At 46.9% G+C, this 72,089-nt stretch overlaps 1 long non-coding RNA gene across 1 annotated transcript; it reads left to right on the forward strand.

The window, feature by feature from the left end:
• Positions 1 to 12,572: 12,572 nt before the first annotated feature.
• On the forward strand, positions 12,573 to 33,674 carry LOC146053362 (uncharacterized). The gene is made up of 3 exons (XR_014467735.1): positions 12,573 to 13,443; positions 24,033 to 24,211; positions 32,497 to 33,674. It is a non-coding gene; the product is annotated as an uncharacterized LOC146053362 (long non-coding RNA).
• Positions 33,675 to 72,089: the final 38,415 nt, after the last annotated feature.

A 72,089-nucleotide genomic window follows, 5' to 3' on the forward strand; every position in this document is an offset into this window, starting at 1 on the left:
GTGTCCTGTGGTTTGTTCTATATTTTCAAGGACTCAGGGTTCCCCAATATGAATGTCCTCTTAGGTTGACTGGAAGAATTAGGGATCAGGCAATATCCCAGAAGATTTGTATATCCAGAAGATTTTTTGAGGATTGTCTGTGGGGTGGTGGGCACATCACTGGCAGGTAAATGGATGGTTTGTAATCAGCAATTCTCACTGGTGCTCTCAGGGAGGGACTGTGATGTCAGCTCCGGCCTCGATCAGCGTGTTTCTATCGCACAGTTGTGGAAGGGTCAGAGTTGTGCATGTTTGCACAGACTTGGAAAACCATTCAATGGTAAGTGAGCTGCAAATTGATTTGCAGCTGGACGCCATTCGGCAATATATCTTTGTCTCTGTTTTGCGACCATCTGATCGCAGGACTCTGCTAATTTGCCCAGAGGCGATCAGGTCTGAATCAGGCCCTAAAGGCCCCCATACATTAGTCCGACTTGTCCTAAGGACAAGTCGGACCAGATTTCCCCCTGCAGCTCCCCGGGAGGGGGACACACGATTTGGCCCTTGATGTGCCAAGTTTTGCAAATGATGCATTGCATGCGATGTATCATTTGCAACTCCCGGGGAGCTGCAATGTGGAGCGAGCAGGGGGGCCGGGGACATCGAGGTGGCGGGCGGGGGATGCTGCAAGGCGGCTGTGGGGACGGACGAACGCTGCTAGTAGTGCGGACGCTGCGGGGGACACAGGCGGCAGTAACATAGAGCCGGGCGGGGGGAGCCGGGAGCTGTCAGTACTGAAAAAAAAAAAAGCCCATACAATGAATGGGCAGCCTGTGATTGGCTGAGCGCTCTCTCAGCCAATTGCTGACAGGCTGAGAGAGCGCTCAGCCAATCACAGGCTGCCCATTCATTGTATGGGCTTTTTTTTTTTTCAGTGCTGACAGCTCCCGGCTCCCCCCGCCCGGCTCTATGTTACTGCCGCCTGTGTCCCCCGCAGCGTCCGCACTACTAGCGGCGTGTCACCCCCCTACCCGGACGGAGCATGACAGTTCCCTGCTCCGGCTTCCCCTGCCGCCCCCCTCCCGCGCCGGCGTCTCCCGCCCCCTCCCTCGCCGGTGTCCTCAGAGTCCCCACGGCTGCACATAAGATTTATCTTATGTGCAGCCAGTCCGACGTCCCTACTCTGACCCGATGCGCACGGGACCGCGCATCGGGTCGGACCAGGTATCAAAACCTGCGATTTGGTCTAATTTCACTGCCCGATCCATCTGGATCGGGTGAAATCGGGGCCAAATCGCATAGTGTATGGCGGCCTTAAGATCTATATCATATATCACCTACTGTAAAAATGTCATCGCCCCTAGAGCAACAGAATCCAATGCCACCACTCCCACTACTGACGTCTGCAGGGTACATAGTTACATAGTTACATAGTAGATAAGGCTGAATAAAGACTTGCGTCCATCTAGTTCAACCTACGTATTAATAGCTTATCCCTTGTAAAAGACAGAATATGGTTCTTATTAGTACCCCTGGATATTTTTATCCAATAAATGCTTGTCCAACCTTATTTTGAACGTATTTATTGTATCTGCCAACACCACCTCTCCAGGAAGAGAGTTCCAAAGTTTGACTGCTCTGACCGTAAAGAAATTTTTTCTTTTGAGGGAACGAAATTTTCTTTCCTCCAGTCTAAACTCGTGCCCTCGTGTCCTAGTTTCCTTTCTTGCAGTAAAAAGAGTGCTTGAGAGTTCCTTATATTGGCCCCTGATATATTTGTACATGTTGAGCATGTCCCCCCTTAAACGTCTCTTCTCTAGTGTAAATAGTCCTAGCTTGCTTAATCTCTCCTCATAGCTTAAATTCTCCATTCCCCTAATAAGCTTTGTTGCTCTTCTTTGGGTTTTTTCCAATTCCATGATGTCCTTTTTATAGTGTGGGGCCCAGAACTGTACTCCATATTCAAGGTGTGGTCTAACCAATGCCTTGTACAGTGGCATAATTACTTTTGAATCCCTAGTTTCCATGCCCCTTTTAATACATGCTAGAATTCTGTTGGCCTTTTTTGTTGCAATGTGACATTGAACACTGCACCCCAGCTTATTATCTATATGGACTCCTAGATCCTTTTCAAGTGCTGAAGTACCTAATGCCTCCCCGCTTAGGTTGTAAATTGCACACTGGTTACGTCTCCCAAGATGCATAACCTTGCATTTATCCACATTGAACCTCATCTTCCACTTTTTAGCCCACTCATCTAGTTTGTTAAGATCATTTTGAAGTATGTTCACATCTTCTGTTGATTCAATAACTCTACTCAGTTTTGTGTCATCAGCAAAGATGGATACATCGCTGAGAATCCCCATCCCGATATCGTTAATATAAATGTTAAACAAGATGGGCCCCAGTACCGAACCCTGTGGCACTCCACTTAGTACTGGTATCATAGTTGATACTGCACTGTTCACAACCACTCTTTGTTCTCTATTACACAGCCAGTTCCCTACCCATCTACAGATATTTTCACCTAGTCCCAGGTCCACCATTTTATTTATCAACCTCTTGTGTGGTACTGTATCAAAAGCTTTTGCAAAATCAAGGAAGACCACATCTACTGCGTTTCCATTATCAAGGTTTTTGCTGACATCCTCGTAGAATCCCAGTAAATTTGTCTGGCAGGAACGATTTTTAACAAACCCATGTTGGTTAAAACTAAGTAAACTATGAAGGTCTAAGTATTCCAGGATACCATCCCTTAAAATTCCTTCAAATATTTTACCCACTATTGATGTTAAACTCACAGGCCTGTAATTTGCAGGGTCATCCCTTTTACCTTTTTTAAATATTGGCACTACCTCTGCTATTCTCCAGTCTTTTGGTACCATACCTGTTGATAGTGAATTTTCAAAAATGCAATATAGAGGGGTCGCTAGTTCCTCCCTTAACTCCATTAGTACCCTAGGATGTATACCATCTGGCCCTGGTGATTTGTTAGTTTTTATTTTGCTGAGCCTCAAAATGATATCCTCGGTCGAGAGAACCATATTGAGGTCCGGTTTGTTTGTCCCAGTTGAGGTATCTGTGCTTTCCACTAACTGCTCTCCCCTAGTAAATACTGATGAGAAGAACTTATTTAACACTTCCGCTTTTTTCATTATCTTCTGCAAAATTTTTACCGTTGATATCTGTTAGTGGGCCTATGTTCTCTTTAATTATTCGTTTGCTGTTTATGTACTTGAAAAACTTCTTGGGATTAGTTTTGCTTTCTGTGGCTATACGCTCTTCATTTTCCCTTTTAGCTACTTTGATTACCTCTTTACAAGTTTTGTTTGTTTCTTTATACTTAATGAACGTCTCCTCATTTACGTTATTTTTATAGAACTTAAACGCTTTTGTTTTATTGTTGATCGCTGTCCTTACTTTTTTGTCCAACCATGGTGGCTTTTTTTTGTTAAATTTACCCTTGTTGACTTTTGGAATGTATTTAGTAGTTAGTGATTCTAGCACATTTTTAAATGTATCCCACATTTCCTCTGCCTTCTTTCCTTCGAATAACTCTCCCCAATTAATTTCTTTTAGAGCTTCCCGGAATAAAGTGAAATTAGCTTTTCTGAAGTTTAGTACTTTACCCGGTCCTGTATTATATTGAGGTTTTCGGAAGTTGATTTCCAGTGAGACCATGTTGTGGTCACTGTTCCCTAGGTGTTCAATTACTCTGGTGTTTGAAACTAAATCTATGTTATTTGTTAATACTAAGTCCAATAGTGCCCCATTACGGGTTGGAGCATCTACCGTTTGAGTGATAAACTGATCCTTGAGCAAGCTTAGGAACCCACTGCTTTTAGATGATTTACATGTCTCATTTTTCCAGTCAATATCTGGTAAATTAAAGTCCCCCATTATTATTACCTGCCCCTGATCTGATGATTTTTTGATTTGGTTTAGGAGTAGAGACTCGTCCCTATCGTTCACGTTTGGCGGTCTGTAGCATACTCCTAATAAAATTTTATTATTGGGTTTTTTATTTTTATCAGTTATCTCTGCCCACACGGCCTCCGAGTTATCTTCATCTGTATCTGAGGTCATAATTTGCCCACAAGATATTAAGTCCTTTTTTACATAAAGGCACACCCCCCCGCCCCTTCTATTTTTCCTGTCTTTCCTGTAGAGTGTATATCCCTCCATGCTTAGCGCCCAATCGTGTGACTCATTACACCATGTTTCTGTTATACCAATAATGTCATAATCATCCCTAATGGCCACGGCCTCTAGTTCCCCTATTTTTCCTGCTAAGCTTCTTGCATTAGCCAGTATGCATTTGAGTTTGTGTTTATTGTTAGATGCTACCGTTGAGGCTACGTTGGGATCTCGTATCTCTATTGAGTTCTTACTGATTCTAGTTTTTCTCCCCAACCCCCCTTCTCCACCCTCCAATCTCTTAAATGCCCCTTCGTCACTGTACTGTCTAATATGCCCATAGTTTATATCTGCATCCCTCCCCCCTATGCCTAGTTTAAAGACTCCTCCAACCTTCTAACCATCCTGCCTCCCAGCACTGCCGCCCCCTTTCCATTCAGGTGCAATCCGTCTCTGCTGTATAGATGGCGCCCGTCTGAAAAGTCCGACCAATGCTCTAGGAACCCAAACCCCTCTTTCCTACACCATCCCTTTAGCCACGCGTTTAGCTCCATAAGCTCCCTCTGTCTTCCTGTACTAGCGCGTGGCACAGGTAAAATTTCAGAGAAAATTACCTTGGATGTCCTTGCTTTTAATCTACGTCCTAAGTCCCTGAAATCGTTTTTAAGGACACCCCACCTGCCGCTGACTTGATCATTTGTGCCAACATGCACCATGACCGCTGGGTCTATTCCAGCCCCTCCCAGTAATCTGTCCACCCGGTCCGCGATATGCCGTACCCGAGCACCCGGAAGACAACAGACTGTACGACAATCACGGTCCCGGTAGCAGATTGCCCTATCTGTCTTACGGATGATAGAATCCCCTACCACCACCATCTGTCTTGTGGTCCCTGGTTCTCTAGCCCCCACTATGTCTGATGTGCCTGTCCTCTGGTTGCTCGAGGTACATGTCACATCCGACCCCACCAGTATTGAAGTAACATCCGCAGTAGCTTCGTCCAGTCTGGGGAATCTACTGGGATTGGTTAAGTCAGCACTGGCCTGCCTCTTCCTCCCCCTACTACCCCTTCTGACTGTTACCCAGCTAGCTGGCTCTACCTCCTCATCTACTGCTAAAACCCCCTGATCCTCCAAAGTTTCCACCGTGAGGCGGAAACTTTCTTCTAATTTGGCAATGTCCCTCAGAGTTTCGATGGTCTGCTTTAGATCAGAAATCTGGGCTTCCAAAGCAGTCATCTCTACGCACCTCACACAGATGTATTCTCTCTGGATCTTTTGATCCAAATGCGCATACATCTGGCAAGACACGCACTGAGTGAGATTGCCGACCCCACTCATGGTTAATTAGTTTGGGTTCTGTTGTTTCGTACGGGGGTGCTATATGCTAAATTAATTTAATTTTTATTTAAATTTTATTTTAATTTTATTTCAGTATTTATTATCTGTGGACTATGTTACTGGGGGAAAATAATGGGCACCTATACCTTAGTAAGAACAGAAAAAAAGAAAATATGTAGTGTAGAGTGAAGGAAGAAAAGAGACAAAAGACAAGTAGACAAAAATGTACTGCTTATGACAGTGATCCTATGCAGAACCTACCCTATAGAATAAAAGAAAAGGATACTCCCAAACAACTCTAAACAACTCTAAGCAATCCAATAATTAAAAAAAAAAAAAAAAAGAAAAGGACAAAACAAATTGAGAAACAGAAGAAACAAAAACAAAAAAAAAAAACCAGTACAATAAGTGGCAAAAGACAACAAGAGAGACAAATTTATACAGTTTGGTACAGTATACTTGCGGTTTTATGCTTCCTCAGGTGATCGTGCAGCTCCTTGCTTCGCAGCGTACCCCGTCCTTTTCCTGGTGCTTGCTTCCCCTGACCGACCTGACCGACCTGTTTTTCTTCGCCTCACCGCCTCCTCCGCACACGTGAGTCCTGCTCCGGCTCCCTGATGATTCTTCTGTGGTAACCTGGTTAGGCACCTGTTTGATGTGGAGTGAAGGACAGGCCTGGCCTGCCTGAGGGTGTCCGGGCTTCACCTTGTTCCCCTGGTGCCACTGATCAGCCCCTTAGACCGGTCCTCCTTGCCTGGTCCCCCCCTTACAGCACTGGTGCCACTGCACTGTACTGCACTGTACTGTACAGCCCCCTCGTACACCCCCTTGGTGCCGCTGCCTCTGTGCAGTTGGTCACGGTGTACAGTCCCTATTCCCGGTGCTCCTTGCCCGGCCCCCCCCCCAAAGCCCTGGTGCCGCTGTACAACCTCCTGTACAGCGAGATTCAGCGTGCACCTAGCAGCGTGCAGCTGACTCGCGTCCCCCCGCACTTCCGGCTTCCGGCTGAGCGGATGCGCGTCACTCAGCGTCACACAGCGCGTCCCTCAGTGTCTCACACAGCGTCTCCTCCTCCTCCGTAATGCGTCCCTCCTCCGTAATGCGGAGGAGGGACGCATATTGGCCCATTTCACATTTTTCACATTTTTTAAAAGGTGAGATGGACTTAATCAAGTCCATCTCATCTTGTGCCATTATAATGGCACAAGACCGACGCGATCCTCACGATTTCAATGTTAAAAAATATTTTAACATTGAAGCCTATGGGGAAATCGGGGGCATCGCGTCGGTCGCGTCGGGACCAATGTTAATGGTCCCGACCGACGCGATGCCCCCGATATTGTGTCTTAGCCGGCAAAATGGACCTGATTTCAAAGGAAATCGGGTCCATCGTGTGGATCGTGTACCTTAACTTAAAGGTACACGAACCATAAGATTGTGGCCGTGCTAGGAAACAAGTACCTTTGTTTCTGTGCAGGGTAAATACTGGCTGCTTTATTTTTACACTGCAATATAGATCTCACTTTGAAGTAAAAACCCACCCAAATCTAATTCTCTCTGCACAAGTAACATCTGCCCCACCTGCAGTGCACATGGTTTTGTCCATCTAAGAAGGATTTTGTCAGAAAGAGTGAACTAGAATAAGGCCCATTAAGTAGGAATTAGATACCATGAATATGCTGAAAGATGCAGTGTAACCTTTGGCTCACCCACTACTATGGAGCCAGAAGCTTCAGCTTGCATCTGACAGTACATGCTGTCTCTGTAGTTCTAGAATAATGCACAGCCAAATATACTGGTAAAACTAAGCGGTCACGGCTGAGTCACCTACCTTGCATAGTATTCAGGCCGGTCTATTCCACATCTGTAGCCTCTTAGTAGCAGTGGAGCAGAGTTCATCCATATGGGGAGCTTGCAGCTCTGTACAAAATAAATGTTATGCAATCACAAGTCTGATAATTGACATCCCAAAATAAATATTTATTATTATGATATACTGTATCTTTCTAGCTATGTAATTTCTGTAAAAGTCAATGCACTGTATTTAATTGTCTAATCGCACTCTATCGCCTGTCTTTCTTCTTGCACTGATCATGGTCATTATGGTCAAGTCTAACTGCATATAAACTAAACCTGACCAAACATTTACATATGGCCTATACAGTAAGTCATTTTGTGAATGTATGGGGTTTGATTAATTTTATTTCTGATGAAGCATGAAATGCAGGTCATACAGTAGATATTTAGTAGCTATAGGGACCTACTGAATATACCAGTGGTTCCCAAACTGTGCGCTGTGGCTTCCCAGGGTGCCGCGGCGCTGTGACGGGGGTGCCATGGCCGGTGGCTCTAATGCTGTGTACTCACGGGGGCAATTATGTATGAAATCGCTGGCAAAATGGTCGCTCAGCGACCATATTGCCAGTGATTTCATGTTCAGCCGGCGATAAATGGCTGGGTGCGCGCTCCCGCGGCCAGCCCTTCATGGTCGCTGGTCGCAGGAGCTTGCACCTCTGATTCTTGCTAAAAATCCCTGGTCTCTGGTGCACAAAGCACTGACCAGCGATATCTAGCCTCCAGCACCGGACAGGACCCGCCCACCCTCCGCGTCATAGTGTGTCACACGGCCCCCCCTGCTTCCTCCTCCGTCCCTGCCCGCGCATACAGCACAGAAGCTGCTGCGCAAATCTCCCCCCACTGTGCCAGCACCCACACCTCCTGCGCGCCCCACAGCCGCACTAGCCAGTAAGTGCATAGGCTGTATTTAGAGGGCATTGGTGTTGGGCAGCATGATTATGTTCATGCTGCCCATCGATGGTGATTTGCACCATCGGTGGGCAGCATGAGCATTACCATGCTGCCCGACACCAATAACATGTCAAGGCTGCATAAAATAAGGGGACATTGGTGTTGGGCAGCATGATTATGTTCATGCTGCCCATCGATGGTGATTTGCACCATCGGTGGGCAGCATGAGCATTACCATGCTGCCCAACACCAATAGAATGTCAATAAAAAAAAAATTTGAATAGAGGGTAAAAAAAATCTATACAGAATTGCTAGCAATTTGAAGGAAAAATCTCTGATCTCTCAGAAAACCTGTACACTGAGCAATATATTACACTGAGCAATATATCTCCCCTGTGTGTACACAGCATAACACGCAACCTGACATCTGCATGTTGTTGTTTTACCCCTCTGCTGTAATTTATATTTTGTTTACCCACAAAATAAAGACACAAAAACTGGCATGAAGCAGTTAAGATTGCTTACCACTTTGTCTATGAGCCGGCTTTTCACGTATTACTTCTAACATACAGTACTGAGCAGTTCATGCTTCATGTAAACTTACCCGGCTCTATGAGGTGGCAACACTAGAAATGTGACATCACCAGTATTGTGACATCACCAGTATTGTGACATCACTAGTATTGTGACATCACCAGTATTGTGACATCACATGGGGTAATCTATAGCTGACAAGCATTGAACTGAGTACATTACTTAAAACATATTGGGGTCAATACAAAAATACTAAATAAAGTTATATTAAACTAGAAATGGCCCAACACAAGTTACATGACACTTTAAACAAAATGTACAGTAATTGTTTTGTCAATTATCATCACTACTGTATATGCCAAATGACAGCCATAATGATATAATTGCAAAGATTTTCATGTTTTCACAAATTATCTCAGGACTTTGAACAAAAAATATTGTTCTAAGTAAAGTTTGGGCTATTTTATGGCCACACAATGATTACCGTATCTCACTTTTTATTACTGAAAATTGATGGCAATAGTGCAACTGGTCATAGTGTCATACTATGCAATGGATGATCATCTATGTTTTTACATATCGATGGTCATCCATTTTCTTTGACTAATTGGCCTATGGGCCAATCAAAACATGGGGGTGGTGCTTCATGGGTGTCAGTGGCATAGCTATGCTCTCTGTCCCAGCCCCTTAGTGGGAAAAATTTAAATTAAACTATTAGTTTAAGCTTGACATCGATGGTGGGAAACCATCTGGTTTTCCCCTATCATGGCAAAACTATTCTACATTGGGCATAAACCATCGATGATTTTGAAACATCGGTGGTCAATGGCCATCCCTACTGTTGCCTGCTCCATCCCACCTCCACCTGCCCATCTCCTGCCCCCATCCCACCGCCTGCTCCCACCCCACCTCCAACTACCCATATCCTGATCCATTCCACCTCCAGCTGCTCATCTCCTGCTCTATCCCACCTCCAGCTGCCCATCTTCTGCTGTATTCCAGCTCCTGCTGCCCATATCCTTCTCCCTCCCACCTCCAGCTGCCCATTTCCTGCAGACATCCAACCTCCAGGTTCCCATCTCCTGCTCCATCCAACTACCAGCTGGCCATCTCCTGCTCTATCCCACCTCCAGCTGCCCATCTTCTGCTGTATTCCAGCTCCTGCTGCCCATATCCTTCTCCCTCCCACCTCCAGCTGCCCATTTCCTGCAGACATCCAACCTCCAGGTTCCCATCTCCTGCTCCATCCAACTACCAGCTGGCCATCTCCTGCTCTATCCCACCTCCAGCTGCCCATCTTCTGCTGTATTCCAGCTCCTGCTGCCCATATCCTTCTCCCTCCCACCTCCAGCTGCCCATTTCCTGCAGACATCCAACCTCCAGGTTCCCATCTCCTGCTCCATCCAACTACCAGCTGGCCATCTGCTGCTCTATCCCATCTCCTGCGGGAAGCGGTCATCTATTAGAATGAACTTAGGTCTACAGTCATTAGGTCGACCCCACTAGGTCGACTGGCAGGAAGGTCGACCTGACTTAAGGTCGACATGGGCCAAGGTCGACATGACTTAAGGTCAAATTTGCATAAAGGTCGACATGAGGAATGTCGACTTATCATAAGGTCGACATGGGGATTTTCACTGTTTTTTGAGCCGACAGGCGGTATTTCATGCCCTACCATCCACTAGGGCGTGGAGGAGGTTATTAAAGATGTGGCGAGCGAAGCGAGCCACCGTGCCCAATGCATTGCAAAAGAAGCGAGCGATGCGAGGGTCCGATTCTCATTGCCAACTGTGTCCATGTCGACTGTGTCGACATTCGGCTCAAAAAACAGTGAAAAACCCATGTCGACCTTATGACCAGTCGACCTTCCTCATGTCGACCTTTATGCAAATTCGACCTTAAGTCATGTCGACCGTAGCCCATGTCGACCTTAAATCAGGTCGACCTTCCTGCCAGTCGACCTAATGGGGTCGACCTAATGACTGTAGACCTAAGTTCATTCTGACAGATGAACCAATTCCCTCCTGCGACCCCCCCCCCCCCCTTATCGGCTCCCATCAAGTGTCCTGTTATACAATGGCCACATCAGCTGTAGCGCACGGGTCAGGCATAAATAACGGGGGATTCCTCTCACATTTACCAGGACCCCGCTTTGTCATCGCTCCGTTTCCCGCTGTCACCGCCCAAGTAACACACCTGACATGATCCCCTGAAATTGGAGAAGCTATGGCACTGTGCTTTCCATTCAGCTGTCAATTGCTGCTTAGTGCTTAGATCTTCTAACGGTTATGCGGCACGTGACCAGGACCTACGTCACAGTGGTCCGCTCTGTAACCCCGCCCCATCGTCCCGCGAGGCTTGTAACCACGCCCCCTCGGCCGCAGCCTGTCTACTCTGCATATTACATAATCTTTATATTCCACCGTCGACTGCAGCTCCTCATCCTGCTCCGCAATCGCACACTACAGACACTGCTCCCCCTCGCCCCAAATAAAATCCCATCTAAAAAACCTCTATAAGCGGAACCTATAGCGGTGCCTCAGTGACAGGGACATGCTGTGAAAGCAAGCCCCGCCCCCTGTCAGTGAGGCAGCTGCGATTGGTCAGCGCAGTAGAAACCATCCAGCTGCACCAGCCAGAGTCCTTCACGACCCCCTTCTCCACCCGGCGGCGGGTGCATGGACCTCCGCCCCCCCCCCCTCCCCATCCGGCGAATGCCCGTTCGGAGAGGAATGGGATGACTGGCGGATCACCTAACCTTTGGCTGGTATCTAGGTGCCCTCGGAGTCAGCTCCCTGCCCTGGTGCCCAAACCACTCTGACAGCCCTTGCCACTATAGCTCAGATCAGGCAGGATTCGCGGCTGTGCATGTTGAGAAGCACAATTAATAGAATTAAAAGCTTACCTAAGCTTGAGATGAAATAAGCACCCTGTTTTTGTAGTAAGAATTAGTAGAGCAGTTGTCATTGGTGGTTTAGTGCTAGGTGCTGGTTGGTTGCAGGTCAGGTGGGTTAGCAAGCAGTGACAGAGTAGGGGGAGGAGTTTGGTAGGTTTTATAAGTGTTGGCTGAGGTAAATTATCCCTCTTGCCAATTTTTGATTCCCTGGAGATTGCGGTCCCTCTGGAGTCTGGATAGGCTAAGTATCGCTTCAATTACTATTTTTCTATATTCTATTTGCTCTAAGCTTTCTATTTCTTACTCTGTCTATCTCTGTGTATAAATTTCTTCTGTCCGTTTTTGAGTGTTTTAATTTTCTGTCATTATCCCCTTTGTCAGTGTCTGGCTGCTGGCTGCAGTTATTTCCTGCACCTGCTGGCTTTCAGCACAAACTGTGGTAAAAGTTTTCTGTAGGTAGTGGGATGTCTCGCCCTCGCCGCAACGCGCCCCCTCCCCGGCGGCTGGTGGAAGCGGCTAGGCCGTTACAGGCCGCCGCGTCCTCCCAGGTCTCCAGGGAAGTGCGCTTATCAGCGGCGGCGGCGGTGGGGGGTTCGCGCCTGGCCCCAGCTCCCCCGGTTAACATGGCGGGAGTAAGAGGGAGGGCGCGCGGACGCAGTGGGTCGGCGGGGCGGGCGGCTGCTCGCTTTGCCGGGGGGCAGGATCCTGTAATGGCGGCCGCGGCAGTAGGCACGCCGCGCCCGGCCCCCTCGCCTTCCGGCATGCAGGCTTGGTTGGCTAGGGGGGCGCAGGGCAGGGGGTCACCCTCAGTCGGCGGTGATACGCAAAGGGGGGGGCCCAGGTCAGAGAGTGGGGGTACAGAGGTGGCGGCTAGCCCCGCCCCCTTATCGCAGGCGGACATTTTGTCCACTGAATATTTTCAGCAGGCAGTGGGCAGTCCTACAGCTTTAGGAGCTGGGGACATGCAGCAGCGGGGGCAGTCAGTTAACTTGTCCCCTGTCAGCAGGCAGCAGGAGATTAGGATAAATGATTGGCAGTCACCTCAGTCAGCGAGGGGTGCATTTACACCCATTGTTAGGATTAGATCCTCTCCTTTGCCAAACTACTCACAGCCCCCACCTACACCAGTGTTAGTGCGGGGGCCGGTGCCGATAGCGCAGCCTGCAGGGCTCCAGGCAGTGGGTGGGGCGGTAAACAATGTAGCCGCGGTCCAAACGGCTCAGTTCAGGAGTTGGTCTCCCTATTTTAACGCGGCAGTCCAGCAGCAGGGTGTGCAGGGGCAGTGGCCAGCGGGGCCGCAGTGGGGGAGCATGCAGCAGCCATTTTATCAGCCACAGGGTCAGGCTTGGATGAGCACTGTACCTAGTAACCAGGGTCAGCAATTTTGGGCAATAAATCAGGGATTCGGGCAAGCTCCGGGTGGTTTTTATGGGGTTAGTGGCCAGCAGGCCGTAATCACCTCAGCGCAGCAAAGCAATTTTCAATTGCCACCCCCACCCCCGCCCCCGCCCATTCCGGAGGCCGCACCTCCCATGGTAACGGCAGCGCTTCAGCAGGTTGGGCAGGGAGGGGGGCCGAACAGGGAGCATGGTGGCAGTGAGGGGGTTATTACATTAGACGCGGATGAAGTAAATGTTGTGAACTCTGTTCCTGTTAGTATTACTTTGCAGGCGGTTTCGGAGAGCGCAGGGCCTGGAAGCATATCTGAAGTCCTGGAATCATCGAGTCAAGTGGCGGTGGGCGCACTGCGCGGCGTGGGACAGACGGTTAGAACTGAAGAGCAGGCGGGGCCGTCGACATCAGGAACAGGTGAGATCACGCACGCAGCACAGCAGCAGGCGGAAGGGTCGCATTCAGACAGTTCCACTGATTCATCTAGCTCAGATGGTAGGCCGCGCAAGCTGATGAAGTACTTTGCGCAGAAAATTAGGGGAAAGAAAAAGGGAACAGGAAGTTCGAGGAGTGTAGCTAGCAGTGCAGCCAGGGTAGGTCCGGATGCATCAGGTGACGCGGTGCATTGTTCTAACACGGCTATATTGAGGGGTGTGAGGTCTAAAATTAGAGACAAAATAAAGAAGGGGCGTTTCGTGGACATGTTTGCTATAACACATGAAGCAAAGAAAGAATTGGATGCAGCCAAGGCAAAAGGCCCGGCAGCAGAGGAGGCTAGGAGGTCTTATACCAACTGGCTGGCAGGGGCTTATGTGTTTGCAGCATGTTACACGGAAACCAGACCATCAGAGCATATGAATATGTTTAAGTATTTTCATCTAATACATAACATGTATTCAACAGGCAGGGTTAATGCGTGGAGGCAGTACGATGAGCTTTTTAGAAAAAAGCAGGATGGGCAGAGAGTTTTTAGTTTAGGGTTTAAGGATGTGGAAGTATGGTTTGAGGTTACCCAGCAAATGAGGGGGTCAAGTGAAGCAGGTGGGGGGCGAAGACAGCTTTTCTTAACAAGCCCGGGTACAGTGTGCCCGGGAGGGGAAAATGCTATGCGTTTAATAACGGGCAGTGCACAAAAGGAACAGGGTGTAGGTACAGACACGTGTGCTTGCAATGCAGCGGGACCCACCCAGCAAAAGAGTGTGCAAGATCAAGGGGGCAAGCAGCCGGGAGGGGAGAGGCTGGGCCTGGAAATAGGCAAGGCGGAGTCGCCAGTTAGGATTGAGGAGTTAAAGAGGTGGTTAGGGCTCTATCCTCTTAGGGAGGAAGCAGCCTTTTTATTACAGGGTTTTTCAGAGGGTTTTCGTTTACCGGTTATAGATAGGGTTATTGCATCGGCAAATAGAAACTTGAAGTCAGCTAGGGATTTCCTAGAGGTGGTTCGGAAAAAAGTGCAGAGCGAGGTAAACTTAGGTAGAATGGTAGGACCTTTCAGGGAGCCCCCAATTGCGGATCTACAGTATGTATTTCTCCACTTGGGGTGGTGCCTAAGAGGGAAATATAGGTTGATTCAGCATTTATCTTATCCAGAGGGGGGCTCAGTGAATGAGGCGTTAGATCAGGAGGTTTGTAGCGTTAGCTATGAATTGTTTGAGCATGCATTAAGTTTGGTGCAGGGGTACGGTAAGGGAGCCCTGATGGCTAAGGTAGATGTGGAATCAGCTTTTAGGATTTTGCCTTTACACCCGGAATCGTTCAAGTTTATGGGTTTTAAGTTAGGAGGGGAATTTTATATAGACAGATGTTTACCGATGGGTTGTTTAGTTTCATGCTCATTTTTTGAGCGTTTTAGCAGTTTCCTGCAGTGGTGTATTAAGGCAGGTTGCAAGCAGCAAGGGGTGACCCACTACCTGGATGACTTCTTGCTGATAGGTCCGGCGGATAGTGAGGTGTGTAGTGAGTTGCTTTTTTCAACCAGTGCATTGTTTTGGGTACTGGGGGTACCTATTGCAAAGGAGAAGACGGAGGGGCCTGTTAGTAGGCTATCTTACTTGGGTATTGAGATAGACACAGTAATGGGTATTTGCAGGCTTCCAGAAGAAAAGGTGTCGAGGTTGAAGGGGCAGTTGGAAGAGTTCTTAGAGGTGAAAAGAGTCACGTTGAAGCAGTTGCAATCGTTGCTGGGGTTATTAAATTTCGCCTGTAGGGTAATCCCAATGGGCAGAGTTTTTTGTAGAAGGTTGGAGAGAGCTACTGCGGGGGTTAGGAAGCCTCATCATCAAGTAAGAATCTCCGCGGAATTGAAAGAGGACCTGAAAGTTTGGTTATGTTTCGTGCAGGATTTTAATGGGGTTAGGATTTGGCAGGAGGCGGTGGCAAATGACGAGCTGCAATTGTTTACGGATGCATCTGGGGCAGTAGGTTTTGGAGCATATTTTAAGGGGCACTGGTGTGCAGAGGCGTGGCCGGTGGATTGGAGGGTGAAAGGATTTACTGCTAGTATGTTGCTATTAGAGCTTTTTCCAATAATCGTAGCAGTGGAACTATGGGCTAGGCAGATTGCTAACAAGAACATTGTTTTTTGGTGTGATAATTTGGGAGTAGTTCATTCAATTAACAATCAGAGGTCAGATTGTCCAAGGGTAATGCGGTTACTTAGGCATCTCATTCTGCGATGCTTGCAGGAGAATATTTCTTTCTCGGCAAGGCATGTTCCAGGGGTGAAGAATGAAATAGCGGATGCATTATCTAGGTTCCAATGGGATAGGTTCAGGAGGCTGGCCCCGACAGCAGATCTTAATGGTGTGTCATGTCCTTCTCAATTATGGCAGATCATCGAGCCGGCATCGAGAGTTTAGCCATGAAGGCTTTGGCCCCAAGTACGCTGAGAAGTTACTCGGCGGCTTGGAATGAATGGTCGGTTTTTACAGCAAGGTGGGGTGAGGGTAAGTGCGAAGAGGAAGTTATGTTAGAATTTGTGTGGGCTTGCCACCAGGAAGGTAGATCTAAGGCAGCAATGTCCGGGGCTTTGGCGGGAATCGCTTATTTTTCTAAATTGAAGGGTCAAAAAGATCCTACCAAGTCATTCCTGTTGTCTAAGGCATTAAAGGGGTGGGCCAGAGAACAGAGGGTGGAAGGAGATTTGAGAAGGCCCATAGATCAGGGTTTACTGCAGGATTTAGTCACAGCAGTTTCGGGGGTGGCAGTGGATGAGTATGAATCAGCCCTTTTTGGTTTGGCGTTTGTGGTTGCGTTTTTTGGGGCGTTTAGGATTGGGGAGTTAGTGGCAAGAAATAAATTGTGTGTGGTCTCTGGGGTGTTGAAAGAGAATGTGGTGATTAAAAAAGATTTAGCGTTGATAAAGATTCAGATATCAAAAACAGATCAGCTGGGTAAGGGGCGCTGGATTTCTTTGAAGGCAGAGGAGAATAAGGGGACCTGTCCGGTGGAATTAGCAAACAACTTTGCTTTGGTTAGGCCAAAGGGGGGGGTTCAGTGGTTAGTGCATAAGGATGGTACGCCGTTAACCAAATTTCAATTTTCTAGTGTGTTTGGTAAATGTTTGGTGGCTTTGGGCCTCCCGGAGGAAGAATATGGGACTCATTCCTTTAGGATTGGAGCAGCAACTTGCGCATCAGTAGCGGGCAGTTCAGAGGAGGCAATCAAGCGGCTGGGTAGATGGAAATCTTCAGCTTTTAAGGCGTATATAAGAGGGGATAAGTTATAGAGAGCGCGCTCCTGGCGAGTTTGTTCTTTAGGTAACCCAGGGCCATAAGCCACCTGCCTTTTATAAAGGGGGATTGGATGGCGTTTCACTTTTTTCCTCTTAAAATCTGAGGTTTTGTGTTGTTCACATCCAGTGGGGTGCTCCAGATGTGCTGATCATTCACGCAGGTGGTAACGACTTAGGGTCGTGCAAAGGCGTTGAATTGATTATGGCAATTAAGAATGATCTTCAGGGCATAAAAGAGAGATGGCCCGGAGTGAGGTTGTATTGGTCGGAGATGATTCCGAGGAGGGTATGGAGAGGGACACAAGGAGGAGCTGCATTGGATAAGGTGAGGAGAAAGCTTAATGCAGCAGTGTCCAAGTTTATCTGGGGCATTGGAGGTTTTGTAATTAAGCACCCGGGGATCAGATATGAGCAGGTGGAGCTTTATAGAGCAGATGGAGTGCATCTTAATAGGGAAGGGATGAAGCTATTTGTCACAGCCTTGTTGGGAGTGCTGGGTATGTGAGGATTTCTAGCTGGGTGGCGGACTCTGGCATGCGGTGGCGGCCTTCGTTTTGGCGGAGAGCATGGCTCCTCGGTTGAAAGAGATTAGCGTGACAGAAATTGGCTAGCATTTTCCCTGGGAGAGAGGCGAGTCGGTCACTACCTTAGGGGAGGACCAGGTCACCATCTTAGGGAGGGACCAGTGCTCTGCCAGTTATGGGAAAATTGAGCTACTCAGTTAGGTTACGCAGGGCGTGGCTATGGCCACGCCCATTTTTGCAGTGATACATAGGCGATTGCCGAGGGCCATTCTTCTTGGGCCACTTTTGATTAATCCTTGAATTTCCAGCCATTCGATTGAATAAATTTTGGCTGTGACCTTAATTTTCCAATTTATACAGTTGTCTGAGTCATTATTTATTGTCTACGAGTCCAATTATTTGTGTCCGAGTCTTTATTTCATTGGCGTCGAATTCTGAATGAATAAAACATATGGGTGACTTAATAGAATTAAAAGCTTACCTAAGCTTGAGATGAAATAAGCACCCTGTTTTTGTAGTAAGAATTAGTAGAGCAGTTGTCATTGGTGGTTTAGTGCTAGGTGCTGGTTGGTTGCAGGTCAGGTGGGTTAGAAAGCAGTGACAGAGTAGGGGGAGGAGTTTGGTAGGTTTTATAAGTGTTGGCTGAGGTAAATTATCCCTCTTGCCAATTTTTGAATCCCACCCACCCGAAGTAAGAAATTTTGTTGTGTAAGTGCAAAGGTTTAGGACCTTGCTGGAGGAGGAGAAGGAGAAGTTGCAAAGGTTTAGGGCCTTGCAAATTGAAGGGCGAAGGAAAAGTGCAAAGGTTTAGGACCTTGCAAGAGTGATGGAGGGCGGAGAGCATGGCTCCTCGGTTGAAAGAGATTAGCGTGACAGAAATTGGCTTGCATTTTCCCTGGGAGAGAGGCGAGTCGGTCACTACCTTAGGGGAGGACCAGGTCACCATCTTAGGGAGGGACCAGTGCTCTGCCAGTTATGGGAAAATTGAGCTACTCAGTTAGGTTACGCAGGGCGTGGCTATGGCCACGCCCATTTTTGCAGTGATACATAGGCGATTGCCGAGGGCCATGCTTCTTGGGCCACTTTTGATTAATCCTTGAATTTCCAGCCATTCGATTGAATACATTTTGGCTGTGACCTTAATTTTCCAATTTATACAGTTGTCTGAGTCATTATTTATTGTCTACGAGTCCAATTATTTGTGTCCGAGTCTTTATTTCATTGGCATCGAATTCTGAATGAATAAAACATATGGGTGACTTAAGTGAAAGTGAACTTCCACGGGCCATGCGGAGCCTGTGATTCCAGCACACATGACTCTGCCTCCTTCACTCACTGTCACTAGCATTTCTAGAGGGAACTGGCTGCTGGGTTCTCTAGTCTCCAGCACCCCTCCCACCACCATATAAAGCACAGGAGTTGGGGGGTGAGTACAGATGACTTTCAATTTTCTTAACTTTTTTTTTTAAGTCAAGTACTTATACTAAAGCTGTCATGTTGGTGAGACAGGCTTTCAACTTGTTCCGACTGTTGCTGCTAGTGGAACAGGAAGAAGTGGAGGAGTAGACGCATAGGCGTGCGCAGCCCATTTTATTAGGGGGTGCACCATTGGAGGGTCGTGTCCATCACTACCTACTGGGTGTGTCCATTACCGCTTACTGGGCGTGTCCATCACCTCCTATTAGGCGTCAATGCAAACTAAATTGAAGTTGACTTATTTATTTATATGCACTTCAGATTTAATAATTTCCCCTACACATACACCAGAAAGAGGGACAGTGTGTGATGAAGGCGCGCTTCAAAAATTTACACTGTAATGCCCATTACACATAACTTTACACATAATGCCATCCAACGTAATGCCCATTACACATCATGCCACCCAACGTAATGCCTACTACTAATTATACAACACACCGTAATGCCTACTACACGCTACACTACACACCGTAATGCCTATTACATATTATGCCACATACAGTAAGTGAAGCTTACCTACATGCTTCTTGCCAGGGGTTTAATTCTCATTCCTATTAGGGATTACATGCTTGTTGCTAGAGGGAGCTACATGCTCATTGCTAGGAGAAATGATATGCTCATTTCTAGGGAGTTACATGCTTATTGCCAAGGGGGGTGGTCACATGCTAGTTGCCTGGGGGGGTTTATATGCTTGTTGTAAAATGTATTGAAAAGGCTGTGGAGTGCCTGGCTTCATACATAAGATACTATGATTGATGTGTGTGTGTATATGTATAATTATATATATTATACATACACACACACATCAATCATAGTATCTTATGTATGAAGCCAGGCAGAGAATTGTACTTACAGAACAGCCACATTTTTTGTGCAGTGTCGGCTCGAGCACAGCCGCCCTGCCTGAGCTCCTCCATAGCCGTTCATGAGCTCCGAGCCTCCTGCATGTCCCGCACGGCGCACCATTATTACAGTCCCAGCGGCTGCTGCAGACACAGACAGACTCGCAAGATGATGAAATCATCTTCTCGCGAGAGTGTCTGCAGAGCTCCGCAGCAGCGGGGGACTACTGCTGGCGCTGTCATTACACTGATCCCGCTGTTCTGACCTCTACTCCCTCTTCATACTCGGCACCCGGCCGCCCACGCTCCCGCTGCTAATATACATACAGGTGACCGCTGTCAAACTGTGTTTGTCTTGACCAAGACCCCACTGACAGGCTGCGGGGCATTAGGAGGTGCCTGTGCACCCCCGGCACCCCCCGTGCGCACGCCTATGAGTAGACGCAGGGGTCAGAGCTGCATATCACTCAGCCAGACCCAGTGGTGCGAGTAGAAAAAACGACTTAGTGGTACTGTGCTGCGCGCCGAAGGCGCGCACCGAAAAATGGGCGTGGTCAGGGGAGTGGCCATGGGCGTGGTCATATGACACAAGGGGGAGTGGTTACATGCCACCGCCCCCCCCCCACAGAGTCTGTACGCCCGCTGACATACTATATAACACCACAATGCCCATGACATACTATATAACACTCCGCGATGCCCATGACATACTATATAACACTCTGCTATGTCCATGACATACTGTATAACACACCATAATGTCCATTACATACTATATAACACCGCAATGCCCATGACATACTATATAACACCGCAATGCCCATGACATACTATATAACACTGCAATGCCCATGTCATACTATATAACACCGCAATACCCATGACATACTATATAACACCGCAATGCCCATGACATACTATATAACACTGCAATGCCCATGTCATACTATATAACACCGCAATACCCATGACATACTATATAACACTGTAATGCCCATTACATACTATATAACACACTATAATGCCCGTTACATACTATATAACACACTATAATGCCCATTACATACTATATAACACTGTAATGCCCATTACATACTATATAACACCGTAATGCCCATTACATACTATATAACACTCCGCGATGTCCATGTCATACTATATAACACACTGTAATGCCCATCACATACTATATAACACACCGTAATGCCCATTACATACTATATAACACAGCGTAATACCCATTACATACTATATAACACACCATAATGCACATTACATACTATATAACACACTGTAATACCCATGTCATACTATATAACACTACGCAATGCCCATGTCATACTATATAACACAGTGTAATGCCCATCACATGCTATATAACACTACGCAATGCCCATGTCATACTATATAACACTACGCAATGCCCAACACATACTGTATAACACACCATACACATTTGACACATAAGTGCCACTTACCTACATGCTCAATGCCAGGGGCTTCATGCCGATGCCAAGGTGGACTGAATTTGCTCGTTGCTCAGGGGGATAGATCTGTGCCACTGTGCTCATTGCCCAGGGGGATATATCTGTGCCACTTTTCTCGTTGCCCAGGGGGATAGATCTGTGCCACTTTGCTCGTTGCCCAGGGGGATATATCTGTGCCACTTTGCTCGTTGCCAAGGGGGATATATCTGTGCCACTTTGCTCGTTGCCCAGGGGGATAGATCTGTGCCACTTTGCTCGTTGCCCAGGTGATAGATCTGTGCCACTTTGCTCGTTGCCCAGGGGATAGATCTGTGCCACTTTGCTCGTTGCCCAGGGGGATAGATCTGTGCCACTTTGCTCGTTGCCCAGGGGGATAGATCTGTGCCACTTTGCTCGTTGCCCAGGGGGATATATCTGTGCCACTTTGCTCGTTGCCCAGGGGGATAGAACCCCCCCCCCCGGCAGGCAGGCACATACACAGCCCCCTGTGCCTGCCCGCCCGCACGCTCTCGTCTCCCCCGCTGTGTACGCGGGGGAGACGTGCTGCTGCTGCTGCTGCTCCTGATAGTTACAGCTCCTGCTGCTGGACCGCGCGCTAACCAATAGCCGCGCGCGGTCCAGCAGCAGGAGCTGTAACGAAATCATGAGCGTACACAGCGGGGGAGACGAGAGCAGGGAAGACCCGGCGGGGGGGAGCGGCGCTAGCGCGCATATGTAAGTGGCCACGCCCCCCGCCACTTACATATGCGCACATGCGCAGTAAATATTTCGGCCTATTTGTCATGGCGGTACGGGGTACCGGCACCATTTGTTTTAATGGTACGCCGTACCACCCCGTACCGCCATAGTTGCACCCCTGGCCAGACCAGCAGCGTGGGGAGAGAGCAGAGGGAACGGAGGAACCCTGTAAAGTGAGAGAATGTAGGGGGAGAAATGTTATCTGTGAATATTTCTATATGTGTGTGATTATGTGTTACAGTGTGTGTATGTATGTGTGTGTGTGTGTGTGCCACTATGTGTTACAGTGTATGTGTGTGTGTGTGTGTGTGTGTGTGTGATTATGTGTGTGTGTGTGCCACTATGTGATACAGTTTGTTTGTGTATGTATGTATGTATGTATGTATGTATGTATGTGTGTGTGTGTGTGTGTGTGTGTGTGTGTGATTATGTGTGTGTGTGTGCCACTATGTGTTACAGTGTGTATATGTATGTGTGTGTGTGTGTGTGTACCACTATGTGTTACAGTGTGTGCATGTATGTATGTATGTATGTATGTGTGTGTGTACCACTATGTGTTACAGTGTGTGTGTGTATGTATGTATGTATGTATGTGTGTGATTATGTGTGTGTGTACCACTATGTGTTACAGTGTGTGTATGTATGTATTTATGTGTGTGTGTGTGTGTGTGTGCCACAATGTGTTACAGTGTGTGTGTATGTATGTGTGTGATAAAGTGTGACCTGGAGTTAACTGCCTTGTGCTTAGGGTTGCCACCTCTCCCAGATTTCAGGGATTCTCCCGTTTTGGGAGGCAACCATACCGGAGGCTTTTCCAGTCTCCCGGATTCCGGGAATATCCCGGAATTCGGGTGTCTAAAAAAGCCTCCAGGCTCCCAACCCGCCAGCCGCCGCTGCCTCTCTATCCCCCGCCTCCGTTTCGCACAGACGCACACCTGTCTGATCGTCTGCACGCCCTTCCGCCCGCCCCCCTTCTGCCTGAACGCCCACGGCACCAGTGGCGTAACTATAATATTTGCTCCCCCCTGCCAAAAAGTTTGTGGTCCCCCCCCCCCCCAAAAAAAATACTGATAATCACTACTTCCCCCATCTAGACATCCCTATACATCAGTACACTGACTCCATACATATATATCGCCCCTTCTGTGCCAGGGAGCAATGAGAGGCTATCATCACTACTCCCGGCACCACAAAAAAACAACAAGAGTCAGCTTACCACTGGCTGACTTGGTGCTGCTGCTCAAGATTCTGCTTTCTGGTATATGGCTGGTCGAAAGGGGCCCGTGGGTTCCATCACTCCTGCTGGCTCAACCTCTATGGTGCCACTGGCAGGCACCATGCTGCTGCAGGTCGTGGGGGCCCATGGGTTCTGTCACTCCTGTTGGCTCAGCCTCTATGGTGCCACTGGCAGGCACCATGCTGCTGCAGGTCGGGGGGGCCCATGGGTTCTTTCAACCCTGTTGGCTCAGCCTCTAGAGTCTATGGTGCCACTGGCAGAAACCATGCTGCTGCAGGTCAGACAGGGGGGGGGTCCATGTGTTCTGTGACTCCTGCCATGCCCATGGTCCCAGACATCGCGTTGCAGCTGTTGGGTGGAGTGGGGGGGGGTTGCAGGCGCGCTTGTCCCGTTACTGCTACCAGCTCTATGGTCCCAGTGGCAGGCATCATCATCAGTCAGTGACACTCCCCCCCCCCCCCCCCACCATGCTCCCTCACAGGACTATGTGTGTCACTGTCACATGTAAAATAAAAACCCGGGGAGCTGCAGGGCGGTGCGGAGCAGTGAGGGCGGGTGGCGGCAGCTCTCAAATGAGTGGGGCGGGCTGTCAGTGTGCAGCGGTGATCATTGTCCACAGCATGTATGTATATGTGTATACATATGTATGTATATATATGTATACATATGTATGTGTGTATATATATATATATATATATATATATGTGTATATGTGTTATATATTATGACTTATTATTTCCGAATGATATTCTTGTTCAATGAAATGGTAGAATTCTTCTCTTATTAAGATGTTTCACTATAGCATTTGTCACTAATGATTTTTTCACCAGATACGGATCACAGCTGGCGGTGCTGTGATCCTGTATATTCGTATGTCATATAATGATTTATTTTTTATATGTTGTTTTAGATATGTACTTTTTAATGCTATTTTGGTTTTACAAGTGTATGTTATATATTCCCGTGCAGCGCACCTCCCGCGGCCGCCGGAGAATCACTGTCACAGAGCGGTTACTATAGTAATAGAAGATAGATTGCGTTCCATGCAAGCCATTCACACGTACATCCGCCTCTGGGACCGGCGACTTGCTTCCGGTCCAGCCACTTCCGGCAGTGGGCTCCCTGGCGACACGGGACGAAGAGACACGGTATGTTCATTGCACTCACCCCTACTTTAAGTTGTCACGTTTTACAAGCACTGTTTTCACCTACACCTTGACAAAGGGGCTTGTCCCTGAAACGTTGGTATGGTCATCTTTAATACACCAGTTTGAAAAAACCTATCGATTGCCACTGTTTGTTTGTTACCTTCTAGCAAATTTATCCAGAAGGCACCGAGGAAGCTGCACATTGAAGTGGAGTGCCGGGCCGCTACAAATCCCTATAGATATATATATATATGTATATATAAGGTGTGTGGTGCACCTGCAGCGCTATCACTTGCTAAGTGTTAACCAGTAATTTACAGTAATTTGTGGTTGCAAACCGTGGAATGGTGGTTGCAATAAAAAACTTAAATAATAAAGTGAAAAAAACACTCCAGAAATTGTGACTGTGTCGTCGGAGGTCATCAGGTTGTCCTAATTTCCATAGGACCAAGAAAGTACGTATGGAAAAGTGGTATGACCTCTGCGCCTTCAGTGTTTTAAACGATACATGATATAACAATCCTTCTTAGATACTTTTATATGCGTATCAGCAAGTAAGTGAATGCTCTCATATAGTGATGTCTTTCAATCAGACGATGTCCTTCCTTCACTTTCTCTCCTGTCGGCACGTCTCAATGGAACATTCCAGACATGGGGAAAGTGGCAGGAGGGGTGTATTATTACAGGTGGTTATTTTGTGACTTTGAAAAAAAGAATTTTTCTCATAGGTGCTTGTGCATAAGAAATATAGATAGGTGAACTACGCCACCTTGTGGTATAAAAAATGTATGCACATGCAAATCACCTTGGGCCTTATTTTGGTTCATTCTTTCTGACAAAATCCTTCTTAGATGGACAAAACCATGTACACTGCAGGGGGGGGGGGGCAGATGTAACATGTGCAGAGAGAATTAGATTTGGGTGAGTAATTTTGTTTCTGTGCAGGGAAAATACTGACTGCTTTATTTTTACACTGCAATATAGATCTCACTTTGAAGTAAAACCCCACCCAAATCTAATTCTCTCTGCACATGTTACATCTGCCCCACCTGCAGTGCACATGGTGTTGCCCATCTAAGAAGGATTTTGTCAGAAAGAATGAACCAAAATAAGGCCCCTTGTGAAAAAAAGGAATAGTTTTCAAAGGTAAAATTCCTTAAATAGACTCACACTCAGATCATATATATCCTGGTACTATTTCCAGCGAGTGTCCTCCAGGACACTGTAAACAGTAAATTTATTCAAAAAACAATATATGACAGTTAAAAAAGTACATAAAAACAGTGACAGGTGGACCCGTACATTGGCAAAAAAGATTTATATCTTATCTGATAGTAATGCCAGTGGGGGATGGAGAGGTATTCTACCCAACCGGTTTCGTCCCTTTTCTCCTTATGGTGGGACTTCCTCAGGGGTTAAAGATGAAGTGATCAGGGTGTAGGGAGATATATATACGTTATTTGGTTACCCTTAATTGGGTAGCGTCCGGAAAACAGATCTGCGCATGACTCCCGCGTTGCCTTGGCAATCATGCGCGAGTACTCAGCGACATCGCGAGAGTACTCCTGACAGTTCTTTGTATAAAAATGTTGCGCGTCTCTTGCGCATGTGCAGGGAACCTGCGATGACGCGACATCATACTCACGCATGCAAGGGGACAACCCCACTCGTAATATGCGGACAGACCTGGTAATGATATGTATCTTCATTTCAGGCACCACTGCGGTTGAGTTTGATCAGGGACTGGCCGTATTTACATGTACTCAAAAACTTAGATTCACAGGGCATAGTAAATATGCACATATTAGGGTCCTACAGTTTAAGGTTACATATGGCCTTACATTACACTTGTAATTAATATATTGATTATGCATTAGCCATGTTATATATAATATGGAATTTAACATTTGGATGTTCACAGGTTCTGTCACAGGTAGTATTACATATTCAACCTAATAATTTATATATTAGGGGCATTTATGCACTAAAAGCCATTCACACTGCTCAGCGTGGCCCGCTGTAACAGTGTATTGAACAGCCATATATTGCACATGCTCCCAACATACATAAATATAGGCAAAAGTTAACATATTAAAAAAACATCAATAAAAGAAATATAGCAGCATAATTTAGTATAGTCTCTCACACTGCTCAGTGTGGATCCACTGTAACAGTATGATGGATATCACCAACATGCATCATTCCTACATTTATATATATATATATTATATATAATGTAACAATAGGGACTTGAATATGTCTGTATTACAGAGGCCACACCCTATTCCATTAATAGGCCACACCCACTTTCCCCAGGAGCGCACGCAAATTACAGTTCGGTGGGGAGATCTCCAGGAATTGGTGATGAGTGAGGTGGCAACCCTACTTGTGCTACACCCCCTCTAATCTATTGTTTAACCCAGCCTCTACTAACTATTAGTCCCTTACTCTTCTATTGTCTACTTGCCTTCTGCACATGTCCACTTGCACCCTTCAACTAACCCCCCTGTACCTTGATACTGCCTTCTGTGCAGCTGACACCCCTGCAACTTTCATTCCAACACCCTGTATCTGCCCACCCCTGCAATATGTACCATACATCCCTGCACCCTCCATTCCTGAACCCTGTACTTTCCACTTATGCACCCCTCACCTAACATTTCTGTACCCAACACTGTCTTTCCTTGCACCCTGTAACTGCCCACTTCTGCATCCTGTGCCTTCTCTCCCTGCATGTCTAACTGCCCACCTCTACACCCTGCACTGTGTACCTCCCACCTCTGTACCATCCCTCCTTGCACCCTGTAACTGCCAACCTCTGCACCCTGCTCCTTGTACCTTCCACCCCTGTAACTACTCAGCCATTGCGCTGGGACAGCCATTGCCCTTTTTTGCATATTAATATCATTGACTGTCTCCATTTACACACGGACTGGGTGTCAGCATACACGTATGAGGAAGACGGGAGGGATTGGCACAGGCTGATGGGAATAATTAATTTAAACAATACATTTAATTACCAACATAATTACTGCAATATCTAAATGATTAGCAGTGTCTGGTTGGTGGTGCTCCTAAAGGATGTTCAGCAATGAAACTGAAAAAAAGGGGGTTGTCACGAAGATGACTACAAGAGAACATACGTGAGGTTTTTTGGGGCACACTTGACAAATAGTAATGTGAAGGTGTAAATTGAGTGATTAAGTAAAAATTAACTTTTAATAAATATGCGCTAAAAGAGGAGAAAAGGTGAACACATCACCTGTGTTAGCTCACAAGTGATTTGACTGGTCACCTTGCGTTGAGAGTCCGGAATATATCTTTTAAGCTGGCGCAATGATGGAGTAAAACTCGGATCTACCTGTCAACAAAAAATTAGTAATAGTAGTAATGATTAAGTTAGCACAAATGCTAGAGGTTATTTGGAACAGGTAGTCCAATTTGAGACACTTGACACAAATATGAAACAATATATGTACAGTAGGTATACGTATATGTAGCCTCTGTCCAAGAGACACAGTATGAGACAATGAGCTGCAATATCAGGTGGTGAAGCGCAGAGTTAGTACAGATTATAATTTAGGGTCAGACACTGAGTATTTCTGCTATTCTGTGATATTACAACACCTGATATTCCCAGTGAGTCCTGCCCACAGGTACTAAGCTGGCCAATCACTGCTTAGCTGCTGAGATCGGAACGGAATCAGACGATCCAGTGATGTATGGTAGTAAAATTATCAGAGTGAGAGAACACACGTGTTGATACCCAAGGAAAAGTAAGTGCCTCTGCCTTCAGAAGTGCCAGCAGTATCTCACCCTGTTACCTGCCTGCATTGCAGGGAGATCAAGATATGACACGACTGATGAGAGAGCATTGAGCAGGTATATAGGTAAAAATTGGGTTGTTGTCTGTAGCGTGTCTCACCTTCTGCTGTCTACCATCTACTGGATGTATCCAATGGTGGATGAGAGAGGTGAGCAGCGCCAACACCTTCCCTAAAATATCAGTTGGTTGATAGAAAGAGGTGAGAAGAAAAGGAAGGTCTGCTCATATAATCCCTAATTGCATAGGTACAATAAAAGAATAATTATTTAGTTGAAATAGTGAATGTGTCCTCGCTGCTGGTGCAGCTGGTTAGCCACCAGTATCAGTATAGTATTACTGGGACCTCTGTGGCAGCCTGAGGATATTTCTCATCAATTGACTGGTCCGTATGGTTTTTGTTGGTGGGGTTTGGGTAAATTGACATCTGTCATTCCCCAGCCAAATGACCAGGCAAAATAACAACCGGTTGCCGTGGAATTCACTCTTTGCAAATAAAACACTGTGATAACACTGTTAATAATTGTAACTGCATAACCAATTGAACGATAATCAATAAACTGTGACCACAATGTTACCCCTCACTGGTGAATTGATAAGAATAAGTGCTGTAAAACTCTAAATGTTGTAAGCAGCGGACTTCAAATGTTTTTTTAGATAAACTGAAACAGTTGCCACCTAAACACTTTTTGCTCTGCTGGTAACAATAGTATCACAAGGTTACAAAAAATGGAAAGGCAGATATATATATGAGACTTCTATTGATTTTCTATCATGACCAAATGCCGCTGGCATACATGAGGTTAATAAGAATTTAAAACAGCACAACAGTTTCCAGCTAATACGTATGTATGTATACAGGCTGGATTGCAATTAAGGGTGCTGCAAAGTGTTTGTGCCGGAGTGAGGGCACGAAAAAATGGGGAAAGTGAGGATTGAATGACTTAGCTGTAGAGCGGTGCCCGTCCTCAGGTTGACGGGATGCGCCGCGTGGATGCCGGGATCAGCTTTGAGGACGGCAACCGGAGGATACTCAGGCGGGGGGAGCGGCGCCCGTCACCGAATTGACGGTAGACGCCGCAGGTGATGGTTGCCGGAATCGGCTGCTAGACGGAGGCTGGGGGGTGTGTCAGAGGCGTCCTCCTGACACGTGTTTCGCTGGAGCTTTCTCAAAGGACGCTGTAAGGAACTACTGTACAGTATGTGCATGGCCCCATCCTTGCTGGCGGGTCGCCAGAACGTACGCGCTGGCGACCCGCCAGCAGCCTCGCCAGCGAGGAGACTGAGACGCGCGTGCGTCTCACGCGCACGCGCGTCTCAGTCTCCTTCGCTAGCGTGGCGGAAACCCTGTCCGTCTCCGCCTCAGGGAGACGGATGGGGTTAGGGGGGGTTAGGGGGGATGCGGGCAGGCGGCGGGGACCCCGGGTTACCGCCGGCAAGCCGGCGGGGACCCGGGGAAACGTTTGGAAGCGCCGTCGGTCGTGAGAAGGGGGCGCGCGCGCACGAGAGGCGCGCGCGCCCCCTTCTCACGATCGCCATGGCGCTGGCGGGGGATGGCGGCTGGCGACGCCAGCGCCATCCCCTGCAAGGATGGGAACAGACCCATCTGTACATGTCATTTGCCTATGTGTATTTAACTGCTTGAAATCTGCAAACTGCATGTCAATTCCGTAAACTCAACTTTGAATTTATCTTGCTTCCAAACAAATAATCCAAAGGTAACTATCTTGGCACTCATGAATAAGGATCACCCTATATATTTGGCTAATTAAGGCTGTTTTATTATTCAGGCTGGACTTGAGTTACCTCAATTTCAATTATAAATACCTTTTATAATCTTTTTTACTATACAGATGGGGCCGGGCTCATCTTTGCAGGGGATGGCGATGGCGACGCCATCGCCATTCCCTGCTCCCGCGCCATCTGTGTGTCCCCTTCCGACGGTGCTGCCGTCCCCTTCCGACGGTCGCCCGGTGCCCACACCGGGCGCCCGCACCCCCCCACAGCCTCCTCGGGTCCCCCCAGCTCCCCTCGAGCGGGAGGCGGACAGTAATGCGTCCGCCTCGCCGGCCGGCCGCCCGGATACTGAGACGCGCGTGCGTGGGGGACGCACGCGCGTCTCAGTCAGATGGCGCGCCGTGTTGCTGGTGCATCGCCAGCAGCATGCTGCTGGCGATTCGCCAGCAAGCATAAGGCCGGCGCCGTCTGTATATGCTTTTTTGTTTCAAATATGCACGTGCATTATGTATTTTTAAATATGTTGTTTGATTTATGAATTTATATATAGAGCGTGATTTTTTTTGCAAGAAAAGTCTGAGTGCCTCTTTCATTGGACTTGTATTTATTGATATTAGAGTGCACCAGGCGAGTTGATTTATCTTATTGGAGTGCCGGCATAAAAGGAAACATATATATACTGTATATAAATTTCTTCAGGATTGTGTCCTATATATTTATAATCAGCGTGAATTACACATTATTACATATTCTCCCCACCAGCGCAGTGCACATTTCTTTTTGTTGGTTTCATTGCATAGAGCCTAGCAAGCTCTTACATTTGCTGCAGGAGGGGTTTATGGTTCACCTATTTATTCATTTTGATTTTTGCTCTATATTTAGCATACTTTTCATAAAAAAATTTTTGAACAGCGCCATATTTCCTCTGGAGTGTGGGTACGGCTTAGCCCACCTCCCAACCCCCAGATCTCCCCTTTTTGTATATGTTAGCATAACAAAACAAACACTGTAGTAATGCCACCCCTCGATCACCTTCCCTTAAAGACTTTGGGATGTGATCGATCATACAGTGTTTGAGGGAAGACAGATTATGTTTAGCATAAACAAAATGTCGTGCAACTGGTTGGCCACAACTCCCGTCTCCAGGGTTTTGGGAATAGATGAACAGTGAGCTGCCATTCTATCTTTAAATGCACATTCAGTCTTTCCTATGTAGTAAAGACTGCAGGGACATACTATTTGATACACTATGTATCGGGTATTGCATGTCAATCTATGCAGAGGCGTAGCGAGGGTGGTGCCGGTGGAGCACCAGCTCCGGGCGCCGGAAGATAACATGGCGCCGGAGCCGTGCCGGCACCACCAGCTTGCCCACTCTATCCCGGCTCCCCGCTGTGTCCACTGTCCGGGAGACGTGCTGCAATTTAAAATTCACGTCTCCCGCTGGACCGCTAGTTAATAGGCGCTTGCGGCCCAGCAGCCAATCAACTGGTGGCTGCTGGACCGCACTATCACTCCCACCCTCCGTCCCTGCTCCGCACTATCAATCTCACCTTCCCTCCCTGCTCCGCACTATCACTCATTCCCTGCTCCACACCACTACTATGCTTGAGCATTACGGTGTGTGGTATAATGTGTGGTATAATGTTGGGCCACGCCCACTTTTCACTGCGCAGGAGCCTCACCTACTACAAATTGGAGGGGGGCGCGAAACATGCCATTGCTCCGGGCGCCGTGGCACCTAGCTACACCACTGAATGTATGACAAATAGACAACACTTTGCCAGTATGGGGATTGTTAAAAGTGGGCCCTGGTATCATGAAACTGTACAGTATTGCCTTGCTCTGAGCAAATGAATCAGACTTAACCAGAATGTCCCTAAGATTTTTTGACCCTTTGTAACAGGGGAGAAGACTGAAGTTTGAGGTCAGGATCTGTTTCAACTATGGGCCAATATTGTTTAGAGATGTTTTTGATGGCCAGACTCCTATTGTGATATGTGGTGACCCAAATGATATTACCTACAGATTCTTTTTCTGGCTATCAATAGCTCAGAAATCAGATAGCCAGGTTGTTGGAACTGAAAAATCATATTATCCATCTATTTGTTAGCGACCTGTGGGTCTGAGACAATCCTGTGTACCCATAATAATTGGGAAGGCCCCTGTTACCCTTGGATGACAGCTTGAATATTCGAGGATATTGTTCTTATCTGCTGCGCTATATAAGACACTGTAACGGAATCTGCTGCGCTATATAAGACACTGTAACGGAACCTGCTGCGCTATATAAGACACTGTAACGGAACCTGCTGCGCTATATAAGACACTGTAACGGAACCTGCTGCGCTATATAAGACACTGTAACGGAATCTGCTATGCTGTGGTTCCCCGTGTGTACGCTGTGCCCCCCCTCCTTGTACGCGGTCCCCCACCATGTATGCTGTGTCTCCCCGTGTACGCTGTGCTCCCCGTGCACACTGTGCCCCCCCGTGTGTACAGTGCCCCCCCTTGTATGCTGTGCCCACCCGTGTGTTTGCTATGCCCCCCCCCCGTGTGTACGCTGAGCCCCCCCCCCCGGTGTGTACGCTGTGCCCCTCCGCCTGTATACGCAGGGGGAGGTACGTGGACCCCCCCTTCCTTGCAAGCCAGACGCGGGATTCCCAGGATTTGCGTTCACGACGCAAATCATCATGATTTCTTCAATGTTTCTACTCCTGCACAGGACACGTCACCCTGCTCTGTGCCATTCCAGTCCTGGCTGCTGGAGGGGAGCAGAAGAGGAAAACACAGTGCCAGCAGCAGAAGGTTAGGAAGCTCAGGAGAGTGCACTGAAGAGCTGAGGGGGAAGAAGGCTGCAGGGAACCTGGAACCAGAGGTCCGGTCAGGATGAATGAAGAGTTGCAGAGAGGTGAATCATCCAGAGTGTCCCCCCAAAAGCAGCCTCCTTTGAAGCACAGTTTGCCAGGTTACTAGCTGCTACATACACATCCCGCAGCCTATAACCCTACCCATACACACACCCCCCGCAGCCTATAACCCTACCCATACACACCCCCGCAGCCTATAACCCTAACCATACACACCGTGCAGCCTACAGCCCTAACCATACACACACCCCACAGCCTTTAACCCTAACCATACACCCCCCCACCGCAGCCTATTAACTTAACCATAAACACCCTGCAGCCTATGACACTAACCATGCACACACACCCTGCAGCCTATAACACTAACCATACACACACCCCACAGTCTATAACACTAACCATACACACATACACCCCGCACCCTATAACCGTAACCATGCACAACCCCCGCATCCTATAAACCTAACCATACACACACAACCCAGCCTATAACCCTAACCATACACACACACCCCGCAGCCTATAAACGTAACCATACACACCCCGCAGTCTATAACCCTAACCATGCATACCCCCGCAGCCTATAACCCTAACCATGCACACCCCGCAGCCTATAATCCTAACCATGCACACCCCGCAGCCTATTACCCTAACCATGCACACCCCCCCAGCCTATAACCCTAACCGTGTACACCCCACCGCAGCCTATAACCCTAACCATACACATCTTGCAGCCTATAACCCTAACCATACACACACCCCACAGCCTATAACACTAACCATACACCTCCCCCCCACAGATTATAACCCTAACCATGCATACCCCCCGCAGTCTATAACACTAACCACACACACACCCCACAGCCTATAACCCTAACCATGCATACCCCCGCAGCCTATAACACTAACCATACACACCCCGCAGCCCGATAACCCTAACTATACACCTGCCCCGCAGCCTATAATCCTAACCATACACCTCCCCCTCACAGCCTATAACCCTAACCTTGCACACCCCCAGCAGCCTATAACCCTAACCATACACCCCCCCCCCCCCCCCACCGCAGCCTATAGCCCTAACCAGGGCTATTTTTCAGCAGGCTCCAGCAGGAACTGAGGCCCTTATTGTAGTTCACTCTTTCTGACAAAATATTTCTTAGATGGACAAAACCATGTGCACTGCAGGTGAGGCAGGTGTAAAACCCCACCCAAATCTAATTATCTCTGCACAAGTAACACCTGCCTCACCTGCAGTGCACATGGTTTTGTCCATCTAAGAAATATTTTGTCAGAAAGAGTGAACTAGAATAAGGGCCTCAATTCCTGCTAGAGCCCACTGAAAAATAGCCCTAACCATACACACCCCACAGCCTATAACCCTAACCATACACCCCCCCCCTCCGCAGCCTATAACCCTAACCATACACTCCCCGCAGCCTATAGCCCTAACCATACACCTCCCCCCGCAGCCTATAACCCTAACCATGCACACCCCCCGCAGCCTATAACTCTAACCATACACACCCGCAGACTATAGCCCTAACCATACACCTCCTCCCGCAGCCTATAACCCTAACCATGCACACCCCCCACAGCCTATAACCCTAACCATGCACATCCCACGCAGACTATAACCCTAACCATGCACACACCCCCACAGCCTATTACCCTACCCATACACACACCCCCCGCAGCCTATTATCCTAACCATACACTACACCCAACCCCCCCGCAGCCTATTACCCTAACCATACACACCCCGCAGCCTATATCCCTACCCATACACACACACCCCGCAGCCTATAACCCTAACCATACACCCCACCTACAGCCTATTACCCTAACCCAGGGATTCCCAATCTTTTTTGAATCAGGGCATCCTAGAGTATCAGAATTTTTTTCACGGCCCCTAGACCAAAAAAAGAAAAGCAGAATAAATATAACAGTAAGTAGATTGAGTTTCCATGCGATTCTTAGGATCAGTTATGTGGTAAAAGTGCATGGTTTGCTTCTGTTTGTACACTTTTCATTACTTTATGAGCCACCAGCACTTGTTTTGCCCATAAATAATTTGCATTGGTCCTGGACGACCAACCCGGGGCACCCCTGCAAGTATCCCAAGGCACCCTAGGGAGCCTGGGCACACAGTTTGGGAACCACTGCCCTAACCATACACACACCCTGCAGCTTATAACCCTAACCATACACACACACACTGCAGCCTACAACCCTAACCATACACACACCCTCGCAGCCTATAACCCTAACCATACACACACACACCCCCCCCGCAGCCTATAACCCTAACCATACACACACACCGCAGCCTACAACCCTAATCATACACACACACCCCCGCAGCCTATAACCCTACCCATACATATACACACCCACCCCGCAGCCTATAAACCTACCCATATACAAACACCGCAGCCTATAACCCTAACCACACATTGAGCCTGTAACCCTAACCATACACCCCCCCAGCTTATAACCCTAACCATACACTCACCCCACAGCCTATAACCAGGGCCGGTGCAAGGCACCGGAGCGCCCCAGGCGAGGTCGGGGTGGGGGTGCCGGGGGGGGTACCTGTCGTGCGGCGCTGTCCGGTGCCGGGGGAGGGGGGTATCTGTCCTGCGGCGCTGTGTATTTAAAGCTGGCGGCGGAGGCAGCGAGGGGTCCCTGCAGTCAATTAGAAATAACGAGCGCTATCCGCCGGGCTATGCGGAAGCGCTTCTGTTGTGAAAACACTGGCAGCACGCTGATTGGCTGAGATCAGCGTGCGCCGTGCTGCCAGTGTTTTCACAACAGAAGCGCTTCCGCATAGCCCGGCGGATAGCGCTCGTTATTTCTAATTGACTGCAGGGACCCCTCGCTGCCTCCGCCGCCAGCTTTAAATACACAGCGCCGCAGGACAGGTACCCCCGCGGCACGGGGGGGGGGCAAAATGCCGCCCTCCAGTGGCCGGCGCCCTAGGCAAATGCCTAGATTTGCCTAGTGGTGGCGCCGGCCCTGCCTATAACACTAACCATACACCCCACAGCCTATAACCATAACCATACACACACACCCCGCAGCCTATAACCCTTTCCATACACACACCCCGCAGACTATTACCCTAACCATGCACCCCCCACAGCCTAAAACCCTAACCATACACACACTCCGCAGCCTATAACCCTAACCACACATGCACACCCCGCAGCCTATAACCCTAACCATACACACACACCCTGCAGCCTATAACCTTAACCATACACACACCCCACAGCCTATAACCCTAACCATACACACACCCTGCAGCCTGTAACCCTAACCATACACACACACCCTGCAGCCTATAACCTTAACCATACACACACCCAGCAGCCTATAACCCTAACCATACACACACCCCATAGCCTATAACACTAACCATACACACATACACCCCACAGCCTATAACACTAACCATACACACATACACCCCACATCCTATAACCCTTACCATGCACACACCCTGCAGCCTATAACCCTAACCATACACACACACCCCGCAGCCTATAAACCTAACCACACCCCGCAGCAGCGGCGTAGCTTTGTTTGGGGCGCCCCCCCCCCCCGCCGTTAATGGGGGACGCCCTCTCCGCCCGTCCGGCGTGCCCCCCGTGCCTGCCCCCTCCCCCCATTGCCGCATGCTTACCTGTCCGCGCGTCCCGGATCCCCTCCTGGCTTCAATAAATTCTATGCAGACGGACCACGATAAAATGGCCGCCCACATACCGCAGACAGTTTTAGAGAACAGTCTGCTTTATGGGGCGGCCATTTTATCGTGGTCCGTCTCCATAGCATTAATTGAAGCCAGGAGGGGAGCCGGGACGCGCGGACAGGTAAGCATGCGGGGGATGGTGGGCGGGGGGATTACTATAGCACCGCAGCCCACCCGGCGCCCCCATATGCACAGCGCCCCCCCCCCCCCGCGACCGCGGGGGCTGCGGTGCTAGTTACGCCACTACCCCGCAGCCTATAACCCTAACCGCACATACACACCCCGCAGCATATAACCCTAACCATACACACACACCCCGCAGCCTATAACCCTAACCAGACACACACCCCGCAGCCTGTAACCCTAACCATACACCCCCCCAGCTTATAACCCTAACCATACACCCCCCCCCCTAACCATGCACACCCCGCAGCCTTTAACCCTAACCATGCACACCACACCGCAGCCTATAACCCTAACCATACACACACACCCCAGCCTAAAAACCCTAACCATACACCCCCCCCCGCAGCCTTTTACCCTAACCATGCACACCCCGCAGCCTTTAACCCTAACCATGCACACACACCCCGCAGCCTATAACCCTAACCAGACACACACCCCGCAGCCTGTAACCCTAACCATACACCCCCCCAGCTTATAACCCTAACTATACACCCCCCCCGCAGCCTATTACCCTAACCATGCACACCCCGCAGCCTTTAACCCTAACCATGCACACCCCACCGCAGCCTATTACCCTAACCATACACACACACCCCAGCCTACAACCTTAACCATACAACCCCCACCCCACAGCCTATTACCCTAACCATACACACACACCCCAGCCTACAACCCTAACCATACACCCCCCCCCGCAGCCTATTACCCTAACCATGCACACCCCGCAGCCTTTAACCCTAACCATGCACACCCCGCACCCTATAACCCTAACACACACACACACCCGCAGCCTATATCTCTAACCATACACACACCGCAGGCTATAATCCTAACCATACACACCCCCCGCAGCCTATAACCCTAACCACACATACACACCACGCAGCCTATAACCCCAACCACACATACACACCCCGCAGCCTATAATTCTAACCATACACCCCCCCCCACACTTTAACCCTAACCATGCACTCCCCCAGCTTATAACCCTAACCATACACACACCCCACAGCCTATAAACCTAACCATACACCTCCCCCCCCGCAGCCTATAAACCTAACCATACACACGCTGCAGCCTATAACCCTAACTATGTATACACACCACGCAACCTGTAATCTAACCACAAATACACACCCAGCAGCCTATAACCATACACACAGACCCCAGCCTATAACCCTAACCATACACACCCTAGCCTATAACCCTAACCATACACACACACTGCAGCCTATAACCCTAACTACGTATACACACCACGCAACCTGTAATCCTAACCACACATACACACCAAGCAGCCTATAACCCTAACCATACACACACACCCCTGCCTCTAACACTAACCATACACACACACACCCCAGCCTATAACCCTAACCATACACACACACACCAGCCTATAACCCTAACCATACACACACACCCAGCCTATAACCCTAACCATACACCCCGCAGCCTATATCCCTAACCACACACACCCCTGCAGCCTATATCTCTAACCTACACACCCGGCAGACTATTACCCTAACCATGCCCACCCCGCAGCCTATATCCCTAACCACACACACACCCCTGCAGCCTATATCTCTAACCTACACACCCCGCAGCCTATAACCCTAACTATGCACACCTGCCGGTGCCTATAACCCTAACCATGCATACCCCCCCGCAGCCTATAACCCTACCCATACACACACCCCGCAGCCTATAACCCTAACCATGCCCCCCCTGCAGCCTATTACCCTAACCATGCACACCCCACCGCAGCCTATAACCCTAACCATACATCCCCTCAGCCTACAACCCTAACCATACACCCCCCGCAGCCTGTTACCATAACCATGCACACCCCGCAGCCTTTAACCCTAGCCATGTACACCTCGCACCCTATAACCCTAACACACAAACACACCCCCACAGCCCATACACACCACGCAGCCTATAACCCTAACTATGCACACCCGCTGGTGCCTAACCCTAACCACACACACACCCCTGCAGCCTATATCTCTAACCATACACACACCGCAGCCTATAATCCTAACCATACACACCCCCCGCAGCCTATAACCCTCACCACACATACACACCACACAGCCTATAACCCTTACCATACACACACCCCGCAGCCTTTAACCCTAACCATGCACCCCCCCCCCCCCAGCTTATAACCCTAACCATACACACACCCCACAGCCTATAAACGGATCCGATATGTAATGCCGGCGGTCGGAATCCCGACACTGGAATCCCGACCGCCGAAATCCCGACATGGGGGGGACGTGGAGCGCCCCCCCTTGCGGGCTCGCTGCGCTCGCCACGCAGCGGGCCCGGTGCCTCGCTACACTCGGCACGCTATTTTATTCTCCCTCTATGGGTGTCGTGGACAACCACGGAGGGAGAAAGTTTTGGGATTTCGGCGGTCGGGATTCCAGTGTCAGGATTCCGACCGCCGGGATCCCGACCGCCGGCAAATTGACTGCATCCCCTATTCTAACCATACACATACACACTGCAGCCTATAACCCTAACCATACACACACACACCCCCGCAGCCTATAACCCTAACCATACACACACCCCCGCAGCCTATAACCCTAACCATACACCCCCCCCACAGCATATTACCCTAACCATACACACATACCGCAGCATATAACCCTAACCATACACACACACACCCCACAGCCTATAACCCTAACCATACACACCCCACAGCCTATAACCCTATCCATACACACACACACCCTGCAGTCTATAAACCTAACCATACACACCGCGCAGCCTATAACCCTAACCTTACACACCGCCCTGCAGCATATAACCCTAACCATGCCCACCCCGCAGCCTATAACCCTAACCACACACACCCCTGCAGCCTATATCTCTAACCTACACACCCCGCAGCCTATTACCCTAACCATGTACACCCCACAACCTTTAACCCTAACCATGCACACCCCACCGCAGCTTATAACCCTAACCATACACCCCCCCAGCCTACAACCCTAACCATACACCCCCCGCAGCCTGTTACCATAACCATGCACACCCGCAGCCTTTAACCCTAACCATGCACACCCCGCACCCTATAACCCTAACACACACACCCCCGCAGCCCATACACACCATGCAGCCTATAACCCTAACTATGCACACCCGCTGGTGCCTAACCCTAACCACACACACACCCCCACAGCCTATATCTCTAACCATACACACACCGCAGCCTAAAATCCTAACCATACACACCCCCCGCAGCCTATAACCCTCACCACACATACACACCACACAGCCTATAACCCTAACAATACACACCCCGCAGCCTTTAACCCTAACCATGCACCCCCCCAGCTTATAACCCTAACCATACACACCCCACAGCCTATAAACCTAACCATACACATACACACCGCAGCCTATAACCCTAACCATACACACATGCTGCAGCCTATAACCCTAACTACGTATACACACCATGCAACCTGTAATCCTAACCACACATACACACCCAACCTATAACCCTAACCATACACACACACACCATCCTATAACCCTAACCATACACACATACACCAGCCTATAACCCTAACCATGCACACCCCCTGCAACCTATAACCCTAACCATGCCCACCCCACAGCCTATAACCCGAACCATACACCTCACCCCCCCCGCAGCCTATAACCCAAACCATACACACACACTGCAGCCTATAACCCTAGCTACGTATACACACCACGCAACCTGTAATCCTAACCACACATACACACCAAGCAGCCTATAACCCTAACCATACACACACACCCCTGCCTCTAACACTAACCATACACGCACACACACACCCCAGCCTATAACCCTAACCATACACACACACACCAGCCTATAACCCTAACCATACACCCCGCAGCCTATATCCCTAACCACACACACCCCTGCAGCTTATATCTCTAACCTACACACCCCACAGCCTATTACCCTAACCATGCTTACCCCGCAGCCTATATCCCTAACCACACACACACCCCTGCAGCCTATATCTCTAACCTACACACCCCGCAGCCTATAACCCTAACTATGCACACCCGCCGGTGCCTATAACCCTAACCATGCTTACCCTAACCATACACCCCCCCAAGCCTATAACCCTAACCATACACCCCCCTCCTGCAGCCTATAACCCTACCCATACACACACCCCGCAGCCTATAACCCTAACCATACCCCCCCTGCAGCCTATTACCCTAACCATACACACACCCCGCAGCCTATAACCCTAACCATACACACACACCGCAGCATATAACCCGTACCATACACACACACCCTGCAGCCTATGACCCTAACCATACACACTGCGCAGCCTATAACCCTAACCATACACCACCCCCCAGCCTATAACCCTAACCATACACCCCCCCCGCAGCCTATAACCCTACCCATACACACCCTCCACAGCCTATAACCATAACCATACACCCCCCCCACAGCATATTACCCTAACCATACACACACACCGCAGCATATAACCCTAACCATACACACACACCCCACAGCCTATAACCCTAACCATACACACACCCCGCAGCATATACCCCTAACCATACACCCCCCAGCCTATAACCCTAACCATACACACACACCACAACATATAATCCGTACCATACACACACCCTGCAGCCTATGACCCTAACCATACACACTGCGCAGCCTATAACCCTAACCATATACACACACACACACACCCCTCCGCAGCCTATAACCCTACCCATACACACACCCCCACAGCCCATAACCCTAACCATACACCCCCCAGCATATTACCCTAACCATACACACACACCGCAGCATATAACCCTAACCATACACACACACCCCACAGCCTGTAACCCTAACCATACACACCCCGCAGCCTATTACCCTAACAATACACACACCCTGTAGCCTATAAACCTAACCATACACACCGCGCAGCCTATAACCCTAACCATACACCCCCCCAGCCTATAACCCTAATCATACACACACCACACAGCCTATAACCCTAACCATACACCCCCCCACATCCTATAACCCTAACCATACTCCCCCTGCAGCCTATTACCCTAACCATACACACCCCGCAGCTTATAACCCCCTCAGTGCCCCTATGTGTACACTGTCCCCCCTCAGTGCCCCCATGTATACTGTCACCCCCTCTCCCTTCAGTGACCCCATGTGTACACTGTCCCCCTCTCACTGGCCCTTGCGGCCTTCTCCCCCCACACCTCCAGCCCGCACCTCTCACCCGGGCGACCAGTGACCTGTAGCTTTCATCTGCTCTGGAGCTTCTCAAACGCCGACCTCCCCTCCCCTTCCTGCACAAACCGGCTAGGCCTTGGTCTCTCACTGCGGCTTCCTCCCTACTACTGCCTGCTCTGTCAGACCTCAACTAACCCCCCCCCTTCTACTCCCGCACCCCTGACACTGCACCTGCCGGCACCAGTGCGGATTCCTCTGCCCGCTGTGGGCTCTGACCATGACCCAGCTCTTTTCCGCCGGCTCCATCACCATCCTGCCTGAGCTTCAAGTGAGGTCTGCTGCTGATACGTTCATTACTTTTAATTAATTGGGACGCCAGCACCTTAAGTTACATTGTTTTACCATTAATTACATGTGATTTATGTATATTTTTGTATATGACTTTATTATGTGTTTTATAAAATATTTTTGTTATTTCAATTGAACTGAGTCTTGTGCCATAATTGAAAAGGGGGACCTATATTACATTTAATTTTCAACTTTAATCAAAGGTATAATTGCTAATGCTGTGACAGCTTTCCAATTGTTTTCTTTTATTTCTTACAAGCTGGTTTACTTGTTGTCATATGCGGCTTTCCTTGGCTATATTTATTTTATTCGATATAGCACCAGAGGTATGGTGTGACTTACTACCTCCATCCCTTTTTTTAGACTAAAATAGGTCACATTTCTCTTAGCAGAATTTGATCGTACCCAAAAAACAAACTTGATCATTGCACAAAACCATAATGGCCCCGGGAGGGCTGCTGAGCATGCACGAGTCATGTGTAGCTCCTCCCACAGTCCTTTGCAGGGAGGACCATGGGAGAAGGCACATGCACAGAAGCCCTCCGCAGGGAGCCTGCCGCCCTGGTCACCCGGTCGACACTCCTCTTAACTCCGGCAATCCATTCTGGAGACAGCACCACTGTCATGCCAGAAGGGGGAGGCCTGGCTCTGTGTTCCCGGTCAGCATCTGTGGACACCGGGGAAGAGGGGAGCAGCTGCCTGGAACTCGCTGCTGGAGGGGAAACCATCAAGTCAGACAGAAGGAGCAGATTAGTCGCCATCCCCGGGAAGAACCCCCAGCCTGGTAAAGTTCCATGACCTGGTAGGGTCAGCGTGTCATGTATAGGTAGGCACCGTTGACACACACACACACCCATAGCCTATCCATACATTCATACATACGCGCACACACACACACACATATATGTAGCCTATCCCTATCCATACATACTCACACACCCGCAGCTGATCCATGACCTGGTAGGGTCAGCATGTCATGTATATATCATTTGTAATTTGATCTCTGCCCCAGGCAAGGGGCGTGGTCTCATTAAAATGGGCATAGCCTCACTGGAGAAGACTACCTTACACCCCAGTTTTTGGCCCTGGACCAACAGACCTTTGCCACCACAGGAAGAACATTTTTTCACCATATTAAGCCCCATACAGTAATGGCCCCTGCACCATATGCCCCACACTGCCCGTGATACATTATGCCCTACAGTATAACTTCTACACACTGGGTGTCATGCTCATTGCCAGGGGTTTCATGAGATGGGTGTCTTCATTGCCAGGGCTTTCATGCTCTGGGACGGGTGTCATACTCATTCCCAGGGGTTTGTAATGCTTGTAGCCAGTGGTAATGCTCATTGCCAAAAATGTGTATTGTTAAACATTTTTAAAATCCAATGTTTATTCTTACAGTGAAATTTTACACTTCTGAATTAAAATAAATTGAAAAAAAAGCTATGAAATTCCAAAGACAAAAAACCTTCGGTTTCACGTGTCCCATTAAGGCTTCTTACACATGATCTGGCATTTCTGAAACCTGTTGTATCTCTTCCAATCAAACGTCAAAAAGCAATGAAATTACGATCATTAAGGCTGACGCCTTAATGGACGTGTTCCTTGCGCAATACAGATATGGTACGCCATCACAGCCTGTGGGTAAGTGCAGATTCAGCACTCTCACAGAGTGAGATTGCTGTCACTCACACAATGGAGCTGCTAATTCACAGATTTGTGTGCTCATTGGAATACACACATGCATTCTATGCAACTGAAGGTCTGAGCAGTAAACAGAGCTGAGAGGATGGGGTAAAAGAGGTGTTGATTGGGGTAGGAGACAGTGTGGTGTGGATGGGGAGGAATAGAAATGCGTAGATGGTGGGAAGGCTAAACAGCACTGATGGGGGACAAACAAAGCAGATGGGTGGAAAAGAGTGGCACAGATTAGGGAAGGTAAGACAGTGATGCGATTGGGTGGGAAACAGAGGAGCAGTTGGAGGAAAGACAGCACTGATGGGGGAGGGGGTTCGGAGCAAAGGGGATAAAGGTAAAACAGAGCAGTATATATATATATATATATTCATATATATATGCAAAGGTGGATCAATTAACTACAAATAACAAACGCTATTGCCTCCATAATTCATATAAATAATGTGGAGGATTGATGAAAACAAGTTCATACCACAGACAGGGATTGTATCCACGGGATGGTTTGTATACTTTAAACAGGCCGATTGTTGTGTCTTAAATGTACAGTCATCTGTGTTACCTAATCTGGTTTGGAGCCAGAGACCACCTTAATCTCCTCCGCGGGAGCCCACATAACCACCTGTTAGCTCAGGCCGTGGAGTATGAGCCTTGCCTGTAGCCGTGAATTTCAAATTGGAAAAAGGGAAAATTAAGCAGCGCTAAAAAAAATTTCAGGCTGGTTCTACCTTTGATAAAGCTACCTGGCGTAAGGAAACGCGTAAGGAGGAAATTGCCACCACACCCTCCACCGTTTGTTCCTGGATTGCAGACCATTACAGCCTTATTGGACCCATTGCCATTTGTCAACAGGACTTAGGTCACCAATTATATCATCGGAGGTATGAGGACACTTTGAATATACCATCATTCACTGCATCTGGAGTTGATTATTTGTGCCACTCCTGACAACACCTGCAGACTTAATCATTCTCCCTCCGGATGACCATTCTGTGATCCACTTTAATATCTATGGTTCCATAGGAATGGACTCTCCAGGACCTTCCTTACAATCCATGGTTGGTGGGGATTATGAAATTGTGATTTTAGACCATTTCTATGTTTCAGTATATTAAGCTAGCTTTTTAACTTTTATTCTCATTGCCACGTAATAAATGTGTTTATAATAGATCAACCAGTCTACAAACTGTCTTAAGCGCTGGTTAATTATCCCTTTTTCCATGTTCTAATATACAGGACTGACCATCCCGTTGTAAAGCAGCAGCTGGGCAAGACCATCCCTTACAAGCGCCCCTGATCCTATCTCACTAGTGAATTCTTTTGTGAATCTCAAATTGCAGCCGGCTCCAAGATGTTTTTACAATAAAGCCCCATACACAAAAGCAGCTTCTGAGCAATAATGAGATATGTAGCCAAATGCCACACTCCCATTCTGAATATTCATAAAGAATTTGGGAAGGTTTGTGCCTTACCTACTGAGCAGAAGTTATGCCCATTATATACAGTTATATTTTTAACGATTACATTCATGTTATTTTATGACAAAAAAAAATTAAGATAATATACATCCCTCCAGCCAAACCCCACTTCTAAGTGCCTAAAACAAGATAGACCCAGAAATGGACACACTTTAAAAATCTGATTAATGACTACAGGAGCCTCTATATAAACAGACTGAGGCTTTCAAAAAATGAGAAACAGTGCATATTGCCCATCCAACGATCCAGCGACGCTGGCAGACCTTACAGCGTGACCCTTCTTCGGGCACAAAAGTGCTACTCCTGGATGTCATCAAGCAGTAACTTACTGCCACAGTACTGATTATTGAGTTGCTCATCCCCCTTATCCTACCAGGCCTTGGATCCGCGAAATCCCAAATCAAAATCACTTTTACACCTCTGCAAGTGACTCGCGACTCTATCACTTCCAGCACTCGACCAGGTCAGGATTTGACCTCACAGTAAATCCTGAAAGATTTTTATCAAGCAATCCCAAAAATGTCATGATTATACAGTACATGATTACATGTATACACATTATTATGCCCGCTATATACAGTTATTATTCCCGTTATATACAGTTATATTTTTAACAATTACATTCATTATTATACAGTACATGATTATACATAGTATTATGCCCGCTATATACAGTTATTATTCCCGATATATAGTTATATTTTTAACGATTACATTCATGTTATTTTATGACAAAACAAATATATGCGATAATTATAGCAAAGGACAGCTCTTGCTTTAAGGGCTGTCCTTTGCGGTGAGAGTCGCTGGGTCACAGCAGGTCCCGGCGGCTCTCCCCTCCCTCCCACACCCGGCGCTGCTGCGCCGGGCCCTCCTCCTCCCTGCACCCGGAAGAGGATCAGTGCAGGGAGGAGGTCACAAGTCCAGGCAGCACAGCTCTGTGCTGCCCGGACACAGGTGAGGGGGCAATGCGGGGCGGCGGGGGTCCGTGCTGGGCGGCGGGGGTCCGTGCGGGGCGGCATTGGGTTCGCGTTAGAAGCCCATTGGCTTCTATGGGGCATCGCCAGATTTTTCTGGCGATGCCACCCGCCGCGGTAACCCAGCGGGGGATGCTTAGAGCATCCCGAAATGCGGTAAAAACCCCGATAACGGGGTTTTTACCGCATTTCCACCTTAGACAATCTCCCCCTGAGGCTTTCAAAAAATGAGAAACAGTGCATATTACGCATCCAACGATCCAGCGACGCTGGCAGACCTCACGGCATGATTCTTCTTCGGGCAGGTAAGTGCTACTCCTGGATGTCATCAAGCAGTCACTTCCTGCCACAGTACTGATTTGCTCATCCCCTTCTTCTTCTTGGATCCGCAGAGTCCCAAATCAAAATCTCTTTTACACCTATACAAGTGACTCGCGACTCTATCACCTCCAGCACTCGACCAGGTCACGATTTGACCTCACAGTAAATCCTGAAACATTTTTACCAAGCAATCCCCCAAAATGTCATGATAATACAATACATGATTATACACAGTGTTATGCCCATTATATACAGTTATTATGCCCATTATATACAGTTATATTTTTAACGATTACATTCATGTTATTTTATGACAAAAAAAAAAAATTTAAGATAATATACATCCCTCCAGCCAAACCCCACTTCTAAGTGCCTAAAACAAGATAGACCCAGAAATGGACACACTTTAAAAATCTGATTAATGACTACAGGAGCCTCTATATAAACAGACTGAGGCTTTCAAAAAATGAGAAACAGTGCATATTGCCCATCCAACGATCCAGCGACGCTGGCAGACCATACAGCGTGACCCTTCTTCGGGCACAAAAGTGCTACTCCTGGATGTCATCAAGCAGTAACTTACTGCCACAGTACTGATTATTGAGTTGCTCATCCCCCTTATCCTACCAGGCCTTGGATCCGCGAAATCCCAAATCAAAATCACTTTTACACCTCTGCAAGTGACTCGCGACTCTATCACTTCCAGCACTCGACCAGGTCAGGATTTGACCTCACAGTAAATCCTGAAAGATTTTTATCAAGCAATCCCAAAAATGTCATGATTATACAGTACATGATTACATGTATACACAGTATTATGCCCGCTATATACAGTTATTATTCCCGTTATATACAGTTATATTTTTAACAATTACATTCATTATTATACAGTACATTATTATACATAGTATTATGCCCGCTATATACAGTTATTATTCCCGATATATAGTTATATTTTTAACGATTACATTCATGTTATTTTATGACAAAACAAATATATGCGATAATTATAGCAAAGGACAGCTCTTGCTTTAAGGGCTGTCCTTTGCGGTGAGAGTCGCTGGGTCACAGCAGGTCCCGGCGGCTCTCCCCTCCCTCCCACACCCGGCGCTGCTGCGCCGGGCCCTCCTCCTCCCTGCACCCGGAAGAGGATCAGTGCAGGGAGGAGGTCACAAGTCCAGGCAGCACAGCTCTGTGCTGCCCGGACACAGGTGAGGGGGCAATGCGGGGCGGCGGGGGTCCGTGCTGGGCGGCGGGGGTCCGTGCGGGGCGGCATTGGGTTCGCGTTAGAAGCCCATTGGCTTCTATGGGGCATCGCCAGATTTTTCTGGCGATGCCACCCGCCGCGGTAACCCAGCGGGGGATGCTTAGAGCATCCCGAAATGCGGTAAAAACCCCGATAACGGGGTTTTTACCGCATTTCCACCTTAGACAATCTCCCCCTGAGGCTTTCAAAAAATGAGAAACAGTGCATATTACGCATCCAACGATCCAGCGACGCTGGCAGACCTCACGGCATGATTCTTCTTCGGGCAGGTAAGTGCTACTCCTGGATGTCATCAAGCAGTCACTTCCTGCCACAGTACTGATTTGCTCATCCCCTTCTTCTTCTTGGATCCGCAGAGTCCCAAATCAAAATCTCTTTTACACCTATACAAGTGACTCGCGACTCTATCACCTCCAGCACTCGACCAGGTCACGATTTGACCTCACAGTAAATCCTGAAACATTTTTACCAAGCAATCCCCCAAAATGTCATGATAATACAATACATGATTATACACAGTGTTATGCCCATTATATACAGTTATTATGCCCATTATATACAGTTATATTTTTAACGATTACATTCATGTTATTTTATGACAAAAAAAAAAATTTAAGATAATATACATCCCTCCAGCCAAACCCCACTTCTAAGTGCCTAAAACAAGATAGACCCAGAAATGGACACACTTTAAAAATCTGGTTAATGACTACAGGAGCCTCTATATAAACAGACTGAGGCTTTCAAAAAATGAGAAACAGTGCATATTGCCCATCCAATGATCCAGCGACGCTGGCAGACCTTACGGCGTGACCCTTCTTTGGGCACATAAGTGCTACTCCTGGATGTCATCAAGCAGTAACTTACTGCCACAGTACTGATTATTGAGTTGCTCATCCCCCTTTATCCTACCAGGCCTTGGATCCGCGGAGTCCCAAATCAAAATCACTTTTACACCTCTGCAAGTGACTCACGACTCTATCACTTCCAGCACTCGACCAGGTCAGGATTTGACCTCACAGTAAATCCTGAAAGATTTTTATCAAGCAATCCCAAAAATGTCATGATTATACAGTACATGATTACATGTATACACAGTATTATGCCCGCTATATACAGTTATTATTCCCGTTATATCCAGTTATATTTTTAACAATTACATTCATTATTATATAGTACATGATTATACATAGTATTATGCCCGCTATATACAGTTATTATTCCCGATATATAGTTATATTTTTAACGATTACATTTATGTTATTTTATGACAAAACAAATACATGCAATAATTATAGCAAAGGACAGCTCTTGCTTTAAGAGCTGTCCTTTGCGGTGAGAGTCGCTGGGTCACAGCAGGTCCCGGCGGCTCTCCCCTCCCTCCCACACCCGGCTCTCCTCCTCCCTGCACCCGGAAGAGAATCAGTGCAGGGAGGAGGTAACAAGTCCAGGCAGCACAGCCCTGTGCTGCCCGGACACAGGTGAGGGGGCAATGCGGGGCGGCGGGGGTCCGTGCGGGGCGGCAGTGGGTTCGCGTTAGAAGCCCATTGGCTTCTATGGGGCATCGCCAGATTTTTCTGGAGATGCCACCCACCGCGGTAACCCAGCGGGGGATGCTTAGAGCATCCCGAAATGCGGTAAAAACCCCGATAACGGGGTTTTTACCGCATTTCCACCTTAGACAATCTCCCCCTGAGGCTTTCAAAAAATGAGAAACAGTGCATATTACGCATCCAACGATCCAGCGACGCTGGCAGACCTCACGGCATGATTCTTCTTCGGGCAGGTAAGTGCTACTCCTGGATGTCATCAAGCAGTCACTTCCTGCCACAGTACTGATTTGCTCATCCCCCTTCTTCTTCTTGGATCCGCGGAGTCCCAAATCAAAATCTCTTTTACACCTATACAAGTGACTCGCGACTCTATCACCTCCAGCACTCGACCAGGTCACGATTTGACCTCACAGTAAATCCTGAAACATTTTTACCAAGCAATCCCCCAAAATGTCATGATAATACAATACATAATTATACACAGTGTTATGCCCATTATATACAGTTATTATGCCCATTATATACAGTTATATTTTTAACGATTACATTCATGTTATTTTATGACAAAAAAAAAAATTAAGATAATGTACATCCCTCCAGCCAAACCCCACTTCTAAGTGCCTAAAACAAGATAGACCCAGAAATGGACACACTTTAAAAATCTGGTTAATGACTACAGGAGCCTCTATATAAACAGACTGAGGCTTTCAAAAAATGAGAAACAGTGCATATTGCCCATCCAACGATCCAGCGACGCTGGCAGACCTTACGGCGTGACCCATCTTTGGGCACATAAGTGCTACTCCTGGATGTCATCAAGCAGTAACTTACTGCCACAGTACTGATTATTGAGTTGCTCATCCCCCTTCATCCTACCAGGCCTTGGATCCGCGGAGTCCCAAATCAAAATCACTTTTACACCTCTGCAAGTGACTCGCGACTCTATCACTTCCAGCACTCGACCAGGTCAGGATTTGACCTCACAGTAAATCCTGAAAGATTTTTATCAAGCAATCCTAAAAATGTCATGATTATACAGTACATGATTACATGTATACACAGTATTATGCCCGCTATATACAGTTATTATTCCCGTTATATACAGTTATATTTTTAACAATTACATTCATTATTATACAGTACATGATTATACATCGTATTATGCCCGCTATATACAGTTATTATTCCCGTTATATCCAGTTATATTTTTAACAATTACATTCATTATTATGTAGTACATGATTATACATAGTATTATGCCCGCTATATACAGTTATTATTCCCGATATATAGTTATATTTTTAAAGATTACATTCATGTTATTTTATGACAAAACAAATATATGCGATAATTATAGCAAAGGACAGCTCTTGCTTTAAGAGCTGTCCTTTGCGGTGAGAGTCGCCGGGTCACAGCAGGTCCCGGCGGCTCTCCCCTCCCTCCCACACCCGGCGCTGCTGCGCCGGGCTCTCCTCCTCCCTGCACCCGGAAGAGGATCAGTGCAGGGAGGAGGTCACAAGTCCAGGCAACACAGCTCTGTGCTGCCCGGACACAGGTGAGGGGGCAATGCGGGGCGGCGGGGGTCCGTGCTGGGCGGCGGGGGTCCGTGCGGGATTTTTACCACATTTTCACCTTAGACAATCTCCCCCTGAGGCTTTCAAAAAATGAGAAACAGTGCATATTACGCATCCAACGATCCAGCTACGCTGGCAGACCTCACGGCATGATTCTTCTTCGGGCAGGTAAGTGCTACTCCTGGATGTCATCAAGCAGTCACTTCCTGCCACAGTACTGATTTGCTCATCCCCCTTCTTCTTCTTGGATCCGCGGAGTCCCAAATCAAAATCTCTTTTACACCTATACAAGTGACTCGCGACTCTATCACCTCCAGCACTCGACCAGGTCAAGATTTGACCTCACAGTAAATCCTGAAACATTTTTACCAAGCAATCCCCCAACATGTCATGATAATACAATACATGATTATACACAGTGTTATGCCCATTATATACAGTTATTATGCCCATTATATACAGTTATATTTTTAACGATTACATTCATGTTATTTTATGACAAAAAAAAAAATTAAGATAATATACATCCCTCCAGCCAAACCCCACTTCTAAGTGCCTAAAACAAGATAGACCCAGAAACAGACACACTTTAAAAATCTGGTTAATGACTACAGGAGCCTCTATATAAACAGACTGAGGCTTTCAAAAAATGAGAAACAGTGCATATTGCCCATCCAACGATCCAGCGACGCTGGCAGACCTTACGGCGTGACCCTTCTTTGGGCACATAAGTGCTACTCCTGGATGTCATCAAGCAGTAACTTACTGCCACAGTACTGATTATTGAGTTGCTCATCCCCCTTCATCCTACCAGGCCTTGGATCAGCGGAGTCCCAAATCAAAATCACTTTTACACCTCTGCAAGTGACTCGCGACTCTATCACTTCCAGCACTCGACCAGGTCAGGATTTGACCTCACAGTAAATCCTGAAAGATTTTTTTCAAGCAATCCTAAAAATGTCATGATTATACAGTACATGATTACATGTATACACAGTATTATGCCCGCTATATACAGTTATTATTCCCGTTATATACAGTTATATTTTTAACAATTACATTCATTATTATACAGTACATGTTTATACATAGCATTATGCCCGCTATATACAGTTATTATTCCCGTTATATACAGTTATATTTTTAACAGTTACATTCATTACTATGTAGTACATGATTATACATAGTATTATGCCCGCTATATACAGTTATTATTCCCGTTATATAGTTATATTTTTAACGATTACATTCATGTTATTTTATGACAAAACAAATATATGCGATAATTATAGCAAAGGACAGCTCTTGCTTTAAGAGCTGTCCTTTGCGGTGAGAGTCGCCGGGTCACAGCAGGTCCCGGCGGCTCTCCCCTAGCTCCCACACCCGGCGCTGCTGCGCCGGGCTCTCCTCCTCCCTGCACCCGGAAGAGGATCAGTGCAGGGAGGAGGTCACAAGTCCAGGCAGCACAGCTCTGTGCTGCCCGGACACAGGTGAGGGGGCAATGCGGGGCGGCGGGGGTCTGTGCGGGGCGGCAGTGGGTTCGCGTTAGAAGCCCATTGGCTTCTATGGGGCATCGCCAGATTTTTCTGGCGATGCCACCCTCCGCGGTAACCCAGCGGGGGATGCTTAGAGCTTCCCGCAATGCGGTAAAAACCCCGATCATGGGGGTTTTACCGCATTTCCACCTTAGACAATCTCCCCCTGAGGCTTTCAAAAAATGAGAAACAGTGCATATTACGCATCCAACGATCCAGTGACGCTGGCAGACCTCACGGCATGATTCTTCTTCGGGCAGGTTAGTGCTACTCCTGGATGTCATCAAGCAGTCACTTCCTGCCACAGTACTGATTTGCTCATCCGCCTTCTTCTTGGATCCGCGGAGTCCCAAATCAAAATCTCTTTTACACCTATACAAGTGTCTCGGGACTCTATCACCTCCAGCACTCGACCAGGTCACGATTTGACCTCACAGTAAATCCTGAAACATTTTTACCAAGCAATCCCCCAAAATGTCATGATAATACAATACATGATTATACACAGTGTTTTGCCCATTATAGACAGTTATTATGCCCATTATATACAGTTATATGTTTAACGATTACATTCATGTTATTTTATGACAAAAAAAAAAAAAATTAAGATAATATACATCCCTCCAGCCAAACCCCACTTCTACGTGCCTAAAACAAGATAGACCCAGAAATGGACACACTTTAAAAATCTGGTTAATGACTACAGGAGCCTCTATATAAACAGACTAAGGCTTTCAAAAAATGAGAAACAGTGCATATTGCCCATCCAACGATCCAGCGACGCTGGCAGACCTTACGGCGTGACCCTTCTTTGGGCACATAAGTGCTACTCCTGGATGTCATCAAGCAGTAACTTACTGCCACAGTACTGATTATTGAGTTGCTCATCCCCCTTCATCCTACAAAGCCTTGGATCCGCGGAGTCCCAAATCAAAATCACTTTTACACCTCTGCAAGTGACTCGCGACTCTATCACTTCCAGCACTCGACCAGGTCAGGATTTGACCTCACAGTAAATCCTGAAAGATTTTTATCAAGCAATCCTAAAAATGTCATGATTATACAGTACATGATTACATGTATACACAGTATTATGCCCGCTATATACAGTTATTATTCCCGTTATATCCAGTTATATTTTTAACTATTACATTCATTATTATACAGTACATGATTATACATCGTATTATGCCCGCTATATACAGTTATTATTCCCGATATATAGTTATATTTTTAACGATTACATTTATGTTATTTTATGACAAAACAAATATATGCGATAATTATAGCAAAGGACAGCTCTTGCTTTAAGAGCTGTCCTTTGCGGTGAGAGTCGCTGGGTCACAGCAGGTCCCGGCGGCTCTCCCCTCCCTCCCACACCCGGCTCTCCTCCTCCCTGCACCCGGAAGAGAATCAGTGCAGGGAGGAGGTAACAAGTCCAGGCAGCACAGCCCTGTGCTGCCCGGACACAGGTGAGGGGGCAATGCGGGGCGGCGGGGGTCCGTGCGGGGCGGCAGTGGGTTCGCGATAGAAGCCCATTGGCTTCTATGGGGCATCGCCAGATTTTTCTGGAGATGCCACCCACCGCGGTAACCCAGCGGGGGATGCTTAGAGCATCCCGAAATGCGGTAAAAACCCGGATAACGGGGTTTTTACCGCATTTCCACCTTAGACAATCTCCCCCTGAGGCTTTCAAAAAATGAGAAACAGTGCATATTACGCATCCAACGATCCAGCGACGCTGGCAGACCTCACGGCATGATTCTTCTTCTGGCAGGTAAGTGCTACTCCTGGATGTCATCAAGCAGTCACTTCCTGCCACAGTACTGATTTGCTCATCCCCCTTCTTCTTCTTGGATCCGCGGAGTCCCAAATCAAAATCTCTTTTACACCTATACAAGTGACTCGCGACTCTATCACCTCCAGCACTCGACCAGGTCACGATTTGACCTCACAGTAAATCCTGAAACATTTTTACCAAGCAATCCCCCAAAATGTCATGATAATACAATACATAATTATACACAGTGTTATGCCCATTATATACAGTTATTATGCCCATTATATACAGTTATATTTTTAACGATTACATTCATGTTATTTTATGACAAAAAAAAAAATTAAGATAATGTACATCCCTCCAGCCAAACCCCACTTCTAAGTGCCTAAAACAAGATAGACCCAGAAATGGACACACTTTAAAAATCTGGTTAATGACTACAGGAGCCTCTATATAAACAGACTGAGGCTTTCAAAAAATGAGAAACAGTGCATATTGCCCATCCAACGATCCAGCGACGCTGGCAGACCTTACGGCGTGACCCATCTTTGGGCACATAAGTGCTACTCCTGGATGTCATCAAGCAGTAACTTACTGCCACAGTACTGATTATTGAGTTGCTCATCCCCCTTCATCCTACCAGGCCTTGGATCCGCGGAGTCCCAAATCAAAATCACTTTTACACCTCTGCAAGTGACTCGCGACTCTATCACTTCCAGCACTCGACCAGGTCAGGATTTGACCTCACAGTAAATCCTGAAAGATTTTTATCAAGCAATCCTAAAAATGTCATGATTATACAGTACATGATTACATGTATACACAGTATTATGCCCGCTATATACAGTTATTATTCCCGTTATATACAGTTATATTTTTAACAATTACATTCATTATTATACAGTACATGATTATACATCGTATTATGCCCGCTATATACAGTTATTATTCCCGTTATATCCAGTTATATTTTTAACAATTACATTCATTATTATGTAGTACATGATTATACATAGTATTATGCCCGCTATATACAGTTATTATTCCCGATATATAGTTATATTTTTAAAGATTACATTCATGTTATTTTATGACAAAACAAATATATGCGATAATTATAGCAAAGGACAGCTCTTGCTTTAAGAGCTGTCCTTTGCGGTGAGAGTCGCCGGGTCACAGCAGGTCCCGGCGGCTCTCCCCTCCCTCCCACACCCGGCGCTGCTGCGCAGGGCTCTCCTCCTCCCTGCACCCGGAAGAGGATCAGTGCAGGGAGGAGGTCACAAGTCCAGGCAACACAGCTCTGTGCTGCCCGGACACAGGTGAGGGGGCAATGCGGGGCGGCGGGGGTCTGTGCGGGGCGGCAGTGGGTTCGCGTTAGAAGCCCATTGGCTTCTATGGGGCATCGCCAGATTTTTCTGGCGATGCCACCCTCCGCGGTAACCCAGCGGGGGATGCTTAGAGCTTCCCGCAATGCGGTAAAAACCCCGATCATGGGGGTTTTACCGCATTTCCACCTTAGACAATCTCCCCCTGAGGCTTTCAAAAAATGAGAATCAGTGCATATTACGCATCCAACGATCCAGTGACGCTGGCAGACCTCACGGCATGATTCTTCTTCGGGCAGGTTAGTGCTACTCCTGGATGTCATCAAGCAGTCACTTCCTGCCACAGTACTGATTTGCTCATCCCCCTTCTTCTTGGATCCGCGGAGTCCCAAATCAAAATCTCTTTTACACCTATACAAGTGTCTCGGGACTCTATCACCTCCAGCACTCGACCAGGTCACGATTTGACCTCACAGTAAATCCTGAAACATTTTTACCAAGCAATCCCCCAAAATGTCATGATAATACAATACATGATTATACACAGTGTTTTGCCCATTATAGACAGTTATTATGCCCATTATATACAGTTATATTTTTAACGATTACATTCATGTTATTTTATGACAAAAAAAAAAAAATTAAGATAATATACATCCCTCCAGCCAAACCCCACTTCTACGTGCCTAAAACAAGATAGACCCAGAAATGGACACACTTTAAAAATCTGGTTAATGACTACAGGAGCCTCTATATAAACAGACTAAGGCTTTCAAAAAATGAGAAACAGTGCATATTGCCCATCCAACGATCCAGCGACGCTGGCAGACCTTACGGCGTGACCCTTCTTTGGGCACATAAGTGCTACTCCTGGATGTCATCAAGCAGTAACTTACTGCCACAGTACTGATTATTGAGTTGCTCATCCCCCTTCATCCTACAAAGCCTTGGATCCGCGGAGTCCCAAATCAAAATCACTTTTACACCTCTGCAAGTGACTCGCGACTCTATCACTTCCAGCACTCGACCAGGTCAGGATTTGACCTCACAGTAAATCCTGAAAGATTTTTATCAAGCAATCCTAAAAATGTCATGATTATACAGTACATGATTACATGTATACACAGTATTATGCCCGCTATATACAGTTATTATTCCCGTTATATCCAGTTATATTTTTAACCCCTTCCCGACATTGGACGTACATTTACGTCATGGTCGGGAAGTACTTCCCGACACATGGCATAAATGTACGTCATGTGTTTAAACTGTCACTGCGTCTATAGACGCGGTGACAGTTAGGTGATGTCTGCTGTCCCTGACAGCAGACATCCCCCCTCGTCGCCCAGGGGGGGCAGGGGTGCCCCCCCCGGTCGGCGATCGCTGTGATTGGCTGTTCAAATGTGAACAGCCAATCACAGCTATTTCCGTGTTACCGGCGGCTATGCCGCTCGGTAACACAGAAATCGGTGGTGATCGGTGCAGCACCGATCACCACCGATCCGCAGACACCCCCTCCCACCCCCCCGGCAGCTCACCGTCCAGGGCGGCAGCAGCACCCGGCAGTCGCAGCCGGAGCGCACGCAGCGTGCGCTCCCCCCGCCCACCCCCGTACCCACAGCAGCAGCAGCAGCAGCAGCATCAGCTGCTAAAAATGAAATAAAATGAAAGCAGCTGAATTTTATATATATATATATATATATATATATATATATATATATATATATATATACACATGTGTATATGTGTGTGTGTATATATATGTGTGTATACATATATATATATATATATATATATATATATATATACACACACATATATATATATATATATATATATATATATATATATATATGTGTGTATATATATATATATATATATATATATATACATATATATATACACACACATATATACACATATATACATATACATACACACACACACACACACACACACACATATATATACATAGATATTCCCGACATATGACGTATATATACGTCATGGTCGGGAGGTACTTCCCGACCGAAGACGTATATATACGTCATGGTTTTACTGTCACCGCGTCTATAGACGCTGTGACAGTTTGGAGATGTCTGCTGTCCCTGACAGCAGACATCCCCCCTCGCGGCGATCGCTGCGATTGGCTGTTCAAATGTGAACAGCCAATTGCAGCGTTTTCTGTGTTACCGGCGGCTAAGCCGCTCGGTAACACAGTGATCGGTGCTGTACAGCACCGATCACCACCGATCGCCAGCCCCCCCCCCCCCCCTCCCACCCGGCAGCCCCCCTCCCTCCCACCCACCCGGCTGCCGCAGCGCCAGCACCGCTCCCACCCCCCCGCCAGCCGCAGCGCCAGCCCCCATCCCAAAGCTGGTGACCAAAATGGGGTCACTTGTGGGGGGGTTCCACTGTATTGGTGCTTCGGGGGTCTTGCTAATGCGACATAGCACCCACCATTCATTCCACCACCAAAAATCACTCCTTCCCTTCTGAGTCCTGCCATGCACCCAACTGGCATTTTTTGGTCACATGTGAGGCATTGCCGTACTCGGGAGAAATTGGGGCACAGATTTTGGGGTGCTTTGTCTCCTTCATTCCTTGTGAAAATTAAAAATTTTGAGCCAGAACTGCATTTTTCTGTAAAAAATTAAATTTTTTTACAGAAAAATGCAGTTCTGGCTCAAAATTTTTAATTTTTACAAGGTATGAAGGAGAAAAAGCACCCCAAAATCTGTGCCCCAATTTCTCCCGAGTACGGCAATGCCTCACATGTGACCAAAAAATACCAGTTGGGTGCATGGCAGGACTCAGAAGGGAAGGAGTGATTTTTGGATTTTGCAGCACAGATTCTGGTTGAATGACCCCCGAAACACCCATACAGTGGAACCCCCCCACAAGTGACCCCATTTTGCAAACTACACCCTTCAGGGAATTCATCAAGGGGTATAGTGTACATTTCAAACCCCCCGGGTTTCACCAATTTTGATACAACTGAGCTGTGAAAATGAAAAATTTATTTTTTTCATTTTCACTGCCCAGTTGTACCACAATTGGTGAAACCCCTGGGGGTTTGAAATGTACACTATACCCCTTGATGAATTCCCTGAAGGGTGTAGTTTGCAAAATGGGGTCACTTGTGGGGGGGTACCTAACTTTTAGCATTTTATGGTGCCTAGAAACCTACATGGTGCCTAAAAAATAATCTCATAAAAAGGAGGCTCCAAAATCAAGTAGGTGCTCCTTCTATTATGAAGCCTGTGGTTTGGTCACCGTGCATACTAGGGCCACATATAGGATATTTATGAAAACCAAAGAATTGGGGGAATCAATTTTTAGTCACATTTCTCTAGTAAAATCTACTGTGTTCCTTAGAAAAATGTATTAAAATTGAAAATCCGAAAAAAAATGAAATTTTGAAATTTCACCTACACTTTGTTTTAATTCCTGTGAAACACCTAAAGGGTTAACAAACTTCCAAAATGCTGTTTTGAATACTGTGAGGGGTGCAGTTTTTGAAATGGCATCATTTATGGGGGTGTCTCACATACAAGTCCCTCAAAGTCACATCATAACTGACCTGGTCCCTAAAAAAATCAGTGTTTGAAATTTTCTTGAAAATTTGAGAATTTGCTATTCATATTTTAAGCCTCCTAGTGTCCAAAAAAATGAAAATGAGGTTGAAATAATGATGGCAACATAAAGTAGACATATGGTCTATGTTAGTTATTCACTATTTTGAGTGGTAAGATTATTTGTCTCACAAGCAGAAAATTTAACATTTTGCAAATCGCAAAATTTTCCATTTTTTCACGATATTTTGGTATTTTTCACAAAAAAACACAGACTGTATCGACGAAAATTTACCACTAACTTGAAGTACAATGTGTCACGAAAAAACAATCTCAAAATCACTGGGATAAGTAAAAGCAAAAAAAAGTTATCCCCACTTAAGTGAGACATGTCAGAATTGAAAAAAAGGGCTCTGTCAGGAAGGCAAAAACAGGCTCTGTCGGGAAGGGGTTAACTATTACATTCATTATTATACAGTACATGATTATACATCGTATTATGCCCGCTATATACAGTTATTATTCCCGATATATAGTTATATTTTTAACGATTACATTTATGTTATTTTATGACAAAACAAATATATGCGATAATTATAGCAAAGGACAGCTCTTGCTTTAAGAGCTGTCCTTTGCGGTGAGAGTCGCTGGGTCACAGCAGGTCCCGGCGGCTCTCCCCTCCCTCCCACACCCGGCTCTCCTCCTCCCTGCACCCGGAAGAGAATCAGTGCAGGGAGGAGGTAACAAGTCCAGGCAACACAGCTCTGTGCTGCCCGGACACAGGTGAGGGGGCAATGCGGGGCGGCGGGGGTCTGTGCGGGGCGGCAGTGGGTTCGCGTTAGAAGCCCATTGGCTTCTATGGGGCATCGCCAGATTTTTCTGGCGATGCCACCCACCGCGGTAACCCAGCGGGGGATGCTTAGAGCTTCCCGCAATGCGGTAAAAACCCCGATCATGGGGGTTTTACCGCATTTCCACCTTAGACAATCTCCCCCTGAGGCTTTCAAAAAATGAGAAACAGTGCATATTACGCATCCAACGATCCAGTGACGCTGGCAGACCTCACGGCATGATTCTTCTTCGGGCAGGTTAGTGCTACTCCTGGATGTCATCAAGCAGTCACTTCCTGCCACAGTACTGATTTGCTCATCCCCCTTCTTCTTCTTGGATCCGCGGAGTCCCAAATCAAAATCTCTTTTACACCTATACAAGTGTCTCGGGACTCTATCACCTCCAGCACTCGACCAGGTCACGATTTGACCTCACAGTAAATCCTGAAACATTTTTACCAAGCAATCCCCCAAAATGTCATGATAATACAATACATGATTATACACAGTGTTTTGCCCATTATATACAGTTATTATGCCCATTATATACAGTTATATTTTTACCGATTACATTCATGTTATTTTATGACAAAAAAAAAAAAATTAAGATAATATACATCCCTCCAGCCAAACCCCACTTCTACGTGCCTAAAACAAGATAGACCCAGAAATTGACACACTTTAAAAATCTGGTTAATGACTACAGGAGCCTCTATATAAACAGACTAAGGCTTTTAAAAAATGAGAAACAGTGCATATTGCCCATCCAACGATCCAGCGACGCTGGCAGACCTTACGGCGTGACCCTTCTTTGGGCACATAAGTGCTACTCCTGGATGTCATCAAGCAGTAACTTACTGCCACAGTACTGATTATTGAGTTGCTCATCCCCCTTCATCCTACAAAGCCTTGGATCCGCGGAGTCCCAAATCAAAATCACTTTTACACCTCTGCAAGTGACTCGCGACTCTATCACTTCCAGCACTCGACCAGGTCAGGATTTGACCTCACAGTAAATCCTGAAAGATTTTTATCAAGCAATCCTAAAAATGTCATGATTATACAGTACATGATTACATGTATACACAGTATTATGCCCGCTATATACAGTTATTATTCCCGTTATATCCAGTTATATTTTTAACTATTACATTCATTATTATACAGTACATGATTATACATCGTATTATGCCCGCTATATACAGTTATTATTCCCGATATATAGTTATATTTTTAACGATTACATTTATGTTATTTTATGACAAAACAAATATATGCGATAATTATAGCAAAGGACAGCTCTTGCTTTAAGAGCTGTCCTTTGCGGTGAGAGTCGCTGGGTCACAGCAGGTCCCGGCGGCTCTCCCCTCCCTCCCACACCAGGCGCTGCTGCGCCGGGCTCTCCTCCTCCCTGCACCCGGAAGAGGATCAGTGCAGGGAGGAGGTCACAAGTCCAGGCAACACAGCTCTGTGCTGCCCGGACACAGGTGAGGGGGCAATGCGGGGCGGCGGGGGTCTGTGCTGGGCGGCAGTGGGTTCGCGTTAGAAGCCCATTGGCTTCTATGGGGCATCGCCAGATTTTTCTGGCGATGCCACCCTCCGCGGTAACCCACCGGGGATGCTTAGAGCTTCCCGCAATGCGCTAAAAACCCAGATAACGGGGTTTTTACCGCATTTCCACCTTAGACAATCTCCCCCTGAGGTTTTTAAAAAATGAGAAACAGTGCATATTACACATCCAACGATCCAGCGACGCTGGCAGACCTCACGGCATGATTCTTCTTCGGGCAGGTAAGTGCTACTCCTGGATGTCATCAAGCAGTCACTTCCTGCCACAGTACTGATTTGCTCATCCCCCTTCTTCTTCTTGGATCCGCGGAGTCCCAAATCAAAATCTCTTTTACACCTATACAAGTGACTCGCGACTCTATCACCTCCAGCACTCGACCAGGTCACGATTTGACCTCACAGTAAATCCTGAAACATTTTTACCAAGCAATCCCCCAAAATGTTATGATAATACAATACATGATTATACACAGTGTTTTGCCCATTATATACAGTTATTATGCCCATTATATACAGTTATATTTTTAACAATTACATTCATTATTATATAGTACATGATTATACATAGTATTATGCCTGCTATATACAGTTATTATTCCCGATATATAGTTATATTTTTAACGATTACATTCATGTTATTTTATGACAAAACAAATATATGCGATAATTATAGCAAAGGACAGCTCTTGCTTTAAGAGATGTCCTTTGCGGTGAGAGTCGCAGGGTCACAGCAGGTCCCGGCAGCTCTCCCCTTCCTCCCACACCCGGCGCTGTTGCGCCGGGCTCTCCTCCTCCCTGCACCCGGAAGAGGATCAGTGCAGTTAGGAGGTCACAAGTCCAGGCAGCACAGCTCTGTGCTGCCCGGACACAGGTGAGGGTTCAATGCGGGGCGGCGGGGGTCCGTGCTGGGCGGCAGGGGTCCGTGCGGGGCGGCAGTGGGTTAGCGTTAGAAGCCCATTGGCTTCTATGGGGCATCGCCAGATTTTTCTGGCGATGCCACCCGCCGCGGTAACCCAGCGGGGGATGCTTAGAGCATCCCGCAATGCGGTAAAAACCCCGATAATGGGGGTTTTACCGCATTTCCACCTTAGACAATCTCCCCCTGAGGCTTTCAAAAAATGAGAAACAGTGCATATTACGCATCCAACGATCCAGCGACGCTGGCAGACCTCACGGCATGATTCTTCTTCGGGCAGGTAAGTGCTACTCCTGGATGTCATCAAGCAGTCACTTCCTGCCACAGTACTGATTTGCTCATCCCCCTTCTTCTTCTTGGATCCGCGGAGTCCCAAATCAAAATCTCTTTTACACCTATACAAGTGACTCGCGACTCTATCACCTCCAGCACTCGACCAGGTCACGATTTGACCTCACAGTAAATCCTGAAACATTTTTACCAAGCAATCCCCCAAAATGTCATGATAATACAATACATGATTATACACAGTGTTTTGCCCATTATATACAGTAATATGCCCATTATATACAGTTATATTTTTAACGATTACATTCATGTTATTTTATGACAAAAAAAAAAAAAAAAAGATAATATACATCCCTCCAGCCAAACCCCACTTCTAAGTGCCTAAAACAAGATAGACCCAGAAATGGACACACTTTAAAAATCTGGTTAATGACTACAGGAGCCTCTATATAAACAGACTAAGGCATCCTACAAGGCCTTGGATCCGCGGCAAGGGCGTAACTACCATAGGTGCAAGGGGTGCAACTGCTATGGGGCCCTGAGCTGAAGGGGGCCCATTTTTGCTGTGTAAGTAATGTTTTACATACATTTATCACCATCAGTTGCTAAATAGGGGGCCCTTACAAACTTTTGCTATGGGGCCCACGAATGTCAAGTTACGCCTCTGATCCGCGGAGTCCCAAATCAAAATCACTTTTACACCTCTGCAAGTGACTCGCGACTCTATCACTTCCAGCACTCGACCAGGTCAGGATTTGACCTCACAGTAAATCCTGAAAGATTTTTATCAAGCAATCCCAAAAATGTCATGATTATACAGTACATGATTACATGTATACACAGTATTATGCCCGATATATACAGTTACTATTCCCGTTATATACAGTTATATTTTAACAATTACATTCATTATTATATAGTACATGATTATACATAGTATTATGCCCGCTATATACAGTTATTATTCCCGATATATAGTTATATTTTTAACGATTACATTCATGTTATTTTATGACAAAACAAATATATGCGATAATTATAGCAAAGGACAGCTCTTGCTTTAAGAGCTGTCCTTTGCGGTGAGAGTCGCCGGGTCACAGCAGTTCCCGGCGGCTCTCCCCTCCCTCCCACAGCAGCGCCGGGCTCTCCTCCTCCCTGCACCCGGAAGAGGATCAGTGCAGGGAGGAGGTCACAAGTCCAGGCAGCACAGCTCTGTGCTGCCCGGACACAGGTAAGGGGGCAATGCGGGGCGGCGGGGGTCCGTGCTGGGCGGCGGGGGTCCGTGCGGGGCGGCAGTGGGTTCGGTTTAGAAGCCCATTGGCTTCTATGGGGCATCGCCAGATTTTTCAGGCGATGCCACCCGCCGCGGTAACCCAGCGGGGGATGCTTAGAGCATCCCGAAATGCGGTAAAAACCCAGATAACGGGGTTTTTACCTTAGACAATCTCCCCCTGAGGCTTTCAAAAAATGAGAAACAGTGCATATTACGCATCCAACGATCCAGCGACGCTGGCAGACCTCACGGCATGATTCTTCTTCGGGCAGGTAAGTCCTACTCCTGGATGTCATCAAGCAGTCACTTCCTGCCACAGTACTGATTTGCTCATCCCCCTTCTTCTTCTTGGATCCACGGAGTCCCAAATCAAAATATCTTTTACACCTATACAAGTGACTCGCGACTCTATCACCTCCAGCACTCGACCAGGTCACGATTTGACCTCACAGTAAATCCTGAAACATTTTTACCAAGCAATCCCCCAAAATGTCATGATAATACAATACATGATTATACACAGTGTTTTGCCCATTATATACAGTTATTATGCCCATTATATACAGTTATATTTTTAACGATTACATTCATGTTATTTTATGACAAAAAAAAAAAAAAAGATAATATACATCCCTCCAGCCAAACCCCACTTCTAAGTGCCTAAAACAAGATAGACCCAGAAATGGACACACTTTAAAAATCTGGTTAATGACTACAGGAGCCTCTATATAAACAGACTGAGGCTTTCAAAAAATGAGAAACAGTGCATATTGCCCATCCAACGATCCAGCGACGCTGGCAGACCTTACGGTGTGACCCTTCTTTGGGCACATAAGTGCTACTCCTGGATGTCATCAAGCAGTAACTTACTGCCACAGTACTGATTATAGAGTTGCTCATCCCCCTTCATCCTACAAGGCCTTGGATCCGCGGCAAGGGCGTAACTACCATAGGTGCAAGGGGTGCAACTGCTATGGGGCCCTGAGCTGAAGGGGGCCCATTTTTGCTGTGTAAGTAATGTTTTACATACATTTATCACCATCAGTTGCTAAATAGGGGGCCCTTACAAACTTTTGCTATGGGGCCCACGAATGTCAAGTTACGCCTCTGATCCGCGGAGTCCCAAATCAAAATCACTTTTACACCTCTGCAAGTGACTCGCGACTCTATCACTTCCAGCACTCGACCAGGTCAGGATTTGACCTCACAGTAAATCCTGAAAGATTTTTATCAAGCAATCCCAAAAATGTCATGATTATACAGTACATGATTACATGTATACACAGTATTATGCCCGATATATACAGTTACTATTCCCGTTATATACAGTTATATTTTAACAATTACATTCATTATTATACAGTACATGATTATACATAGTATTATGCCCGCTATATACAGTTATTATTCCCGTTATATACAGTTATATTTTTAACAATTACATTCATTATTATATAGTACATGATTATACATAGTATTATGCCCGCTATATACAGTTATTATTCCCGATATATAGTTATATTTTTAACGATTACATTCATGTTATTTTATGACAAAACAAATATATGCGATAATTATAGCAAAGGACAGCTCTTGCTTTAAGAGCTGTCCTTTGCGGTGAGAGTCGCCGGGTCACAGCAGTACCCGGCGGCTCTCCCCTCCCTCCCACAGCAGCGCCGGGCTCTCCTCCTCCCTGCACCCGGAAGAGGATCAGTGCAGGGAGGAGGTCACAAGTCCAGGCAGCACAGCTCTGTGCTGCCCGGACACAGGTAAGGGGGCAATGCGGGGCGGCGGGGGTCCGTGCTGGGCGGCGGGGGTCCGTGCGGGGCGGCAGTGGGTTCGGTTTAGAAGCCCATTGGCTTCTATGGGGCATCGCCAGATTTTTCAGGCGATGCCACCCGCCGCGGTAACCCAGCGGGGGATGCTTAGAGCATCCCGAAATGCGGTAAAAACCCAGATAACGGGGTTTTTACCTTAGACAATCTCCCCCTGAGGCTTTCAAAAAATGAGAAACAGTGCATATTACGCATCCAACGATCCAGCGACGCTGGCAGACCTCACGGCATGATTCTTCTTCGGGCAGGTAAGTGCTACTCCTGGATGTCATCAAGCAGTCACTTCCTGCCACAGTACTGATTTGCTCATCCCCCTTCTTCTTCTTGGATCCGCGGAGTCCCAAATCAAAATATCTTTTACACCTATACAAGTGTCTCGCGACTCTATCACCTCCAGCACTCGACCAGGTCACGATTTGACCTCACAGTAAATCCTGAAACATTTTTACCAAGCAATCCCCCAAAATGTCATGATAATACAATACATGATTATACACAGTTATTATGCCCATTATATACAGTTATATTTTTAACGATTACATTCATGTTATTTTATGACAAAAAAAAAAAATTAAGATAATATACATCCCTCCAGCCAAACCCCACTTCTAAGTGCCTAAAACAAGATAGACCCAGAAATGGACACACTTTAAAAATCTGGTTAATGACTACAGGAGCCTCTATATAAACAGACTAAGGCTTTCAAAAAATGAGAAACAGTGCATATTGCCCATCCAACGATCCAGCGACGCTGGCAGACCTTATGGCGTGACCATTCTTTGGGCACATAAGTGCTACTCCTGGATGTCATCAAGCAGTAACTTACTGCCACAGTACTGATTATTGAGTTGCTCATCCCCCTTCATCCTACAAGGCCTTGGATCCGCGGAGTCCCAAATCAAAATCACTTTTACACCTCTGCAAGTGACTAGCGACTCTATCACTTCCAGCACTCGACCAGGTCAGGATTTGACCTCACAGTAAATCCTGAAAGATTTTTATCAAGCAATCCCAAAAATGTCATGATTATACAGTACATGATTACATGTATACACAGTATTATGCCCGATATATACAGTTACTATTCCCGTTATATACAGTTATATTTTAACAATTACATTCATTATTATACAGTACATGATTATACATAGTATTATGCCCGCTATATACAGTTATTATTCCCGTTATATACAGTTATATTTTTAACAATTACATTCATTATTATATAGTACATGATTATACATAGTATTATGCCCGCTATATACAGTTATTATTCCCGATATATAGTTATATTTTTAACGATTACATTCATGTTATTTTATGACAAAACAAATATATGCGATAATTATAGCAAAGGACAGCTCTTGCTTTAAGAGCTGTCCTTTGCGGTGAGAGTCGCCGGGTCACAGCAGTTCCCGGCGGCTCTCCCCTCCCTCCCACAGCAGCGCCGGGCTCTCCTCCTCCCTGCACCCGGAAGAGGATCAGTGCAGGGAGGAGGTCACAAGTCCAGGCAGCACAGCTCTGTGCTGCCCGGACACAGGTAAGGGGGCAATGCGGGGCGGCGGGGGTCCGTGCTGGGCGGCGGGGGTCCGTGCGGGGCGGCAGTGGGTTCGGTTTAGAAGCCCATTGGCTTCTATGGGGCATCGCCAGATTTTTCAGGCGATGCCACCCGCCGCGGTAACCCAGCGGGGGATGCTTAGAGCATCCCGAAATGCGGTAAAAACCCAGATAACGGGGTTTTTACCTTAGACAATCTCCCCCTGAGGCTTTCAAAAAATGAGAAACAGTGCATATTACGCATCCAACGATCCAGCGACGCTGGCAGACCTCACGGCATGATTCTTCTTCGGGCAGGTAAGTGCTACTCCTGGATGTCATCAAGCAGTCACTTCCTGCCACAGTACTGATTTGCTCATCCCCCTTCTTCTTCTTGAATCCGCGGAGTCCCAAATCAAAATATCTTTTACACCTATACAAGTGTCTCGCGACTCTATCACCTCCAGCACTCGACCAGGTCACGATTTGACCTCACAGTGAATCCTGAAACATTTTTACCAAGCAATCCCCCAAAATGTCATGATAATACAATACATGATTATACACAGTTATTATGCCCATTATATACAGTTATATTTTTAACGATTACATTCATGTTATTTTATGACAAAAAAAAAAATTAAGATAATATACATCCCTCCAGCCAAACCCCACTTCTAAGTGCCTAAAACAAGATAGACCCAGAAATGGACACACTTTAAAAATCTGGTTAATGACTACAGGAGCCTCTATATAAACAGACTAAGGCTTTCAAAAAATGAGAAACAGTGCATATTGCCCATCCAACGATCCAGCGACGCTGGCAGACCTTATGGCGTGACCCTTCTTTGGGCACATAAGTGCTACTCCTGGATGTCATCAAGCAGTAACTTACTGCCACAGTACTGATTATTGAGTTGCTCATCCCCCTTCATCGTACAAGGCCTTGGATCCGCGGAGTCCCAAATCAAAATCACTTTTACACCGCTGCAAGTGACTCGCGACTCTATCACCTCCAGCACTCGACCAGGTCAGGATTTGACCTCACAGTAAATCCTGAAAGATTTTTATCAAGCAATCCCAAAAATGTCATGATTATACAATACATGATTACATGTATACACAGTATTATGCCCGCTATATACAGTTATTATTCCCGTTATATACAGTTATATTTTTAACAATTACATGATTATACATAGTATTATGCCCGATATACAGTTATTATTCCCGTTATATACAGTTATATTTTTAACAATTACATTCATTATTATATAGTACATGATTATACATAGTATTATGCCCGCTATATACAGTTATTATTCCCGATATATAGTTATATTTTTAACGATTACATTCATGTTATTTTATGACAAAACAAATATATGCGATAATTATAGCAAAGGACAGCTCTTGCTTTTAGAGCTGTCCTTTGCGGTGAGAGTCGCCGGGTCACAGCAGTTCCCGGCGGCTCTCCCCTCCCTCCCACACCCGGCGCTGCTGCGCCGGGCTCTCCTCCTCCCTGCACCCGGAAGAGGATCAGTGCAGGGAGGAGGTCACAAGTCCAGGCAGCACAGCTCTGTTCTGCCCGGACACAGGTGAGGGGGCAATGCGGGGCGGCGGGGGTCCGTGCTGGGCGGCGGGGGTCCGTGCGGGGCGGCAGTGGGTTCGCGTTAGAAGCCCATTGGCTTCTATGGGGCATCGCCAGATTTTTCAGGCGATGCCACCTGCCGCGGTAAGCCAGCGGTGGATGCTTAGAGCATCCCGAAATGCGGTAAAAACCCAGATAACGGGGTTTTTACCTTAGACAATCTCCCCCTGAGGCTTTCAAAAAATGAGAAACAGTGCATATTACGCATCCAACGATCCAGCGACGCTGGCAGACCTCACGGCATGATTCTTCTTCGGGCAGGTAAGTCCTACTCCTGGATGTCATCAAGCAGTCACTTCCTGCCACAGTACTGATTTGCTCATCCCCCTTCTTCTTCTTGGATCCACGGAGTCCCAAATCAAAATATCTTTTACACCTATACAAGTGACTCGCGACTCTATCACCTCCAGCACTCGACCAGGTCACGATTTGACCTCACAGTAAATCCTGAAACATTTTTACCAAGCAATCCCCCAAAATGTCATGATAATACAATACATGATTATACACAGTGTTTTGCCCATTATATACAGTTATTATGCCCATTATATACAGTTATATTTTTAACGATTACATTCATGTTATTTTATGACAAAAAAAAAAAAAAAGATAATATACATCCCTCCAGCCAAACCCCACTTCTAAGTGCCTAAAACAAGATAGACCCAGAAATGGACACACTTTAAAAATCTGGTTAATGACTACAGGAGCCTCTATATAAACAGACTGAGGCTTTCAAAAAATGAGAAACAGTGCATATTGCCCATCCAACGATCCAGCGACGCTGGCAGACCTTACGGTGTGACCCTTCTTTGGGCACATAAGTGCTACTCCTGGATGTCATCAAGCAGTAACTTACTGCCACAGTACTGATTATAGAGTTGCTCATCCCCCTTCATCCTACAAGGCCTTGGATCCGCGGCAAGGGCGTAACTACCATAGGTGCAAGGGGTGCAACTGCTATGGGGCCCTGAGCTGAAGGGGGCCCATTTTTGCTGTGTAAGTAATGTTTTACATACATTTATCACCATCAGTTGCTAAATAGGGGGCCCTTACAAACTTTTGCTATGGGGCCCACGAATGTCAAGTTACGCCTCTGATCCGCGGAGTCCCAAATCAAAATCACTTTTACACCTCTGCAAGTGACTCGCGACTCTATCACTTCCAGCACTCGACCAGGTCAGGATTTGACCTCACAGTAAATCTTGAAAGATTTTTATCAAGCAATCCCAAAAATGTCATGATTATACAGTACATGATTACATGTATACACAGTATTATGCCCGATATATACAGTTACTATTCCCGTTATATACAGTTATATTTTAACAATTACATTCATTATTATACAGTACATGATTATACATAGTATTATGCCCGCTATATACAGTTATTATTCCCGTTATATACAGTTATATTTTTAACAATTACATTCATTATTATATAGTACATGATTATACATAGTATTATGCCCGCTATATACAGTTATTATTCCCGATATATAGTTATATTTTTAACGATTACATTCATGTTATTTTATGACAAAACAAATATATGCGATAATTATAGCAAAGGACAGCTCTTGCTTTAAGAGCTGTCCTTTGCGGTGAGAGTCGCCGGGTCACAGCAGTTCCCGGCGGCTCTCCCCTCCCTCCCACAGCAGCGCCGGGCTCTCCTCCTCCCTGCACCCGGAAGAGGATCAGTGCAGGGAGGAGGTCACAAGTCCAGGCAGCACAGCTCTGTGCTGCCCGGACACAGGTAAGGGGGCAATGCGGGGCGGCGGGGGTCCGTGCTGGGCGGCGGGGGTCCGTGCGGGGCGGCAGTGGGTTCGGTTTAGAAGCCCATTGGCTTCTATGGGGCATCGCCAGATTTTTCAGGCGATGCCACCCGCCGCGGTAACCCAGCGGGGGATGCTTAGAGCATCCCGAAATGCGGTAAAAACCCAGATAACGGGGTTTTTACCTTAGACAATCTCCCCCTGAGGCTTTCAAAAAATGAGAAACAGTGCATATTACGCATCCAACGATCCAGCGACGCTGGCAGACCTCACGGCATGATTCTTCTTCGGGCAGGTAAGTGCTACTCCTGGATGTCATCAAGCAGTCACTTCCTGCCACAGTACTGATTTGCTCATCCCCCTTCTTCTTCTTGGATCCGCGGAGTCCCAAATCAAAATATCTTTTACACCTATACAAGTGTCTCGCGACTCTATCACCTCCAGCACTCGACCAGGTCACGATTTGACCTCACAGTAAATCCTGAAACATTTTTACCAAGCAATCCCCCAAAATGTCATGATAATACAATACATGATTATACACAGTTATTATGCCCATTATATACAGTTATATTTTTAACGATTACATTCATGTTATTTTATGACAAAAAAAAAAAATTAAGATAATATACATCCCTCCAGCCAAACCCCACTTCTAAGTGCCTAAAACAAGATAGACCCAGAAATGGACACACTTTAAAAATCTGGTTAATGACTACAGGAGCCTCTATATAAACAGACTAAGGCTTTCAAAAAATGAGAAACAGTGCATATTGCCCATCCAACGATCCAGCGACGCTGGCAGACCTTATGGCGTGACCATTCTTTGGGCACATAAGTGCTACTCCTGGATGTCATCAAGCAGTAACTTACTGCCACAGTACTGATTATTGAGTTGCTCATCCCCCTTCATCCTACAAGGCCTTGGATCCGCGGAGTCCCAAATCAAAATCACTTTTACACCTCTGCAAGTGACTAGCGACTCTATCACTTCCAGCACTCGACCAGGTCAGGATTTGACCTCACAGTAAATCCTGAAAGATTTTTATCAAGCAATCCCAAAAATGTCATGATTATACAGTACATGATTACATGTATACACAGTATTATGCCCGATATATACAGTTACTATTCCCGTTATATACAGTTATATTTTAACAATTACA

This window comes from Crinia signifera, unplaced genomic scaffold, assembly GCF_055691185.1.
Source record: "Crinia signifera unplaced genomic scaffold, ASM5569118v1 HAP2_SCAFFOLD_160, whole genome shotgun sequence".
In the NCBI taxonomy this organism is placed as follows: domain Eukaryota; kingdom Metazoa; phylum Chordata; class Amphibia; order Anura; family Myobatrachidae; genus Crinia; species Crinia signifera.